This window comes from Somniosus microcephalus, unplaced genomic scaffold (genome assembly GCF_052327205.1).
Source record: "Somniosus microcephalus isolate GS21.2 unplaced genomic scaffold, FLI_Smic_1.0 unresolved_chr1, whole genome shotgun sequence".
Lineage (NCBI taxonomy): Eukaryota > Metazoa > Chordata > Chondrichthyes > Squaliformes > Somniosidae > Somniosus > Somniosus microcephalus.
In genome coordinates this window covers 96343041-96415129 of record NW_028225179.1, presented here as the reverse complement: position 1 = coordinate 96415129, position 72089 = coordinate 96343041, and positions in this window count along the sequence as shown.

The window sequence follows — 72089 nt, the reverse complement described above, 5'->3', positions numbered from 1 at the left end:
TTGCTTCTTTGGACACTGGCATCAGTACTGGGACAGGAGAGAACTGTTCCGTTGGGACGGACTTCACTTGGCCAGTGCTGGGACTAGAGTCCTGGTGAATCGAATAACTAGGGCTGTAGAGAGAGCTTTAAACTAATTAGTGGGGGGGAGGTTTTATGAGAGCGAAAAATAAAAATGACAGCGGAGAAGGAAATAGAGCAAGGTAGCAGTGGGGGAAGTAAAAATCAGAGCATGTCAGGAAGGGACAGAATGTATAATGGTGAAGTAAGAGAGGGGGTAAAAGCAGGAATACCTTGACAGAAAACATATTTGAAAGTTCTTTATCTGAATGCATGCAGCATTCATAACAAAATAGACGAGTTGACGGTACAAATAACTGCACATGGGTATGATCTGCTGGCCATTATGGAAACATGGCTGCAAGATGATCATGACTAGGAACTAAACCTACAAGTGTATCTGAAAATTAGGAAGGACACACAGGAAGGAAAGGGAGGTGGGGCTGCTATGTTAATGAAGGATGGAGTCACTGCAATAGTCAGAAATGATATTGGGTCAAAGGATCAGGATAGTGAAACAGTTTGGGTGGAGATAAGGAATAATAAGGGGAAAAGGTCACTAGTGGGCGTAGTCTATAGGCCTCCTAACAGTTGCAAATCTGTTGGTCGGTGTATAAATCAGGAAGTAGTTGGGGCTTGTAATAACGGAACAGCTATAATCATGGGGGATTTTAACTTTCATATTGAATGGATTAATCAAATTGGGCATGGCAGCCTTGAGGAAGAGTTCATAGAGTGTATTAGGGATCTGTTCCTTGAGCAGTATGTAACTATACCAACCAGGGGGCAGGCAATCTTAGATCTGGTCCTGTGTAATGAGAGAGGATTAATAAAAAATGTCCTAGTCAAGGATCCCCTTGGAATGAGTGACCATAATATGGTTGAATTCCAAATTCAGTTTGAGGGAGAGAGAATTGGATCTGAAACTAGCGTACTGAGCTTAAATAAAGGAGACTATGAAGGTATGAGAGTAGAATTGACTAAAGTGGACTGGGAATACAGATTAAAGTGTAAGGCCGTACAAGAGCAGTGGTTTACATTCAAGGAGATATTTCACATGTTTCAAGAGAAATATATTCCGCTGAGGAAATAGGGGAGTAAGAGAAAAGACAGCCATCCATGGCTTAGTAAAGTAATAAAGGATAGTATCCGACTGAAAACAAGGGCATATAAAGTAGCAAAATCAAGTGGGAGGATAGAAGATTGTGAAGCATTTAAAATCCAGCAAACAATAACTAAAAGATTAATTAAGAAAGGGAAGATAGATTATGAAAGTAAACTAGCAAAAAGTATAAAAAGAGATAGAAAGAGTTTCTACAGCTATACAAAAAGAAAAATTTTGGCTAACGTGAACGTTGGTCCCTTAGAGGATGAGACCGGGAATCTAGTGATGGGGAACATGGTGATGGCAAAGAAGCTGAACAAATATTTTGTATCAGTCTTTACAGTAGAGGACACTAAAAATATCCCAACACTGGACAAACAGGGGGCAATGGGGGGGCGGGGGGAGGAGCTAAATACGATTAAAATCATTAAGGAGATGGTACTCGGTAAAATAATGGGACTTAAGGCAGGTAAGTCCCCCGGACCTGATGGCCTACATCCTAGGGTCTTGAGAGAAGTGGCGATAGGGATTGTGGATGCATTGGTGTTTATTTTCCAAATATCCCTGGACTCAGGAAAGGTCCCGGCAGATTGGAAAACTGCTAATGTAACACCCTTATTTAAGAAGGGAAGTGGACAAAAAGCCAGAAACTATAGACCAGTTAGCCTAATATCTGTGGTTGGAAAAATGTTGGAGTCCATTATTAAGGAAACAGTAACAGAGTATTTGGATATACATAATTTAATAGGACAGAGTCAGCATGGTTTTATGAAGGGGAACACATGTTTGACAAATTTGCTCGAATTCTTTGAGGATGTAACATACATGGTGGATAAAGGGGAACCAGTGGATGTAGTGTATTTGGACTTCCAGAAGGCATTTGACAAGGTTCCACACAAAAGATTACCGATCAAGATAAAAAAATCACGGGATTGTGGGTAATATACTGGAATGAGTGGAAGATTGGCTATCTAACAGAAAACAAAGAGTTGGGATAAATGGTTCGTTCTTGGGCTGGCAATCAGTAACCAGTGGTGTTCCGCAGAGGTCAGTGCTGGGACCCCAACTCTTTACAATCTAAATTAATGATTTGGAGGAAGGGACCAAGTGCAACATATCCTAGTTTGCCGACGATACAAAGATGGGAGGGATACCAGTGAGTGAGAAGGACATAAAAAACCTGCAAAAGGACATAGGCAGGCTAAGTGAGTGGGCAGAGATTTGGCAGGTGCAATATAATGCACTTTGGCAGAAAAAATCAAAGAGCAAGTTATTATTTAAATGGAGAGAAACTGCAAAGTGCCACAGTACAAATGGATCTGGGGGTCCTGGTGCATGAAACACAAAAAGTTAGTATGCAGGTGCAGCAGCTGATCAGGAAGGCCAATGGAATCTTGGCTTTTATTGCATTGGGGATGGAGTATAAAAACAGGGAAGTCTTGCTGCAGTTATACAGGGTATTGTTGAGGCCACACCTGGAATACTGCGTGCAGTTTTGTTTTCAATTTTTAAGAAAAGATATACTTGCTCTCGAGGTGTTTCAGAGCAGGTTCATTTGGTTGATTCCGGAGATGAGGGGGTTGATGTATGAGGAAACGTTGAGTAGGTTGGGACTCTACACATTGGAGTTCAGAAGAATGAGAGGCGATCTTATCGCAACATATAAGATTGTGAGGGGGCTTGATCGGGTGGATGCGGTGAGGATGTTTCCACTGATGGGTGAGACTTGAACTAGGGGGCATAATCTTAGAATAAGGAGCTGCCTTTTCAAAACTGAGATGAGGAGAAACTTCTTCACTCAGAGGGTAGTGAATCTATGGAATTTGCTACCCCAGAGAGTTGTGGAAGCTGCAACATTAAATACATTTAAAATGAAGATAGACAGTTTCCTAGCAGATAAGCGAATTAGGGGTTACGGGGAGAGGGCAGGGAAGTGGACATGAGTATAGATTCGGATCAGCCATGATCCTATTGAATGGCCCGAGGGGCCGTATGGCCTACTCCTGCTCCTACTTCTTATCTTCTTATGTTCTTATGTAAAGTCGATCATCTTACTGCTCGCTATATCTGGTAATTTTATACTGTTGTGGATGTTAACTATTATATGTTACATGTTGGTACAAATTGCTGACTCGCAGTTTTTGCAGACAGATTACATCGACCTGGCTCAGACTAAATTCAGAGAGCAGTTAATAGGCACGGTTAAAAGTCCATGCACTCTAATTATTAAGTTAATGAAACATTGATACGAACAAGATTGTTTCATAGCTGACTAGCACGCACATTGGATCACAATTTTACGTTCAGAAAAAAAAGTAAATTGCACAATAACGGGGAGATTTTCAATCGAAAGGAAGTAGGGCTCAATACTGGGCGGGTGATCAGTTCCATGCATCACCACCCACGCGGTGAAAGTGAAAATCTAACGCTAGGAATTGAGTGTAGAATCGGAATGTTGCTCTTTTTGGATGGGCCGGGATTCTTCTTCGTCAGTAACTCGAAACGGCAGATATTGAATCTGCAGCCGGTTTTACAAAGTCCCAGATTTTCCTTTTTCACAGAAATTGGGGAGCCTGCATTAACTGCCATTTACCAACGCCAGTTTCGGTTTACTGGCTAGGACCAATCTCATCCACCCCAAGTTTGTGTTGGAAAATTATCTTCAACACAGAAATTTATCAGCAGATTACATTTATTTATCGTATCTCTTCCCTCTCATTCAATACGTCATAAGCTCTTGAGGAACAGGAGTGATACAGGACTGGATTTGCACTCCATGCGTTATCGAATTAATCTGGGTTGGGATGAAGGATTATACAGAGACGGCTCCATCTTAAACTGCCTTGCATGGCGTGTTGTCCATGACATCGGTGGAACTTTGGATTAACTACCCGCTCGATATTACTCTCTGTTGAATGTAATGTAGATTAAAAAACATGCGCTGCGTAAAACCAGCGTTTCGTCCGGCTTCATCAGTTTCCCAGTGGGCGGGTTAGGATAAAATCACACACCACCAGCAATCATAACATTTAATCATTCAAAGGGACCTGGTCCACTGCTATTAGGTCAGTTACTTTTTGCTACTGTTCCACATATACTTCCAGCACCGCAAATATCACTGAAAGAATAAACCTCTCGTGTCTGGTGGGAGATGCACACCAAATGGTAACAATAGAGGATTAGATAAAAAACCATGCAGAATTATGGAAGAGGATCTGCAATGGCATTGAGAAATTTCGGGGTTGAAATTCAACTTCGGTGGAGACGCAAAATGTTCGGTAATGGATTTGTTCTCAGTTATGCCCACCTGATTTTCCTATCCATTGAAATGAATCAAAAGAAATATCAAACGGGATGTTTAATGGGCGGTAGTTCCTGTACCTCCCATTTTGTGCCCAACCACAGTGGAAGTTTACCCCTGAAGCATCTACCAAATACTGTTATGGACAGATGTGTCTGCGACAGGATGGTCAAGTAGGCTTTGCCCTCATCGTGGATCTCTCACCACCTGCCACAGGCCCAGTCTGACATTTATGCCCTTCAAGACTCGGCCAGTAGTGGTGCTACAGAGTCACACTTGGTGCTGAAGGTTGAAATACTCCACCCAGAGTACATTCTGTGCATTGCCTACCCTCAGTGCTTATTCCAAGTGGCTTCAACCTGGAGGAGTACAAATTATCAGCTGAGGCATGGCGTAAACAGCAGGAGATTTCCTTAGCCATGTTTGACCTGATGCTATGAGACTTCATGAATTTCGGAGTAAATGCTGAGGACGCCCCGACGGTATACTAATATGCTGCCACCTCCACCACTAGTGGTTCTAGTCCTGCCGGTGGGGCAGGAGATACCCAGGGATGGTGATGGAGGAGTCTAATACTGAAATGCGTGATTCTGTGAGTACGAGTATATAACTAGTCTGTGGGACAGCTCTCCAATTTTGGCACAAGTCCCCAAAGAACTTTGTCATGTCTGATATCCGGTGCCAAGGGGTATGTTCGGTTATACTGTAATTTTATTTTTGATAACGGGACTTATAACGGGGCTAAGCCATTTCCGAATGCAGTTAGGATTCAACCACTGCTGTGGGTCTAGGAGTCACATATAGCAAGATTTCCGTTCCTAAACGGCATCAGTGAACCAGATGTTATGTTTTGACAATCCAGTCGTTTCACTGATACTAGCTTTTTATACCATATTTCATTTAATTGATTCACTGATTTTAAATTCCCCAGAGTGGTGGGATTGGAACTCATGTCTCTGGATCATTAGTCCAGGCCTCTGGATTACTACTTCAGTGACGTAACCGCTATTCTACAATACTCCCTTTAGTAAATCAGGCTGGATTTCACTTGAGAGGAAAGTACACCATAAGTTTAGACTTGCACCATCGTCTTAGGTCAGTGCCAATATGAAATGGCCTACAACTGACGAAGTTTGTCGTGCAAATACATTCAGCAGGGGGTATTTACAAAGGAGAGAACAATATAATGCTGTAACTCCTGGCATGTCCCCGCTGCCAGAATCACCATTATCCTGCCGATAAACCCGATCTGACTGTAGGTGCTATTCTTTATCAAAAACTGGCTGCCATTGCCGGCCTGGACCATCATCATGTCCTACTTGACCCACACTGCAGTTCAAAACTGCTTTCTCTAACCTTAACTAACTGACATTCAGGACCTGACCCGCGCTGCCATTGCCTGCCTAGCTGTGTTGTCATTCACGAACTAACCACTGTTGCCAAATAGGACCTGTTATCTGTTTGTAGTTCAGCGTTTGATCATTGATACTGCGAGAATAAGTAAAGGTTTTCGACTTCAAGAGCAATTTAGCAAATGACTGCTTGAACAGACAATTATTCGATGCACACCTAACCTTATTTAAGAATATTAAAGGATTTGATAGAGTTTATATAAAAAATACTAATTCCTCTGGTAGAGGAGTTCAGACCAAGGGGCCATAACCTTACAATTACATTGAATTACATAGTGTTTGCAGCACCGAAACAGGGCATTCAGCCGAACTGGTCGATGTCGGCTGTTGTGCCCCACATGATTGTACTCCCACCGATCTTCATCTGTGCAATTTATTCTACTCCTTTCTCCCTCAATGGCAGCTAAGTTATTCGCCTCAACTATTGTTGTGGTAGCAAGTTCCACATTTATCCCAAACTTTGGATAAAGATGCTTCTTCTGAATTCTCTATTTTCTTTATTGGTGACTACCTTATTCATGCCCGCTAGTTTTGGTCTCCCCACGTTCACCTTATCAGATACCTTCATAATTTTAGCGACCTCTATTTGGTTGCCCCTCAGCTTCCAGTTTTCTATGTACATATATATGAGCCTAAGCCTGCTCATCATTTGCTGATAAGTATAACATCTCCGTTATGGTATCATGCTTGTAAATCTTTTTTGCACCGTTTCCAGAGCCATGATATGCTTTTTTTATAACATGGCGACAACAACTGTGCACAGTACTCAACCTGTGTTCTAACCAAGTTTCGAAGCATGTTTAACAGACATTCTCTGTTTTTTCATTCTAGCCCTCTACAGATGAAACCCACAACTCGGTTTGCTGTTTATGGCCTTATTATTCTGCATCGCTACTTTTATGGTTTGTGTATCTGTACCCCAGGTACACCATGGGTTATTTGCAGGGTGACCTTCCCTCGACACTGTCGCACCAAATAGTGCCTCGGGAGGTACAGCACGATTTAGATACAGAGCGAAGCTCCCTATGCACTGTACAAACAATCACTTCCCGGGCCGGTAACGTGCACGTTAGATACTTATTAAAGCTCACTGTTACTAGACCATAAAACACTCCCATGCTAGGGGAATTACATCATATAGAGTCATCTGCACTGTCCGATCAAACAGTCCCATCACAGGTACAGTGCCAAATGTATTTAAAGTACCCTAACACAATTTATAAAAGGAGCTCACTTTTAATGAGAGGGGCTCTCGTGGACTCCGGTTTCCACACCTGCTGCTGCGCCACAAAAATCACCTTCAGTGAGTTCAGTGAGCAGAAAGGAATTGTTGTCGTTTGTTAAAATTTCCCACTGAACTCTTTGTTAATCTGCAATAAATTAATGTGCTTGGCTCTCCTTGCATATTTAATTACCGAAACTCGGTGATTCTTCATTCATTAATAAAGACTTACATTACCTGATTTCAATGAAGAAGAAGTATTCAAGTGTCGAAGAACGTTGGACTGGAGATATCTGGGTTCATCTCAGGAAAAATAAACAAATAAAAGTCAATGAAAAGCTGTTCTGCGTATTCTTCCTAGAGTCATAGAGCCATACAGTTATACAGCACAGAAAGAGGCCCTTCTGCCCATTGTGCCCGCAACGGCCAGCAAGCCCTGCCTATTGTAATGCCATTTTCCAGCACTTGGTCGATAGGCTTGTATGCTATGGCATTTCAAGTGCTCATCTAAATGCTTCTTGAATGTTATGAGGGTTCCTTCCTCTACCACCCTTTCAGGCAGTGCATTCCAGATTCCAAACAACCGCTGGGTGAAAAAGTTTTTCCTCAAATCCCCTCTAAACTTCCTGCCCCTTACCTTGAATCTATGCCCACTCGTTATTGACCCCTCTACTAAGGGGAAATGTTCCTTTCGATCTACACTATCTATGCCCCTCAAAATTTTGTACCCCTCAATCAGGTCCCACGTCAGCCTTCTCTGCTCTAAGGAAAACAACACCAGCCAGTCCAGTCACTCTTCTTAGCTGAAGTGCTCCAGCCCATGTAACATCCTGGTGAATCTCCTCTTCATCCTCTCCAAAACAATCACATCCCTCCTATAGTGTGGTGACCAGAACTGCACGTAATATTCCATCTGTGGCCTAACTAGTGTTTTGTACAGCTCCATCATAACCTCACTGCTCTTATATTCTATGCATCCGCTAACGAACGCAAGTATCCCATATGGCTTTTTAACCACTTTATCTACCTGTCCTGCTGCCTTCAGGGATCTATGTACATGCACACCAAGGTTCCTCGGATCCTCTGCCTTCCTAGCATCCTACAATTCATTGTGTATTCCCTTGACTTGTAAGTCCTCCCAAAATGCACCACCTCACACTCTTCAGGGTTAATTTCCATTTGCCACTGTTCTGCCCATCTGACCAACCCGTCTATATCGTTCTGTAGCCTGAGGCTTCGCTCCTCCCTATTTATCACTCCACCAATTTTCATGTCATCTGCGAACTTACAGATCATACCTCCTAAATTCATATCTAAATCATTAATGTACACCACAAACAGCAAAGGACGCATCACCAATCCTTGCAGTATACCACTGGACACAGGCTTCCAGTCACAAAAACAACCTTCGACCATCACCCTCTGCCTCCTGCCACTAAGCCAATTTTGGATCCAATGTGCCAACTTTTCTGGATCCCATGGGCTCTTACCTTCTTGACCAGTCTCACATGTGGGACTTATTCGAAAGGCTTACTGAAGTCCATATAGACTACATCAACTGCACTAACCTGTTCCACACACCTAGCCACCCCTCGAAAAATTCAAACAAATTGGTCAGACATGATCTCCCCTGACAAAGCCATGCTGAATATTCCTGATTAATCCTTGCTTCTCCAGTGGTGACCAACTCTGTCCCTCAAAATTATTTCCAATGATTTCCGTACCACTGATGTTAGACTCACTGGCCGGTAATTCCCTCGTTTATCCCTACTATTCTTCTTGAACAATGGTACTACATTAGATGTTATCCAGTTTCCTGAGATTTTTATGAATTTTATGCCAAGATTCTCGCTATCTGTGTACACAGAATTGAAGGATTACATCAAACGAGCATTATATTTTACAGTATAAAATAGCAAAATACTGTGGATGCCCGAAATCTGAAATAAATAAAAAGGAAATGCTGGAAAAACACAGCTTCCTCATGACGAAGGGTCATCGACCTGAAACGTTAACTCTGTTTCTCTCTCCACAGATGCTGCCTGACCTGCTGAGTATTTCCAGAATGTTCTTTTCTTTTCTTTTTTTTATTATATTATATTTTATATTCTCCATCTCAATCTAAACTAACCATCTCTCTCTCTACCCAAAATTATCTCACTGTCTTTCTCTCTCTCCCGCTCTCTCTCTCTGCCAGTGTGCTTCCTTGTCTCACTCTGCCCAATTATTTCTCCCGGTATCATTCTCTCCATATCTCATTCTCTCACTGAGGCTCATTCTCTCTGTCTCATTGACTCACTGTCCCATCTCACTCTCCGTCTCATTCTCTCTCTCAGTCCCATTCCCTCTCTCAGTCGCATTAGGGACTGATCCCCACAAAGGCAGCAATTGATTAACAGAATCATTTAATCTGATCAGACATGACTACGTCCTTACAAATCAATCCTGAGGGTCGGTTGGGAGGGGGAGCTGAGAGGATAGAAAGAAACTTCAATCTGTGCTTACACAAAATCGGTTGAAATTTAAACCTACCAGAGAATTAAATCTAAAAGCTCGGGGTGCCCATCGCAAGCACCCTCACTACTTTTGTACTGGGGCGGAGCCAGATTGACATTGTGCCTATATTACCTGCTACACAGAATATTGCAAAATCTCAGTCAATCGTTCCCTTTACCTGCTGTGTACGGTATATGAACAGGGGCTGCCACTGCGAAACACACATGGGCTGCACATTACCAGGCGGGATTGAATTCTTCCGTTTTAGAACATAAACCTCCCAGGCCAGGTACTGCACATGTTAGATGCAGACATAAGATCCCTCTACACTGTGCCATCAAATCTTCCTAAGTCAGATACCGCACAGGTTAGATATAGAGTTAGATTCCTCTGCACGGTCTGATGGAACACTTCCAGGGCAGGTACAGCATGGGTTAGGTTCAGAATAAATTTCCCTCCATATTGTCCCATCAAACACTCCCAGCGAAGGTAAGCACGGGTTAGAGCCAGATGAAAGCTCCCTCTGCACAGTCCCATCAAACACACCCCGGCTTCATATGGCCCAGTTTAGATAAAGACTGAAGCTCACTCTGCATTTTCCCATCCAACTTTCCCAGGGTAGCTACAGCACGGGATAAATACAGATTGAACCACCTTCTGTACTCTATTTTAAACGTAGAGAATGATTGCCCTCCATCTAAATGCAGGGAAGAAAAATACTCAAGAGAGAAAATGGGGAATTAAAGACCAGTAAGCCTGACATTGGTAGTGGGGAAAATGCTAGAGTCCATTATAAAAGATGTAATAGCAGAGCACTTGGAAAACAGTGACACGATCGGACAAAGTCAACATGGATTCACAAAAGGTAAATCGTGCTTGACTAATCCACTGGAATTTTTTGAGGATGTAACTGGTAAAATAGATAAGGGAGAACCAGTGGATGTGGTGTATCTGGACTTTCAGAAGGCCTTCGCTAAGGTCCCGCATAAGAGATTAGCATGTGAAGTTATGGCACATGGGATTGGGGGCAAGGTTTTGACTTGGATAGCGAACTGGTTGGCAGACAGAAAGCAAAGAGTTGGAATAAACGGGTCCTTTTCCGAGTGGCAGGCAGTGACTAGTGGGGAACCATAGGGATCGGTCCTTGGACCCCAGCTATTCAAACATATATTAATGATCTAGACAAGGGAGTTAGATGTAATATCTCCAAATTTGCAGATCACATAAAGCTGGGTGGACGTGTGTATTGTGAGGAGGATGTCGAGAAACTCCAGGATGATTTGGACATGTTGGGTGATTGGGCAGAAACATGGCAGATGCAATATAATGTGGATAAATGTCAGGTTGTCCACTTTGGTGGCAAAAACGGGAAGGCAGATTATTATCTAAATGGCAATAGATTGGGAGAAGTGATAGTGCAACGAGACCTGGGTGTCCTTGTGCACCAGTCGCTGAAGGTGAGCATGCAGGTGCAGCAGGCGGTTAAGAAGGCAAATGGTGTTTTGGTCTTCGTAGCGAGAGGGTTTGAGTACAGGAACAAAGAAGTCTTGCTGCAGTTGTGCAGGGCCTTGGTGAGACCACATCTCGAGTATTGTGTGCAGTTTTGGTCTCTTTATCTGAGGAAGGATGTTCTTGCCATGGAAGGAGTTCAGCGAAGATTTACCATACCTGGGATGGCAGGAATGATGTATGAGGAGAGATTAGGTCGACTGGGCTTGTACTCACTGGAGTTTAGAAGAATGAGAGTTGATCTCATTGAAACTTATAAAATTCTGACAGGACTGGGCAGACTAGATGCAGGAAGGATTTTCCGGATGGTCGGAGAGTCAAGAACCAGGGGATATAGTCTAAGGATAACGGGTAGGCCATTTAGGACAGAAATGAGTAGGAATTTCTTCACCGAGAGAGTGGTGAACCTATGGTACTCTCTACCACAGAAGGCAGTGTAGGCCAGTTCATTAAATATATTCGAGAAGGAGTTGGATATATTTCTTAAGGCCAAAGGGATCAAGGGGTATGGGGAGAAAGCAGGGTCCGGGTACTGAATTTGGATGATCAGCCATGATCACATTTAATGGTGGAGCAGGCTCGAGGGGCCGAATGGCCTACTCCTGTTCCTAACTTCTATGTTTCTAAATGCATGGAAGAAAAATCCTCCATTGCAAATGTAGTGAAGGAATATACTCCATTTTAAATATAAAGAAGGGACCCCTTCATTTTACACGTAGAGAAGGGACACCCTCCATTTGAAATATACAGAAGAATAAATTCAATTTTAAACTGAGATAAGAACCCTCTATTTTATGAAATGCAGAAGGAATATCCTCCAATTTATAAGTAAAGAAGGAATATCTTGCATTCAAAATGCAGAGAAGGAATGACCTCCATTTTAAAGCTGGGGAAGGAAAACCCCCCGTTTTAAAGCTGGGGAAGGAATACCATCCATTATAAAGCTGGGGAGGAAATACCCTCCATTTTAAAGCTGGGGAAGAAATACCCTCCATTTTAAAGCTGCGGAAGGAATACCCTCCATTTTAAAGCTGCGGAAGGAATACCCTCCATTTTAAAGCTGGGGAAGGAGTACTTTCCATTTTAAAGCTGGGGAAGAAATTCCCTTCATTTTGAAGCTGGGGAAGGAATACCCTCCATTTTAAAGCTGGGGAATGAATACCCTCCATCTCAAATGTACAGAATTAATGCCCTCTATTTTAAACGTAGAGAAGGAATAAGTTTGGAGCAGGCAAACTCTCCAAAGAACATGTACATTTTACAAGGGAACGATCTCCACTCCCTGCTGGTGTGTGTCACAGTTTCAGCTCCTGTACATGTGCAGTACACACACCGGGTAAAAGGATCGATTCATTCCCGTCTGGTTCTCCATACTTGTGTGTGGCTCAATGATTCCATTTCTGTCTCTGTGTCACATTTAAATAACTAAAGTTAAATTAGCGAGGAATCGTAATCTGTAATACATGTCCCAGTGTTGTGGTATCATAAGATGGCCACCGTGAACCAACTCTAAATGGCTGACTGACAATTAGAGTCATAGAGTTGTACAGCACAGAAAGAGGCTCTTCAGCCCATCGCGTCCGCGCCGGCCATCAACCCTGTCTAATCTAATCCCATTTTCCAGCATTTGATCCATAGCCTTGTATGCTATGACATTTCAAGTGCTCATCCAAATGCTTCTTGAATGTTGTGAGGGTTCCTCCCTCTACCAGCCTTTCAGGCAGTGAGTTCCAGATTCCAACAACCCTCTGAGTGAAAAAGTTTGTCCTCAAATCCCCTCTAAACCTCCTGCCCCTTACCTTGAATCTATGCCCCCTTGTTATTGACCCCTCTACCAAGGGGAAAAGTTCCTTACTATCTACCCTATCTATGCCCCTCATAATTTTGTACACCTCAATCAGGTCCCCCCTCAGGCTTCTCTGCTAAAGGAAAAGAGCCCCAGCCTGTCCAGTCTTTCTACATAGCTGAAGCGCTCCAGCCCAGGTAGCAGCCTGGTAAATCTCCTCTGCACCCTCTCCAAAGCAATCACATCCTTCCTATAGTGTGGCGAGCAGAACTGCACACAGTACTCCAGCTGCGGCCTTACAAGCATTTTGTGCAGCTCCATCATAACCTCCCTTCTCTTATATTCTATGCCTCGGCTAATGAAGGCAAGTATCCCATCTGCCTTTTTAACCACCTTACCCACCTGTTCTGCTGCATTCAGGGATCTATGTACATGCACACCAAGGTCCCTCTGATCCTCTGTCTTTCCTACGGTCTTACCATTCATTGTGTATTCCCTTGCCTTATTATTTCGTCCAAAATGCATCATCTGACACTTTTCAGGGTTAAATTCCATTTGCCCCTGTTCCGTCAATCTGACCAACCCGTCTATATCATCCTGTATTTTGAGGCTTCCCTCCTCGCTATTTACCACCCCACCAATTTTCGTTTCATCTGCGAACTGACTGATCATACCCTTTACATTCACATCCAAATCATTAATGTAGACCACAAACAGCAAGGGACCCAGCAGCGATCCCTGCGGTACCCCACTGGACACAGGCTTCCAATCACAAAAGCAACCTTCCAACATCACTCTCTGCCTTCTGCCACTCAGCTAGTTTTGGATCCAATGTGCCAAGGCACCCTGGGTCCCATGGGCTCTTACCTTCCTGACCAGTCTCCTATGCGGGACTTTATCAAAAGCCTTACTGAATTCCATGTAAACCACATCCACTGCACTACCCTCATCCACACACCTAGTCATCCTCTCGAAAAATTCAATCAAATTGGTCAGACATGATCTTCCCTTGACAAAGCCATACTGGCTATCTCTAAGTAATCCTTGACTCTCCAAGTGGAGACTAATTCTGTTCCTCAGAATTTTTACAATAATTTCCCTACCACTGATGTTAGGCTCACTGGCCTGTAATTCCCTGGTTTATCCCTACTAACCTTCTTGAATAATGGTAATACGTTAGCTGTTCTCCAGTCCTATGGCACATCCCCTGTGGCCAGAGAGGTTCAGAAAATTTGTGTCAGAGACCCTGTAATCTCCTCCTTTGCCACACAAAGTAGCCTGGGATACATCGCGGCCGGGCCTGGGGATTTATCTACCTTTTTTGCAGTGCTAATATCTAAAAGAGACATTTTTTAAAATTGTTTTTTAGTCATTGATGGGATGTGGGCATCACTGGCTGGCTAGGCCTGCATTTAGTGCCCATCCCTAATTGCCCTTGAGAAGATGGTGGTGAGCCACCTTCTTGAACCGCTGCAGTCCATATGGTGTATGTAAATCCACAATGCTGTTAGGAAGGGAGATCCAGGAATTTGGCCCAGCGACAGTGAAGGAACGGCGATACAGGTCCAAGTCAGGATGGTGTGTGTCTTGGAGGGGAATGTGTATGTGATGAATTTCCCATGTGTCTGCTGCCCTTGTCCTTCTAAGTGGTAGAGGTCGCGGGTTTGGAAGCTGCTATTGAAGGAGCTTTGGTGAGTTGCTGCATTGCATCTTGTAGATGGTACACACTGCAGACACAGTGCGCAGGTGGTGGAGGGAGTGAATGTTGAAGGTGGTGGATGGAGTGCCAATCAAGCGGGCTGCTTTATGCTGAATGGTGTCGAGCTTCTTGAGTGTTGCTTTAGCTGCACTCATCCAGGCAAGTGGAGAGTATTCCATCACACTCCTGACTTGTGCCTTGCAGAAGGTGGAAAGGTTTTGGGGAGTCAGGAGGTGAGACACTCGCCGCAGAATTCCCAGCCTCTGCCCTGCTCTTTTCGCCACAGTATCTTTATGGCTGGTCCAGTTCAGTTTCTGATCAATGGTAGCTCACAGTTTGTTGATAGTGGGGAATTCAGCGATGGTAATGTCACTGAATGTCAAGGGGAGATGGTTAGAGTCTCGCTTGTTGGATATGGTCATTGCCTGGCACTTGTGTGGTGTGAATGTTACTTGCCACTTGTCAGCCCAAGTCTGAATGTTGTCCAGGTCTTGCTGCATATGGACACGGACTGCATCAGTATCTGACGAGTCTCGAATGGTGCTGAGCAGTGTGCAATCATCAGCGAACATCCCCACTTCTGACCTTATGATGGAGGGAAGGTCATTGATGAAGCAGCTGAAGATGATTGGGCCTAGGACACTGCCCTGAGGAACTCCTGCAGTGATGTCATGTGATTGAGATGAATGCCCTCCAGCAACCACAGCCAACTTCCTTTCTGCTAGGTATGACTCCAAAAAATGGAGAATTTTCCCCTTGATTCCCATTGGCTTCAGTTTTGCTAGGGCTCCTTGATGCCACACTCAATCAAATGCTGCCTTGATGTCAAGGGCAGTCACTCTCACATCACCTCTTGAGTACAGAGCTTTTGTCCATGTTTGGACCAATGCTGTAATTAGGTCAAGAGCTGAATGGCCCTGGTGGAACCCAAACTGGGCGTCAGTTGGCAGGTTATTGCTGAGTAAGTGCCACTTGATAGCACTGTCGATGACACCTTCCATCACTTTGCTGATGATTGAGAGTAGACTGATGGGACGATAATTAGCCTGGTCGGATTTGTCCTGCTTTTTGTAGACAGGACATATTTGGGCAATTTTCCACATTGCCGGGTAGATGCCAGTGTTGTAGCTGTACTGGAACAGCTTGGCTAGGGGCGCAGCTAATTCTGGAGCACAAGTCTTCAGTACTATTGCCAGAATGTTGTCAGGTCCCATAGCCTTTGCAGTATCCAGTGTTTCAGCCATTTCTTGGCATCACGTGGAGTGAATTGAATGGGCTGAAGACTGGCATCTGTGATGCTGGGGACCTTTGGTGGAGGCCAAGAAGAATCATCCACTCGGCACTTCTGGCTGAAGAGAGTTGCAAATGCTTCAGCCTTGTCCTTTGCAATCACGTGCTGGGCTCCACCATGATTGAGGATGGGGATATTTTTCTTGCCTCCTCCTCCTGTTAACTGTTTACTTGTCCACCACCACTCACGACTGGATGTGGCAGGATTGCAGAGCTTTGAATTGATCCGATGTTTGTGAGATTGCTTAGCCCTGTCCATCGCATGTTGCGATTAAATGGATAGAGATAGAGAGAGAGACAAAAAGAGAGAGAGAGAGCGAGAGAGGGAGAGAGGTACGGAATGATTAGGGGATGGAGTGAAAGAGGGATGGAGTGAAAGAGGGACATAGTAAAAGAAAGACAGGAACAGAGAAGCAGAGGGTGAGAGACAGGGAGAGACAGAGATACTGATGGACACAGTGAGAGATACAAGGGAGAGATAGAGAGGGAGACATAGAGATAGATAGAAGAGGGACAGGGAGAGAGGGAAAGTCAGGGAGGGACAGGGAGTGAGACAGACAGAGAAAAATGGAGAGAGAGGCAGAGGGATAGAGACAAAGAGGGAGACATTGAGAGAGAGGTGTGTCTGAGGGTGAGAGGTAGGGAGCGAGAGGCGCAGAGAGAAGGAGACAGAAGGAGATATAGAGAGATAGTGAGAGGGAGAGAGAGAGAGGCAGAGGGTTAGAAACAGAGAGTGGGACATAGAGTGAGGCAGTCAGAGAAAGCGATAGAGGCAAAGAGAGAGAGTGGCTCAGGGAAAGAGACAGAGTGATAGAGACTGAGAGAGAAGAAATCAGAGACTGATGAATAGAGGGACAGAGACACACAGAGGCAGAGAGAGAGTGCCGAGAGAGAGAGACAGACAGACAGAAATAGAGATAGAGGCAGAGTGATAGAGACAGCGGAAGATACAGTGAAAGAGACATTGACAGTGAGACTGGGAAATAGAGAGATAGAGGAAAAGAGAGAGAGAGAGAGAGAGAGAGAGAGAGAGAGAGAGTGAGTGAGAGGTAGATGATTCGAAAAAGAGAGTGAGACATAGAGAATGAGAGAGAGCAAAGGCAGAGAGGGATTGACAGAGGGATAGAGAGAGACAGCGAGTGGGGCAGAGGGATAGAGGTAGTAAGAGAGCGGGACTGAGCGACAGAGGCAGGGAGAGAGAGGGAGAGTGAGGGACAAAGAAAGACATAGAGAGGGGGACACATACACATAGAGTGAAAGAGTCAGAGAGAGAGAGAGAGAGTGAGAAATAGAGGGATAGAGACAGAGTTTGAGCGCAATAGAGACAGAGAGAGAGAGGTCCTCAGAGAGAGACTGATAGAGGGCGACAGAGGGCGAGACAGATCGAGATAGACGGGGAGAGAGAGAGTCAGTCAGACTGGTTAATGGATAGTAAACAGAGAGTAGGATGACACGGCTCTTTTTTGGGTTGGCAGGATGTAACTACTGGCATACCGCAAGGATCAGTGCTTGGCCTAAACTATTTACAATCTATATCAATGAATTAGATGAGGGGACCGATTGTAACATATCCAGGTTTGCTGATGATGCAAAGCTAGGTGGGAAAGTAAGCTGTGAGGAAGACGCAAACAGTCATCAAAGTAGACAGGTTAAGTGAGTGGACAAGAACATGGCAAATGTAATAAAATGTGGAGCAATGTGAAGTTATCCTCTTTGGTAGGTGAAATGGAAAAGCAGAATAATATCTTAACTGATGAGAGATTAGGAAATCATGTTATACAGAAGGACTTGGGTATCCTTGTACACGAATCACAAAACGTCAACATGCAGGTTCAGCAAGGAATTAGGAAAGCAAATAATACGCTAGCCTATATCATAAAAGGAGTTGAGTATAAGAGTAAAAAAGTCTTACTGCAATTACATAAGGCCTTGGTGAGATCACACCTTCTGTAGTGTGTACCGTTTTGTTATTCTTACCTAAGGAAGGGAATAATTGCCTTTGAGGGAGAGCAACGAAGGTTCATTAGACCAAAACAAAAGCAAAATAATGCGGATGCTGGAATTTTGAAATAAAAACAGAAAATGCTCGAAATACTCAGCAGGCCAGGCAGCAACTGCGGAGAGAGATACAGAGTTAACGTCTCAGGTCGATGACCCTTCGTCAGAACTGGAAAAACTGGAGATGGAACAGGTTTTTAAGCAAGTGCAGGGCAGGGAAAGGGGGATGGGGAGGAAAGAACAAAAGGGAAGGTATGTAATAGGATGGAAGACAGGAGAGATTAAGAGACAAAAGCCATGATGGTGCAAGGCAAAAGCAGTTGGTAATGGGACAAGTTCAGAAACAAAAGGTGGCTCTAGATGAAGTGAAAATGGCAGTGGCAGAATGAAAGACAGCTGGCATGTGAGGGAGAGAGAAAACAGTTGGAAAAAAAATAGGGGCAGAGGTTATGGTGTGAAGTCATTGAACTCGCTGTTGAGTCCAAGGGGCTTTAAATTGCTGAATCGAAAGATGAGGTTCTGTTCCTCGAGCTTATGTTGATGTTCATTGGAACAGAGTAAGAGGCTGAGGATGATGAGGTCTGAGTGGGAGTGCAGCAGAGAACTAAAGTGACAGGGGACCGGAAGCTCGGGGTCACCCTTACGGACGGAACGGAGGTGTTCCACAATGCGGTCACCCAACCTGCGTTTGGTCTCCCCAATGTAGAGGAGATCACATCGTGAGCAGCATAACAGTATAATAAATTGCAAGAAGTACACGTAGATCGCCGTTTCACGTGGAAGGAGTGTTTGGGGCCCTGGATAGTGGGAATGGAGGAGGTAAATAGCATGGGATTCATCTCCTGCACTTGCACAGGAAGTTGCCAGGTGAATGGGAAGTGGTGTTGGGGGTGATAGAGGAGTGGACCAGGGTTTAGAGGAGGGAGCAGTCCCTTCGGAATGCTGAAAGGGGAGGTGAGGTGTATAATATATGTACCTTTAAGGGGAGAACTACTTTTTACAGCTCCTGTATACTGCATTACCGGCAGTGACCACACCTGTATATAAACCCTGAGTAGTGATCTGTAGAGTTAGTTCTAGAGTAACCCTCATTAAGTAAACACCTGTTGATCGTAACCTGCAGTCTTTTGTCTGATTATTGAAGGACACAACATTAAGATACACGATCTAACATTGGCGACAATGCAGATTCGAACCTACCTGCAACTCTGCATCACCTCCCAGGGATTCGTTCCTGGAGAACAGTGGAAGGAGGTCGAGTCCTGAAGCACGGGCATCGACCACGGGCAACCGCCCAGTTATCCAGCAGAGATTTGAGCATCACAGGGGAGGCTGTCGAGAGCCAGGCTTGGCTTTCCAGTCACGGTGGTCCAGCGAAACGGGCTGGCAGCAGGTACTGCGCAGACCCTTCCCGGACAGTGGCGGCTAGAGCCGACTGAGGGGCACAGAAAAAGGCCGAGCAGTGTCGACGGGGGAGAGAGAGAGAGCAGAGCGCAGCCGGTGTTCAAGGGCCGAGCAGCGTCAACAGGGGAGAGAGGCGAGAGAGAGCAGAGTGCGGCCGGTGTTCAAGGGCCGAGCAGCATCAACGGGGCAGAGAGGTGCGCAGGAAAACGCGAGGCGCTGCCATTGCCATGAGGAATGCAGAGAGTGGCATTGGCAGCAGCGCAGGAGCAGCGCATGAAACCCACAGGGCGTCGCCATTTGCCATGAGGACCCGGGCCGCTGAGAGCGGCATTGGCAGCAGCACGGGAGACGCCATGTTAAGCCACAGCGGGGAAGAAAGGAAAGCGCGGGAGACCCCATTTTAAGCCAGTCTAACCACACCCAAAAATGCCAAAGAGTGGCTGTATCACAGCGTTCGACAATGAAGTCGAAGATTGGACGACATATGTCGAACGCATAGAAGTATACTGCAAGGCGAGTGAAGTGCCAGATGACAAGAAAGCGCTGGTATTGTTGAATTCAATGGTTGCAAAAACGTATGGCTTGCTACGAAACCTAGTAACCCCAGAGAAGGCATTAGAAAAGGATTTTGAAAACATAGTGTCAATCCTATAGGACCACTTAAACCCCACACCACTGCTGATAGCAGAAAGATTTAAGTTTCACAAAAGGAACCAGCATAAAGATGAAAGTAATGCTGAGAATTTAACGGAACTGCACAAGCTATCGAAACACTGCCAGTTTGGAACGGAACTAGCAGATACTTTAAGGGACAAGTTTGTATGTGGGCTTCAAAGTGAAGAAACCCAGAAATGGCTTCTATCAGAAAAGGATCTTACGCTGGACAAGGCTTTCAGCATTGCAGTATCACACAAAGCAGCTGCACGGGGCGCTGCAGAGATACAACAGAGACCGCAAGAATATGGCACAAATGATATGTCATACGGAACATTGAAGTGCTATCGCTGCGGCAGAACAACACACGACCATAATGATTGCTGGTTCAAGGACAAATTGTGCAGGCAGTGTGGAAAAGTAGGACACATAGCAAGAGTCTGCAGGTCGGGAAAGAAAACCAGCAGCAAGAAATCTCCACAGGAGAAGTACAAGAAGGTACATAAGTTGACGGAGAGTAGTTCAGACGAACAGAAAAGTGATACAGACACCGGAAGCAAGGAGCTGGTTTGTCTGAAACGACATAATGTGATCAAAACGGAGGATCACCAAACTATCTGGGTCACGCTCAAGATAGCAGGAGTCCAAGAGAAAATGGAATTGGACACAGGATCAGCCCTAACAGTCATAAACCGAAGGGACTACAAGCGGCTATTCTCACATATACCCTTGAGAGATACAAAGATTGTCTTGAAGACGTACACGGGGGAAAAAGTCTACCCCAAAGGAAAAATAAGGGTGAACGTTATATATAACGGCAAGGAAACACGAAAAATGGACCTATATATATCGCCAGATGGAGGACCACCACTACTAGGACGTGAATGGATCCGGAAGATACAGCTAGATTGGCATTCCATACAAGCACTGACTGTAGATGCCAAATAGGATGACGATGTCACACCTGGACGACTGTCAAAAATGCTAACTGACGCACAAGAAGTGTTCCAGCAGGGACTCGGAACACTAAATGGCATAACAGCGACGATCAAAATAGAGGAAAATGCAAGCCCAAAGTTTTTTCAGGCCGGACCGGTACCTTAGGCGATCTGCCCAGCCGTCGAAGCAGAGGTGGAAGGTTTGGAACGTTCAGGATTACTGTCCAAAGTGGACTGGAGTGAGTGGGCTACACCGAGCGTTCCTGTAATGAAAAGGTCGTTGTGTAATACGCCTGGGAGAGCAAAGAAGGTTCGCATCTGTGCGATCTTTAAGGTGACAGTGAACCCAGTACTTCACACTGTACAATATCTGCTTCCGTGGATTGAAGATATATTTGCCCCACTATCTGGAGGGAAAGGCTTCACTAAGATTGATCTGGCCCAGGCATACCTGCAAATGGAGGTAGATGAAGCCTCGAAACAGTACCTCACGATCAACATTCATAAAGGTCTCTACCAATACAACCAGCTGGTGTTCGGGGTAGCATCAGCTCCGGCTATTTGGCAAAGGGCAATGGAACAAGTCCTGCAAGGGATTCCAGGGACCCATTGTTATTTGGACGACATCCTGGTCACGGGCGAAAATGACAGTTATCACCTCGCCAACCTGGAGCAGGTGCTCACTAGATTGAAGGAATATGGGCTCCGAGCTAATCGGCACAAATGCGAGTTTTTCCAGAAGCAGATCTCGCATTGTGGCCACGTTGTTGATAAAGAGGGTTTACATAAGTCCCCTGAAAAGATTGAGGCAGTAGTCAAGGCTCCAGCACCGGAAAATGCTTCACAACTGAGGTCGTTCCTCGGGCTGGTGAACTACTACCATAAGTTCTTGCCGAATCTTTCTACCGTACTACACCCACTGAACAACCTACAGCAAACGAGGGTGCCATGGAATTGGAGTGACGAATGTAAACGAGCTTTCCAGAAGAGAAAAGCATTGATCGCATCAAAAGAGGTGTTGGCTCATTTCAACCCAGCACTACCAATTCGGTTGGCGTGTGATACATCACCCTATGGCATTGGAGCGGTGCTGTCACACAAATTCCCAGATGGCTCGGAGACACCAGTAGCCTTTGCGTCTCGGTCACTAAACTCAGCCGAGCATAACTACGCGCAGATTGACAGGGAGGCCCTCAGCCTACTGTGGGGATTGAAAAAGTTCAATCACTTTCTGCACGGGCAGAAGTTCACCTTGCTGACTGACCACCAACCACTTGTCTCCATCTTTAATCCAAAGAAGGGCATTCCGGTGATGACTGAACAATGGCTACAAAGATGGTCCCTTTTTCGAGGGGCGCACCAAGATGAAATCGAGTATAAGGGCAAGAAACAGCATGGAAACGCTGACGGGCTATCACGAGTGCCACTGCCTACTGCGGAGGAAGAACCAGCATTGGATCCTGTCGAAATATATCATTCGACTATGATTAAATGCTTGCCAGTAACCAACGCTGGTATAGAGAAGGAGACCCGAAATGACCGGACGCTGTCTCGGGTATATGATTTGACAGTGAAGGGATGGCCAGCACATGGCGACTCACTGTTGCCAGCATTCTCATCCAGAAGAGAACAGCTGTCAGTATGCCAGGGGACCTTGATGTGTGGATCCCGAGTGGTAATTCCACCCAAGTTAAGGGAGAGAGTGCTCAATGAGCTTCACGAAGGCCATCTGGGAGGGGTGAAAATGAAAAGCCTTGCTAGGGCTTATGTGTGGTAGCCGGGGATCGATCAGCAAATCGAGGACCTGCCAAAGAGCTGTGCAGGATGCCAGAAGGTCCAAAATGCAACACCACATGCCCCTCTACACCCATGGGAGTGGCCCTCATCTCCATGGCAACGGGTGCATATTGATTTTGCTGGTCCATTCAGGGACTCAATGTTTTTAATAGCCGTGGATGCTCACTCGAAATGGCCTGAGGTGATCAAAATGTCCTCCACCATCACGGAGAAATCTATTGCAGTCCTATGGACCATTTTTGCCAGGAACGGCTTGCCAGAGCAGATGTGCTCTGATAACGGACCGCAGTTTGTGTCCGAAGAGTTTCGAAGATTTATGAAAAGGAATGGGGTAAGGCATTACACACCCACCCCGTATCATCCAGCCACAAATTGATTGGCTGAGAGGTTCGTACAAACCTTTAAAAAAGCTGTAAAGTCCATGTGCGATGATGACATTCAACTGCAGCATAAGATGGCCTACAGAAATGCGACACATGCAGTCACCAACCAGGCCCTGGCCCTGATGTTCTTCAACCGAAGGTTGAGATCTCGTCTGGATTTGCTCAGACCAAATGTACGAAGAGATGTTGAGAGTAAGCAATTTCAGCACATCAATCAGAAGCCGACAAGGAGCTTCAATTTAGGGCAACCAGTCTTGGCCCGCGACTACCGAACAGAGAATTGGCAACCAGCAACGATATGCACACGGCAGAAGCCATTAATGTACACAGTGTATGTTGGGGAGAACATTGTGAGACGCCATGCTGACCAGATCCTAGAGTCACAGGAACGAGTCAACCCCATGTCTCGGCCATACGTACCTGGTGAGGAACCCGACGTACAGGTCGCATCTACCTCAGAAACGGTAGCATCGTAAGCTGATGAACCAACCGACGACAGGGGGCCAGAATCTCCTCCGCAACAAGAGCAAGACACTTGGGAAAGGCGCTATCCAGAAAGGATCAGGAAGCCTCCCCAAAGACTGAATTTATAAATAGACTATTTTCAGCTAATGTTGCATGTTAAAAGTGTTAATTGTAATTAGTTTGATATTTAATTCTTAAATGAGTGTTATGGTACTGTTAATCTAAAAGGGGAGGAATTGTAATGTATGTTCCTTTAAGGGGAGAACTACTTTTTACAGCTCCTGTATACTGTAGTACCGGCAGTGACCACACCTGTATATAAACCCTGAGTAGTGATCTATAAAGTTAGTTCTAGAATAACCCTCATTCAGTAAACACCTGTTGATCGTTCTCTGCAGTCTTTTGTCTGATTATTGAAGGACACGACATTAATGTACACAGACCTAACAAGGGGAAGATGTGTTTGGTGGTGGGATCACGCTGGAGGTAGTGGAGATGACGTAAGATAATCCGTTGAATGTGAAAGCTGGTCGGGTGAAAGGTGACGACAAGGGGAACTTTATATTTGTTCCAGGATGGAGGGGAAGGGTGAGAGTAGAAGTGCGGGAAATAGCTTGGGCACGGTCAAGAGCCATGTCAAACACAATAGAGGGGAATCCTCGGTTGAGTAAAAAGGAAGTCATGTTGGAAGCATTAGTATGGAAGGTGGCATCGTCAGAGCAGGTGCAGTGGAGACGGAGAAACTGGGGGAATGGAATAGAGTCCTTTCATGAAGTAGGGTGGGAGGAAGTGTCGTCCAGGTAGCTGTGGGAGTCAGTGGGCTTGTAGTGAATGTTTGTCAATAGCCTATCCCCAGAGAAGGAAGGGGAGGGAAGATTCAGAGATGGACCATGTGAAGGTGAGGGAAGGGTGGAAATTGGAAGCAAAGTGAATGAAATGGTTTAGTTCAGTGCGAGAGCAGGAAACAGCACTGATAGAGTCATCAATGTATGGAAAAAGAGATGAGGGAGGGGACCTGAGGGGGACTGGAACAAAGATTGTTCCACATACCCCACGAAATGGCAGGCATAGTTTGACCCATGCGATTTCCCATAGCAACACCTTTAATTTGGAGGAAGAGAGTGGAGTCGAAGCAGAAGTTGTTCAATCTTAGACCAAGTTCAGCCAGGCAGAAGAGGGTTGTGGTGGATGGGGACTGGTTGGGCCTCTCTTCAAAGAAGAAGCGGAGCGTCCTCAGGCCATCCTGGTGGGGGATGGAGGTGTAGAGGGATTAGACGTCCATACTGAAAAGGAGACGGTTGGGGCCAGGAAACTGGAAGCTTTTAAAGTGGCAGAGGGCATCGGAGGAGTTGCAAAGGTAGGTGAGAACAGACTGGAGAAGGGGTGATAATATAGAGTCGAGACAGGGAGAGATATGTTCCGTGGGGCAAGCACAGGCTGAAATAATGGGTCTACAAGGGCAGTCCTGATTGATGATCTTGGGAAGGAGATAGAAGCGGGCTGTGCGGGGTTGTGGAATTATGAGGTTGGCGGCTGTGGAGGGAAGTTATTCAGAGGAGGTGAGGGCAGTGATGGTCTTCGAAACAGTTGCTTGATGTTCGGTAGTGGAGTCATGGTCCAGGAGGAGTTAGGAGGAGTTGTCGCTGAGTTAGCCTTCAATCTCCGCAAGGTAGAGGTCAGTTGGCCAAACATCAACAGCACCACATTTGTCAGCAGTTTTAGTGACAATGTTTGGGTTGGATCTCAGAGAATGGATTGCTGCAAGTTCAGAGGGAGGCAGGTTGGAGTGAGTGAGGGCAGCAAAGTTATTGTGAATGCCGATGTCACGCCTTTTTATCATTCCTCCCCTCCCCACTTTCCTTGCCCCTGAACTTGAATAAAAACCTGTTCCATCTCCAGCTTTTTCCAGTTCTGACGAAGGGTCATCTACCTAAAAAGTTAACTCTGTTTCACTCTCCACAGATGCTGCCTGACCTGCTGAGTATTTCCAGCATTTTCTCTTTTTATTTCATTACACTGACTCCTGGGATGGCGGGACTGACCTCTGGGGAGATATTGCGATTGATAATTCTATATCCCCTAGAGTTTAGAAGGAAGAGAGGTGATCATTTTTTATTTGTTTAGGTGATGTGGGCATCGCTGTCAAGACCAGCATTTATTGCCCATCCCCAGTTGCCCTTGAGAAGGGGGTGATGAGCCGCCTTCTTGAACTGCTACAGTCCGTGTGGTGAAGGTACTCCCACAGTGCTGTTTGGCAGGGATTTCCAGGATTTTGACCCAGCGATGATGAAGGATCAGCGATACACTTCTGTCAGGATGGTGTGTGACTTGGAGGGGAACTTGGAGGTGGTGGTATTCCCATGCGGCTGCTGCCCTTGTCCTTCTAGGTGGAAGACGTCGCGGGCTTGGGAGGTGCTGCCAAAGAAGCCTTGGCAAGTTGCTGCATTGCATCTTGTAAATGGTATACACAACAGCCATGGTACGCCAGTGCTGGATGGAGAAAATGTTTAAGGTGGTGGATAGGTGCCAATGAACTGGGCAGCTTTGTCTTGGATGGTGTCGAGCTTCTTCAGTATTGTTGGAGCTGCACTCATCCGGGCATGTGGAGAGTATTCCGTCACATTCCTTATTTATGCCTTGTAGATGGTGAAAAGGCTTTGCGCAGGCAGGATTTGAGACACTCGCCATGGTCTACCTAGCCTCTGACCTGCTCTTGTTGCCATAGAACTTATGTGGCTGCTCCAGATAAGTTTCTTGTCAATGGTGACCCCCAGGATGTTGATGGTGGGAAATTCGGCGCTGGTAATACCGTTGAATGTCAAGGGGAGGTGGTTAGTCTCTCGCTTGTTGGAGATAGTCATTGCCTGGCACTTCTGTGGCACGAATATTATCTGACACTTATCAGCCAAAGCATGAACGTCACCCAGGTCTTCTTGCATGCGGGCATCGACAGTTTCATTATCTGAGGAGTTGTGAATGGCGCTCAACATGATGCAGTCATCAGCGAATTTATGTTGGAGGGAAGGTCATTAATGAAGCAGGTGAAGATGGTTGGGCCTGGGACACTGCGCTGAGGAACTTCTCCAGCGATGTCCTGGGGCATTGATGATTGACATTCAACCAGCTCAACCATCTTTCTTTGTGCTAGGTATGACACTAGCCAGTGGAGCATTTTGCCCCCGATTCCCATTGAGTGTATTTTTACTGGGGCTCCTTGATAACACACTCGGTCAAATGTTGCATTGATGCCAAGGGCAGTCACTCTCACCACACCTCTGGAATTAAGTTCCTTTGTCCATGTTTGGACCAAGGCTGTAGCGAGGTCGGGAGCCGAGTGGTCTTGGTGGAACTCAAACTGGGCATCAGTTAGCAGGTTATTGGTGAGTAAGTGCTGCTTGATAGCATTGTCGATGACACCTTCCATCACTTTGCCGATGATTCAGCTAAGATTGATGGGACGGTAATTGGCAGGGTTGGAACGAGTAAAGCCTTGCTGCAACTATATAGTGAGACCACACCTGGATTACTGTGCATAGTTTGTGACCCTTATCTAAGCAAGGATATTCTTACCTTAGAGGGGGTGACATAAACGTTCAATTGTATGATTCTTGGAAAAAGAGGGCTGTCCTTTGAGGAGAAGTTGAGTAGAATGGGGCTATATGCACTTTATGAAGACAGTATAATATAAAATGCACGATTTCCAAAATTGTATTTGAGCAGAGAGAACTTGGTGTCCATATAAAAAATCCTTAAGGATGGCATAACCACATGATATGATGGTTAAAAACAAATGCGTTACTTGGGTTTCTAAATAGAGGGATAGAATATCAAAGCAACGAGATCATGCTGAAAATCTATGAATCACTACTTTTTCCTCAGCTGGATTATAGTCGATATTTATTTGCACCACACTTCAGGAAAGATGTAAAGATCTTATAAATGGTACAGAGGAGGTTTACCAGGATGTTACCAGGGAAGAGGGAGCACAGGTATGAGGAGAGGTTGGATAAGTTAGGACTGTTCTCCTTGGAACAGAGAAGGTTAAGAGGTGACCTAATAAACCATTTTTGCAGATAATGAGAGATTTGATCGAGTAGATAGAGAAAACAACTGTTCCTTCCGGCGTGTGGTCAATAACCAAATGACATTGATGCATAATCATTGGTAAAATATTTAGAAGGGAGAAGAGAAGGGTTTTTTCACTCACCTCAAGGACCCGTATGGTATACACCTGCTCCAATTCTCATGCATTTATGCTCTTAACTCAGAAAGGAGCCAGACAGAGAAGGAACAGAGATAAAGAGTGAAGTAGGAGATGAAGGAGAAAAGAGAGACACAAAACTGAAGGAAGTTGGACCAAAAATCAAGGCGGACAGACTCAACAGACGGTGTAAAAAATTAAAGAACATTGACACTAGGACTGGATTTTGCGGGCGCGATTTGTGGTGGGTCGAGTGGGAAAGTATTTTTTCCCCAGCGGGTCATGGCCCCTCTGTGAACCCACCGCCACGTGCCTTTACCGATTATATGATCTGTTTATGAAAATCAATAGTTGCTTGCTAACAGCCACTTTTCAATGTTTTTCCCAGTTTTTGGAATCGACAGGGCGCTCACCGGTTTACCACTGTGCCTAGACCTCTTCTGTGATGCTGAGGCGGGAGGTCAGTGGTCACTGCACCAGCTGATGAGTTGAGAGTTTGAAACGTCAAGTCAAAGCTCCCAGCTGATTAAGAAATGTTCCCTTAACCATTAGCTTCTCTAAACTGCATTTCCACTACAGATTCAGGATGCTGCAAGTCTTTACAGAAGTCTCCATCCAATCAGACCTCATTACCTCTCCACCATTAACAGATCGCTTCCGTCATCTCAACCTCACCTGCCATCTATTCCATCAGCATGGGAGACCTTTAATTTCTTTCACTTTGGTTCACCACGATCAGCCCCAACACCAGCATCACCAGGCACACCAGCATCACCAGGCATACCAGCAGCGCCAAAAGCAACATTAAACTTCTATGCAATCAACTGATGCTGCAAAGGACACAGGGCATCAGCACGAGATCACATTACTGCCCTGGATGCCTGGGATGTCCTAAATATGGCCAGATGTACTTCACTTGACTCTGTATACCATGGCCACGAAATGATGCACCAGGTTCGCACCATCCCACACCAGCACCATAAAGCATCCCGACGATACCCAAACCATAACTTTCACACACATCACAACTGCAGGAGGTACTGTTATGTATCACCATTCACTGTAAATCGCTAAGCTGCATCCAAAAGAGCACACTAATCTGTCCAAGAACGCAAAGTGTTCAATATAAAGGGTTAATTGTTTGACACCACATTAACACAAGCTTTATAATAAAATTGCATTACACACCCAAGTGCCTTATGTGTTGTTAGTTGGTATGATTGCACTAGGATGAGGGTGAGTGTGATGGGAGGCTAGTGAGATGGGAATGTAATAATGTAGATAGAGACGGATGGGTGGAGGTGCATGGAAAGTTGGTGTCAGAAACGATGTGTAGGAGAAGGGTAGGGAAGACAGCGTGATGGTGATGTGTTGAAAGGCACAGCAGAATGAGGTTGAGTGTGGATTTGTACTAACGTTTCCTAATCTACTAAGATTATTGAAATGTTTGCTACACTGCAACCAGGCCCTGCTGACCATATCCCTGCTTCTGCCCACCTCTTCAATGTGCAACCAGGCTGTGTTGATCAACTTGGGAGGTCTCTTCCGCCCGTGGAATGGGAAGAGGACTTCACTGTATGTTGTAACTCCCTCCTTAAGCATATGGATGTAGTCGTGGGAGAGCTTGGTTGCAGCCCTACACCTCTGTACATTTCCTGTCAGTGTTTGCACCACCTCAATGCTGCAGAACACTGACAGCACAAATGTCAAAATAAATTTGGGCATGTCCATTTGAAGAAAGCGGTTGATGACATGTCATCAAATTACATCACCAGACCCACTTCCTCTAACTGGCCGTCAAAAAGGCTGGGCGGGCTGAACAAGCCCAATCAGAAGAAAGTCATTGCAGAGGCCACGATGGAGACAGCAGCAGGTTCGGGCCCCGCCACTGACATCGCCCGCCACTGACCAGCCTAGGTCCATAAAACCACGGCCTAAATTATCAACTGAATGACATGAAGAGATAAATCGTTAAAGAATCTTGTATGATGTTACAATTGTTATTAGCTGTTATAATATAATGATCAGAATTTTTGCAGCCATGTGTTCATATTGATGATACCGTGTTCTACCTATTATTTTAGTTGCTTAATGCGATTAACATCTGTGGGCTAAAGATCACAAGAACATACGAAATAAGAAAAGGAGTAGGCAATTCGGCTCTTCGGTCCTGCTCTGACATTCAGTAAGATCATGGCTGCACTTCTACCTCAACTTTACCTTCCTGCCCTATCCCCATGTACCTTGATTTCCTTAGCATCCACAAATTAATCGACCTCTGCATGGAACTCAAACAATGAGCATCTACTGACTTCTCGGGTGGAGAATTCCACAGCTTCACAACCCTTTGAGTGAAGAAGTGTCTCTTCATCTTAGTCCTAAATGGCCTACCTCTTTTTCTGAGACTGCGACCCTAGTTCTAGACTCACCAGCCATGGGAAACATCATCCCAGCATCTACCCTATTAAGCCAATTAAGAATTTTATATGTTTCAATGATATCACCTCCCATTTTTTTAAACTCAAAGGAATATAGGCTTAGTCTGCTCAATCTCTCCTCAAAGGACAATCACCTCATCCCAGGAATTAGTCCTGTCAACCTTCGTTGTACTGCCTCTAAGGCAAGTATATCATTCCTTTGGTAAGGAGACCAACACAGTACTACAGGTGTGGTCTCACCGAGGCCCTACATAATTGCAATATGACTTCTTTACTCTTATCCTCCAATCCCTTTGCAATAAAGGCAAACACACCATTTGCTTTCTGAATTGTTTGCTGTACCTGTATGTTAACCTTCTGTGATTCGTGCACAAGATCACCCATGTCCCTTTCGATAACAACGTTTCCCATCCTCTCGCCATGTAAAAATATTCTGCTTTTCTAATCTTTCTACCAAAGTGGTTAACTTCACACTTCTCCAGCTTATATTCCATCTGCAATGCCCTTGCCCACTCATTAACCTGTCCACATCCTTTTGCAGCCTCTTTGCATTCTCCTCACAGCTTAATTTCCCGCCCAGCTTAGTAACGTCAGCAAATTTGGATACATTACACTCGATCCACTCATCTGTGCCATTGACATAGATTGTAAATAGCTGAAGCTCAAGCACAGATCCTTAAGGTGCCCCACTAGTTACAGCCTGTCTACCCAAAATTACCCGTTATTTCCTAATCTCAGTTTTCTGTTCACTGTCCTTGTTAATATATTGCCCCCAATCCCATGAGCTCTATCTTTTTTTGGAATAACCTCTTGTGTGGCAAGTTATCGAATGCTTTTTGAAAATCCAAATACACTACATCCACAGGTCCCCACTTATCTACCCTGCTATTAACAACCACAAAAAACTCTAATAGATTTGTCAAACACGATTTCCCTTTCATAAATCCGTGTTGACACTGCCCAATCATATTATGATTTTGTAAATTTCCCTGAAACCTGGTTACTAATAATAATAATAACAACAATAAAACATCCTAGCAAGTGGTTCATGTGATCATGTGAAGTCCAAACCATACCGCCTTTTATCTGCTGCGAGTTTCATAACTCTCGACAAATAGAGACAAGATGTTGACATGGACCTTCGGTGGTCTGTTCAGAGTGTACAGAAAAGAGAAAATGAGCAAGGGCCCACAACACTCATAGACAACTATCTTACAGGCAGCCTAGCTCCAGTGTTCATTAACCCAGAGCTGAATTCCTCAGTGATAGAGGTGGAGCTGTAGGAGGCTGGCCCTGCTTGGAATGTTAAAGTTAGTGGATATTTCTGGAGACAGGTAGCAGATACAAGTTGTATAGGCGGCAGAAGAGGACATTGATATTCCTTATCTGCCCCATTCTCCAAACACTGACACACTGTTCCTCTTGATCATAACAATATGTTTGGCTAACAGAGGGGTGAACCTCCTTCATAGAAGATGTTGGGATTGACTTGTTATTTTTAAGCCTAGATCTCTGTATCTGTAGGAATAGAGATATAATTGAGAGAAGGGCGACAGGGGGATAGATGACAAGGAGGAAGAGATGAAATGTCGGGATGCAACAGATATGAAGGGACAAAAAAGTACCGGTTAATGAAAAGAGAGGAAAGATTCAAGCAGAACAGAAGTGAAGGAAGTTTAAATATCACGGATAAAATATTCCAATTAGTACTCGTGTAGATGTTCTTCAGGCTGTGCATGCAGAATAGGAAGATCTATATAAATGCTGTGTCAAAATTGAAGAGAACTGTCAAAGTTAATGATACAGAACTGGGGAATTATAGGTTCAGTTAGATAGTGCTTCAAAATTAAGGCAGTTCAGAGACAGTGGGAATCATACAAACAGCGGAATATTAATGTGAAGCTTAGACATATTCACACAAGTAAAGGAAGCTCATCAAAAACTGGAGATCCTAGAATGTGTACCAAATAAACATTACAATGAGAGTTAAAAGTGCCTGTCACAATTCTAAAGGGAAATGAATGTTAACTGAATTTAAAAAATACAGATGGGAAGGGAAAAAGTTTAGAAATGGTAATAAGAAATCTGAAGAATTTCTGGCATGGAACTTCAAGTTAAGGGTAAATATTAAGGGTATTTAGAAACTGATGAAAAGCAAAGGAACAATTAAAGGGTAGAGCTCGTTAAAGATAGAAAAGGAAATCATGTTTTTGAGGAAGATCGAGTGGTAGAGATTTTAAAAAACAAACATTCTGCCATTTGTTTACCAAAGATTGCGATAGAGGAATTGAAGGTTTCTAAGGGGAGGAGAGGGATCGATCAGATGGGCCGTGTGACAGATTCTGGTGCGATAAAACAGGATAAAATTGACTCAACCCTGAAAAAAGTGGATTAATTATGGACAAACAGCATTAATCTGTAAAGAGCAAGTGCTGTCTGACAAATTTAACAGCGTTGTTTGAGGTAATATAAGTTGCAAATTTACCTTGACATTCCCGTGTGCTCTAATGGGTAAATACATCTGTAAATTTAGCGCTCACAGGAATATAAGTAATACAGGTTAAAGTTCATCAGAGAGTTTTACTGATCAGAAGTTCCACCCTCCGAATAGCCAGGAATTATTTGAGTAAAAGCAGCTGCCTGATCTGTGTGTTTGAAAGACCGTAAGTAATGTCAGTCATTGTGTAACCAATTTATCTCAGTTGAGATTTTTCTCAGTTATAAATTAGGGATTATATTTAAGCGGCTTCATCCTCGTGACAAACAGAGCTATTGCCACATGTGACTCAGAGAGCTGGATCGACCAATCCTTGCACAGATTGAAGAAATCTACGACCACAGTCGCTCGGTCTTTGGTTTTCTTGGTAAGTTGTTAACATCATTTGTCAATGTCACTCGATGTTTACCTGTATCACTGCTCTTGTTGATTCTGTGATCTTTTTGTTTTCAGCGGTTGGTTACACAGCCCATAATTACTTAGATCAATTAAGTGGCACCACTTTCTACTGAATCTTTAATGCAATAACGTCACGTAAATGAACAGGGAAGTTTCAATTGTCTCTGCAGTTTCAGCACCAACAATTTTAAAACATTCATTACAGTCTTGCAGTACTGGGGGTAAAATAAGTCTTCAGCAGCAGGTCGAAACGGGCTCACAGAGAATCCGAGCCCGTTTCACCCCGTGCCAAATTTCCTTTCCCATTGAAGACAAATTAAATTAAATTCAGGCGTTAGGGAAATCTGGCACCAATTCACTTGCGCCAGTTCTGCGCTACCATCGGAGACCAATTTCACCCACAGATTCAGAAATGGAGAAACAGAGAGAGCGAGAAATGGTTAGAGAGCAACGGAGTTAGAAAGAGGGAAAACAAAGACAGAGAGAAAGAAAGCCAGAAAGACAGAAGTGTAAACTTAAATTAGATTGCCTGGTGTAAACCAGTGCTAACCAAATGTCAGATTGTTTCATACCTCGGTGGATTTTGCTTTCCATGTGCATCAATGCTGAGGAAAATCTGTTGAGCCAATCTACCGCCTGCTTTCACCTAGCAATCAAAATGAAATTTCTCGCAGATAGAGTGAGAAACTGAGTGAGGCATCGAAGGTTATGTTTTTCTACCGAGATATTACACCTAACGGAAGTACTGCCCTTCTACAAAATTTGTTGAATTTGTGTTCCTTCATTGCCAATGGATCGGAGCCTCGTCAACAGAAGGACATACTTGAAACGCATGACACTTTTTTCCAATAATAATTCACAGGCCAATTGAACACAGGTCATTTCCTGCCATTAATTTGTTCTGGAGGCCAGGTAGAAAAAAACACTCACTTAATTAGTTTCCCCTGTTATTGTGGGTGGTCAGTCCCCTGGGAAGAACTTGGGTTAAACTGTTGGAACAATAATCCAGATACCTGGACCAATATCACAGAAAGCATGAGTTCAATTCCCACCATGGCGGTTTGTGAAATTGAATTCCTTTAAAAGAACAACTGGAAATGAAAAATGTCTCTGATTAAATGAAAATGATGTTCTCATATTGTAGAAAAATGCCAACTGGCTCACTAATGTCCTTTAACACAGGAACCCGTCTCTCTTTACCCGTCTGGTCTATACTTGACTCCAGTCCCCCGCCAACGTGGTTGACATTTAAATGCTCTCTGAAGTGGTCCAACAAAGCATTAAGTTGTATTTGGGCAATTAGGGATGAGCAATAAATGTCAGCCTCGCAAATAACGCCCACATTAAAAATATTCAGTGAGTGTAAGTGTGGTTATCCATTTGTTAACTTCTTCAGCATTGTCATTTTTACATACGATTACATCGGCTATACAGCATATACAGCACAGAAACAGGCCATTCGGCCTTGCCAGTCCCTGCTGGCGTTTATGCTCCACTCGAGCCTCCTCCCGTCATTCCTCGTCTAAATTTATCAGCATAATCCTCTATTCCCTTCTCCCTCATATGCATATCTAGCCTCCCCTTAAATGTATCTATACTATTCTCTTCAATCACTAACTGTGGTATCGAGTTCCACATTCTCACCACTCTCTGGGTAAAGAAGTTCCTTCTGAATTCCCTATTTCATTTCTTGGTGACTATCTCATATTGACGGTCTCTAGTTTTGCTCTTAAGTGGAAACAATATCTGGGGGCTAGATTTTCAGTATAGACAGTTTTGGGGCGCTAACCTTAGCGCCCGCCCGAAGTTAGCGCCCGCCCCAAAGTAGCGCCCCGTTGCCGGAAATTCAGTGGCTTCGCCCTAAGAGGTTGGTGGAGCGCTAAAAGAGGCGTTCCACTACTATCTTTAGGCGCTAAGCCGGCGGTGCAGAGCGCAGCGCCCGAGCTCGGGCGCAGCGCACGGCAGACACTCTGGTGCCAGTGAGCTCTTAAAGGGGAAGGGTGCATGTGTTTTTTTCGGAGGAGGAGGAGGAGGAGGTGGTGGCCGGAGACATAAATTCACCGTTCACAACAACACACTGGATCCTTCCACACAACACATGCAGACTGCCGTTTATACTGCAGGAGGAGTGCCCTTTAATTTGCGCTCCCCAGGGTGTGTTGCGTTCCATTTTACAAATGCTCTGGACACCAGCCGCACAATGGGGCGGTCCGACTGAAATTTGGATTCGGGGCGGCCAAAGGGCGTTGCACGAGGATGTGACGTCATTTTCTGCGCGCGCATCCGGGCGGCCGCTAAACTTTGCGCCGGCGCTAACGGGCAACTTAATTTGGGGTGGGGCGCAAACTGCGCTGCGCCCAGGCGCTACACGAATAGCGCCCGAAAATCACTTCTCTTAAGGCGCTAACTGCTGGCGCAAGCAACTGAAAATCTAGCCCTCGGTGTCTAATTTCTCAAAACCTTTCATCATTTTAAAGACCGCTATTAGGTTAGCCTTCAGCCTTCTCTTTTCAAGAGAAAAGAGACCCAGCTTGTTCATCCTTTCCTGATAGATTTTTTCCTCGCATTTCTGGTATCATCCTTGTAAATCTTCTTTGCACCCTCTATATCCTGTTTATAATACGGGAATCAGAATTGTAAAAAATACTCCAAGTTTGGTCTACCCAAGGTTCGATACAAGTTTAGCATGACGTCTCAACTTTTCAATTCAATCCCGCTAGCAATAAACCCGAGTGATTGGTTTACTGTTTTATGGCCTTGTTAAGCTGTGTCACTGCTTTCAGTGATTTGTGTATTTGTACTCCCAGGTCCCTTTGCTCTTCTATGCCAATAGATTCGTATTTTAGAATTAATATGTGACCTCCCTATTTTTCTTCCCAAAATGTAATGCCTCACATTTATCTGTGTTGAATTTCATTTGCCAATTATATGCCAGTTTCTCAAGTTTAATAATGTCTACTTGTAATGTGTTGCATTCCTTGTAGGTATTGGCTACCTGCCCAATTTGCTGACATTTGCATATTTAAACATTGCGTTTTTGATTCCAAAGTCTAAATCGTTAAATTAAATTGTTAAACACCATGGTACGAACACTGATCATTGTGGAACACCACTTCCCAATTTCTGCCACTCTCAATAGCTACCCTTTAACCCTACTCTCTGGTTTCCGCATTGAACCTATTGATGCATTCTACTAGTTGTCCCGTGATACTGCATGCTCTGACCTTATTTATTAGTCGATTATGTACTAGCTTATCGAAGGCCATTTGAAAATCTAGATACATTACATCTACTACGTTCCCCTGGTCTACTATCCTTCTGTTACATCTTCAAGAAAATCAATGAGGGTGGCCAAGCACATCCTTTTGAAATCCATGATAACTACTCCTTATTTCATTTTTGCTTAATAATGTTCTTCTACTTTCTCCTTTAGTAGGGATTCCATTATTTTTGCCATCATGGAACAATCTGGATACATGCTCCAGCGTTTTATTCCTGTACCAACATAGTTATTTATGCAGTGGCCCGGATAAAATTCAGAGATGAGTTAATGAATCTAATCATATAACCGTTTGCTCAGATGGTAAAGTTATTTCAATTGCATTAATAGGAAAAAACGTAAAATATGATTCACCGGAACCAATAACTCTGCAGATCTGGTTATCAGTACCTGGAGGAGAATGATAGAAACATAGCAGATCGGAGCAGGTGTAGGACATTCGGCCCCTCGAGCCCGCTCCACCATTTAATGAGATCATGGCTGATCATCCAAAGAAATATATCCAATTCCTTCTTGAATATATTTAATGAATTGGCCTCAACTGCCCTGTGTGGCAGAGAATTCCACAGGTTCACCACTCTCTGGGTGATTAAATTCCTCCTCATCTCAGTCATAAATGGCTTACCACTTATCCTTAGACTGTGACACCTGGTTCTGGGCTCCCCTGCCATCGGGAACATCCTTCCTGCATCTAGTCTGTCTAGTTCTTTTAGAATTTTTAAGTTTCAATGAGATCCCCTCTCATTCTTCTAAACTCTAGCGAACATAAGCCTAGTCGACCCAATCTCTCCTCATACGTCATTCCTGCCATCCCAGGTATCAGGCTGGTGAATCTTCGTTGCACGTTCTCCATGGCAAGAACATCTATCCTCAGATAAGGCGACCAAATCTGCACACAATACGCAAGGTGTTGTCTCACCAAAGCCCTGTATAACTGCAGCAAGACATCCTTGCTCCTGTACTCACATCCTCCCGCTATGAAGGCCAACATGCCATTTGCCATCTTAACCGCCTTCTGCACCTGCATGCTTACGTTCAGCGACTGGTGCACAAGGACACCCAGGCCTCGTTGCACTTCCCTTTTCCCAATCTATTGCCGATCATGTAATAGTTTGTCTTCCTGTTTTTGACACTGAAGTGGATAACCTCGCATTTATCCACGTTTTATTGCATTTGCCATGCTTCTGCCCAATCACCCAACCTGTCCAAATCATACTGGAGTTTCTCGGCATCCTCCTCACAGCACACAAGCCCACAAAGCTTTGTTTCGTCTGCAAAATTGGAGATGTTTAATCTAGATCCCTCATCTAGATCATTTATATATATTGTGAATAGCTGGGTTACTAGCACTGATCCCTGCGGCACCCCACTAGTCACTGCCTGTCACTTGGAAAAAGACCCATTTATTCCAACTCTTTGCTTCCTGTCTGCCAACCAGTTCTCTATCCAAGACAGTACGTTACCCCCAATCCAGTGTGATTTTACTTTACACGTTTATCTCTTATGCAGGACCTTATCGAAAGCCTTCTGAAAGCCAAATACACCACATCCACTGGTTCTCCCTTATCTATTCTACCAGTTTCATCCTCAAAAAATTCCAGTTGATTAGACATGCATGATTTACCTTTTGTAAATCCATGCCGACTTCGTCCGATCGTGTCACTGTTTTCCAAGTGTTCTGCTCTTATCTTTTTTACCGATGACTACCGATGTCAGGCTTACTGGTCTATAATTCCCCATTTTCTCTCTACCACCCTTTTTACATAGTGAGGGTACATTAGCTATCCTCCAATCCATGGGAACTGTTCCAGAGTCTAAAGAATTTTGGAAGATGACCAGCATTGTCACTGCGTCAAAATCCTGGAACACCCTACCTAAATGTGCTGTGGGAGTACCAACACCAGACGGACTGCAGCGGTTCAGGAAGGCAGCTCAAGGGCAATTAGGGATGCGCAATGAATGCCAGCGACGCCCACATCCCATAAACGACTACAAAAAATATTAACTGGTGCTATGAGGGTGGGTTTACGCGAATTCACCAGCAAGTTGGTCACCAGGATGTAGTATTAAAAAGTAGATAAAAGGTGCACATAGGACTAGGAGAGACAGTTGAAGTTAGAAATAATACAGAATTACGTGGGTTCACAGAAAATACAAAGAGATCTAAGTTAGGTTTGTAGTGCATATGTGTAAATGTATAAAGTGTGGGTAATAAGGTTGGCTAGCCGAAGATGCAAATAGCCACGTGGGAATATAGAGTCACTGTAGAGCTTCCACGAAGCTGAGATCTTCCTGGATAACACGTTAAACGAGGTGGTTACACCGCAGTTAAAGAGTGCATAGGCAGACAGGGAATGGGTGACCACCAGACAGCATATAAGAACTACGAAGGTAGTGCAGGAGTCCCCTGGGTCCATCTCCCTCTGGGACAGATGTTCCCTTTTGGATACTGCTGGGGGAGATGGTTTCTCGGGAATGTAGCAAGAGCCAAGTCCGTGGAACTACGAGTGGCTGAGCTGCACAGGAGGGGAGAAAAAGAGTGGGAGGTCAACAGTGATAGGGTATTCGATCATAAGGGGCACAGATAGTCGTTTATGTGGCCGCAGCCGTGAGTCCAGGATGATATGTTGCCTCCCTGGATGCCAGGGTCAAGGATGTCACGGAACAGCTGCAGGGCATTCTGAAGGGTGTGGGCGGAAATCCAGAGGTCGCGGTTCACACTGGTACCAACGACATGGGTAGAAAGATGGATGAGGTACTGCAACAAGAATTTAGGGAGCTAGGTATCAGATTAAAAAGCAGGACGTAAAAGGTTGTAATCTCGGGATTACTCCCGGTGCCACGTGCTAGTGAGTATAGGAATAGGAGGGTAGATCAGAAGAAAGCATGGCTAAAGAGTTGATGCAGGAGGGATGGCTTTCGTTTCCAGGATCACTGGGTCTGCTTCTGGGGAAGGTGGAACCTATACAAGTTGAACGGGTTGCACCTGAACCAGGGGGGACCAACATCCTTGTGGGGAGGTTTGCTAGTAATGTTGTGTTGGGGGGGGTGCTTACACTAATTGGCAGGGGGATGGGATACAGAGTGGAGCTATAGTACTATACACAGCCATATATAGAGGATAAAAGAAGTCAGCCTGGAAGGCAGAGCAGATATGTAACGGTACAAGGGAATATGGCACGGCTGGATGGCATTTGCTTTAATGCAAGGAGTTTTGCGAGTAAGGCAGATGAATTGAAGTTGTTGATGAACACATGGGAGTATGATATTGTTGCTATCACGGAGACATGTTTGAGGGAGGGGCAGGACTGGCAGCTCAATATTCTGGGGAATAGAATCTTCAGACGAGACAGAGGGGTGTAAAAGAGGTGGGGGTGTCGCAACATTTATCTGGGAGTCAATTTCTGCTGTAAGGAGGGATGATATCTTAGCAGGTTCCTCTAATGATGCCATATGTGTAGAACTTATAAACAAAAAAGGGGGCAAGCACTTTGCTGGGAGTGTAATATAGGCCCCCAAACACTCAGAGGGAGGCAGAGGAACAAAAATGTTGGCACATCTCAGAGAAGCTTAGAAATAATAGTGTAATAATAGTAGGGGATTTCAACTTCCCCAATATTAACTGGGATAGGCAAGTGGCAAGTAACATTAGCACCACAAAAATGCCAGGCAATGACCATCTCCAACAAGCGAGACTCCAACCATCTCCCCTTGATATTCAATGGCATTACCATCGCTGAATCCCTCACTATCAACATCCTGGGGGATACCATTGATCAGAAACTGAACTGGACCAGCCATATAAATACTGTGGCTACAAGAGCAGGCCAGAGGCTTGGAATTCTGCGGCGAGTGTCTCACCTCCTGACTCCCCAAAGCCTTTCCACCATCTACAAGGCACAAGTCAGGAGTGTGATGGAATACTCTGCACTTGCCTGGATGAGTGCAGCTTCAACAACACTCAAGAAGCTCGACGCCATTCAGTATAAAGCAGCCCGCATGATTGGCACTCCATCCACCACCTTCAACATTCACTCCCTCCACCACTGGCGCACTGTGGCTGCAGTGTGTACCATCTACAAGATGCACTGCAGCAACTTGCCAAAGCTCCTTCAACAGCACCTTCCAAACCCGCGACCTCTACCACTTAGAAGGACATGGGCAGCAGACGCATGGGAACATCACCACCTACAAGTTCCCCTCCAAGCCACTCACCATCCTGACTTGGAACTGTATCGCCGATCCTTCACTGCTGCTGGGCCAGAATCCTGGAACTCCCTTCCTAACAGCATTGTGGGTGTACCTGCACCATATGGACTGCAGCGGTTCAAGAAGGCGGCTCACCACCATCTTCTCAATGGCAATTAGGAATGGGCACTAAATTTAGTCCTAGCCAGCGACGCCCACATCCCATCAATGAATAAAAAAAATGTGTGAAATGCTTATTTGGTGCAGAATTCTTAAAGTGCATCCAGGAGAGCTTTTTGAGACAGCATGTCAAAAGTCCTACAAGAGAGGGGGTGGTACTGGAACTAATTCTTGGGAATGTATCCGGGTATGTGGTAGAAGTGTCAGTCAGAGAGCATTTTGGTGACAGTGACCATAATCCAGTGAGATTTAAGTTAGTCATGCAAAAGGACAAAGATGGATCGGAAATAAAGGTTCTAAATTGCGGGAAGGCCGATTTTAATATGATAAGGCAGGATCTGGCCAAAGTGGACTGGGATCAGATACTTGTAGGAAAATCTACATCAGAGCAGTGGGAGCCTTTCAGAAAGGAAGTAGAGAGAGTAAACGCCAACATGTTCCCGTAAAGTACAAGGGTCGGATCAACAATCCGCGGGAACACTGGATGTCAAGGCATATACAAAAATGAATTCGCAAAAAAGGGAGGCTTTCGGCAGATACAAACGTCTAAAAACAGTGGAAGCCTTAGAGGAGTATAGAAAATGCAGGGGGAGTACTTGAAAAGAAATTAGGAGAGCGAAGTGGGGGCATGAAAAATACTGGCGGGCAAATAAAGGACAATCCCAAGGTGTTTTATAAGTATATTAAGGGCAACATGATATCCAGGGAAAGAGTAGGGCCCATTATGGACTAAAGTGGCAATCTTTATTTAGAGCCGGAAGATGTATGTGAGGTTTTAAATGAATATTTTGCATCTGTGTTCACTAGGGAGAAGGACGATGTAGGCATAGAAATCAGGCAAGGGGATTGTGATTTACTTGAACAAATTAGTATTGAGAGGGAGGAGGTACTAGAGGTTTTAGCGGGCTTAAAAGTGGATAAATCCACAGGCCCAGACGAGATGTATCCCAGGCTGCTGTGTGAGGCAAGGGAGGAGATTGCAGGGGCTCTGCCACAAATTTTCAGAACCTCTCTGGCCGCAGGGGTGGTGCCAGAGGACTGGAGGACAGCTAACGTAGTATTGGTGTTTACTAAGGAGGTGGATGCTAACAAAATAGTAACATTATTCAAGAAGGGTAGTAGGGGTAAACCAGGGAATTACAGGCCAGTGAGCCTAACATCAGTGGTAGGGAAATTTTTGGAAAAAATTCTGAGGGACAGAATTAGTCTCCACTTGGAGAGGCAAGGATTAATCAAGAATAGTCAGCATGGCTTTGTCAGGGGGAAATCATGTCTAACCAATTTGATTGAATTTTTCGAGGGGGTGACTAAGTTTGTGGATGAGGGTATTGCAGTTGATGTAGTCTGCATGGACTTCAGTAAGGCTTTTGTTAAGTCCCGCATTGGAGACTGGTCATGAAGATAAGAGCCCATGGGTTCCACGGAAAATTTGCACATTGGATCCAAAATTGGCTTAGTGGCAGAAGGCAGAGGGTGATGGTCGAAGGTTGTTTTTGTGACTGGAAGATTGTGTCCAGTGGTGCACCACAAGGATCGGTGCTGGATATTTTGCTGTTTGTAGTGTACGTTAATTATGTAGATATGAAGGTAGGAGATATGATCAGTAAGTTAGCAGATGACACGAAAATTGGTGGAGTGATAAGTAGGGAGCAGGGAACCTTCAGCATACAGGACGATATAGATGGGTTGGTTCGATGGACAGAGCAGTGTCAAATGGAGTTTAACCCTGAAAAGTGTGAGGTGATGAATTTTGGGAGGACTAATAAGGCAAAGGAATACACGACGAATGGTAGGACACTAGGAAGGTCAGAGGATCAGAGCAACCTTTGTGTGCATGTACATAGATCCCTGAAGGCACCAGGACAGGTAGATAATGTGGTTCAAAAGGCATATGGGAGACTTGCCTTCATTAGACGAGGCACAGAATATAAGAGCAGGGAGGTTATGATGGAGCTGTACAGAACACTAGTTAGGCCACAGCTAGAATACTTTGTGCAGTTGTGGTCATCAAACTAGAGGAAGGATGTAATTGCATTGGAGAGGGTGCAGAGGAGATTCACCAGGATGTTACCTGGGCTGGACCACTTCAGCAATGAAGAGAGACTGGGCAGGCTGGGGTTGTTTTGGTAAGAGCACAGCAGGCTGAAGGGGGACCTGATTGAGGTGTACAAAATTAAAAGTGGCATATATAGGGTAGATATAAAGGAACGTTTCCCCTTAGTAGAAGGTTCAATAACCAGCAGTCATAGTTTCAAGGCAAGGGGCAGGAGGTTTAGAGGGGATTTGAGGAAAAAATGTTTCACCCAGAGGGTGGTTGGAATCTGGAAATCACTGCCTGAAACGATGGTAGAGGCAAGGGCCCTCACAACATTCAAGGAACATTTAGATCAACACTTGAAACGCCATAGCATACAAGGCTACGGACCAAGTTCTGGATAATGGGATTAGAATAGACAGGGCTTGATGGCCGGCATGGAAAAATGGGCCAAAGGGCCTCTTTCTGTGCTGTATAACTCTATGACTATGACTCTATGAGCCACGAATTAACTTGTCATATCATGCTATTTCTACTCTCATTAGCGTGTGGCACTGGGAGTAATGCAGAGTTACTACATTTGAGCTGCTGCTTTTTAACTTCCTCCCTAGCTTCTTAAACTCATACTGCAGGACATCAACCCTCTTCCTCCCCCTTTCCTTAGCTCCGACATGGATTATGACCTCTGCATCTTTCCCTTCCCTCAGCAAAATTTTCTGTACCCTCTCCGTGATTTCCCTACCCTGGCACCAGGGAGGCCGCTTACCATACGTTTCGCACTTTGGCGGTAGCAAAACTGCCTCTCTGTCCCCCTGACTATCGAATCGCCAATTACTACTGCAATCTTACACTTTGATGTAGCCCCTGTGCAGTCCTTTTTCTCACAGTGCCAATCTCAGGACTGCACACCCCTGAAGTGTCGTCACCCTCATCAGTATTCAAAGCTGAACATCGGTTTGAGAGTGCCACACTCCCTGAGGATTCCAGCACTGGCTGCTTCGTCCTTCCACTCCTGGTAGGCACCCACTTGCTATTGACCGCGTCCTGGAAACGGCAATCCAAGAGACACTCATCCATCCGTAGGCCCTGCAATGACTCCAGCTTCCCCTCAAGCTCAGAAACCCAAATCTGTGCCTACGGGACACATGAAGCATCCTGAACTTTCCACATGGCACAGGAATTGTGGCTGTCCCTCCATTCTAATATAGAAACTTCAAAAAAACTACTTATATACAAGGTCATCGTCGTACTGTTTCCTTTGGGGAACTGTATGAAGTGGTGGAAGTATTTCTGGCTGCGATTAACACTCCTTCCGTGACCGTAACTATCTTCATACCAGCCATTAGGGTCGTTAGTCCTATGGCAGGGGGGTTTTACAGGCTCCCACAACCCATACGAGGGGGGGAGCCACTCACACCCACGGACACAAGTGTCCCGCTGGATGTCAACCCAGAATTTAGAGCCAGAGCTCCGACTCCACTTGCCAGGACTGTCTGAAGCTGGCATCGAAACCCTGCATCTTCTGGCCCAGCGGCAGGGAAGCTGCCGCTACGCCAAAGGCCCACTCCATATACAAGGTGATTTATATAGTTGCTGTTAACTCGGTTTAAACTGCAGTGCAACTTTTCTATTCGCTCTTTAAGGCAACCTTTCCAAATGTTAAATTATTTACTTAAGCTTAACACGAACCACTGAGAAAGCAAATGCAAACAATCTAATAATTAGATACTTAGAATACACGGGTTCTGTGACTCTGCTCCTTCTTTTGATTTGGACGTGAGAATCAATTTCCTCCTCACCACCAAATTTATACTATCACCAAATCCTCAGCTTTTACTCTGCTTGCGATGCACTCCGATTGTGATTTCCGCAGCTGTGTCTCCAAGCTCTCTGCCAAATCTCTCAAGAACTAGTGGGGCTCGTCTGGGGTTAAGGAGCCCTGGATACCGAGTCATGCCAGACTGTACTGAATACTACTCCCCTGACTTCTCAATTTTTCTCTAACAAAGCTACTATTCAGGCTCAGACAAAACATCACATATTGATGTCATATGAACCAGCAATTTCTTCAAATATCATCTTGCGGCAGGCTCTATCCCTAGTGAGAAATTATGAACTGAACGGAAATGAAAATCGGGCGGCTTTTATGAAAGGCGCCCATCTGAAAAGCAAATTTTTCGTCCGGTGGAAAGTTGAAATCCACCCGTGTCTTTCAATTCAGCATTTTTGTTTCTTTTGAAGTAACTCAAAGAAGAAATCATTAAAGAAATGTATCTCTACAGCTCCTCTAAGGTTATCCAACAGAATGGGAGAAGCAGAACGAGAGAGCGACATTTGAGCAACAAGAGAAGAAAAATTAATATTCATAAAATAAATTAGCTGCGGATCGCCCTCTCAATATAAGAAGAGTTAGCAACTTAATTTCATTCATTCTGCAGCTAATTTGGTGACAATTGTGATTATCTCCTGCGGAAGTTGCGAGCTCTCCAGATGCATCACCCATTACTTGGTGGCCATGGCAGCGGAGAATCTACAGACACTGGTATTTGAAGTAATTCTGCATGAGGTTAAAGATGCTTGTTTCCTATATTCATTCCTGAAGCACACTCGTATTTGTTATCTCAATCTCTCCTTGCTTTTGGCTTCGGTTGTAGGTTCTGCCTGTTTAACTGTCACTTTCTACTTTGATCGATTTATAACTATTTTCTACCATAAGCTACAAATAAAATAGTGTACCAAAAAAACCTGTGGTAGTTGCTGTAACAATGGTATGTTCATGCAGCTTTTTAGCAAAAGTTCCCATCTACTTTATATATGAATATCTGGATATAGTTGACCATCTACCATCGTGCTGGTATGCAAAATCAAGCCAATAGAGTGAGGAGCGGACTGTGGGGAAACAACAATGGTGAGTATCGCAGTGATTCAGAGATGGAGTACCGAAGGAATTCCATTGTTATACTGCTCACTATTTCTGCCAGTTTTATACTGTTATGGAAGGTACCTTTCCTATTTTTCATATGCGTACAATGTAAAGATCCTAAATTTATAGAAGCAAATTAGAATGGCTCTCTCAGCATTGTGGTACAATGCGTGTAAATGCTTAATTGTATCAGTTCTTGCACAACCACGTTTATTGATGCAATGTCCTAGAGTAAATTCAGTGGTGAATTGAAGAATGTGATGAAGGATAAAGTGACTGAACAGCTTGAAAATTTTCAGCTGATCACGGAGACACAGAATGGATTTGTAAAGTTAGGTCATGCCTGATGAAACCGATTGATTTTTCGAAGAGGTCACTAAAATACTGGACAGTGGAATATCTGTGGATATTATTTCTGTGTACTTCCAGAAGGCATTTGATAAAGTCCCTCATAGGAGACTGTTAGCTAAAGTTGAAGCTCATGGAATTAAAGGCCAATTGTTGACCTGGTTATGAAGTTAGCTGAGCGACAGGAGACAGAGGGTAGCGATAACGGCGGCAAATCTCATTGGCAGGATATGACTGCTGGTGTCTCGCAAGGATATGTGTTGGAGTTTTAACTGTGCATCGTGTTTATTAGCAACTTAGATGATGGTACAGAAAGTCGCATATCCAAGTTTGATGATGACACAAAGATCAGCGGCATTGTAAGCAGTGTCTGCCGAAGCATAAAATTGCAAATAGATATGAATAGATTAAGTAAATGGGCAAAAAATATAATGGATTTCAATGTAGGCAAATGTCAGTTTATCCATTTTGGATAGATCTGAGTACTTTTTTTATGGCAGAAACCTAGAAACAGTGGAGATCCAAAGAGACTTGGGGGTCCTTGTATATAGATCACTAAAATACCATGAACAGGTACAGAAAATAATTTTATAAAGGCTCATTGCATGCGGGTCTTTATATCTAGAGGACTAGAATACAATGGAATCTAAGTTATGCTACAGCTATACAATACCCTGATTAGACAACACCTGGAGTACTGTTAGCAATTCTGGCCACCAAACATTAGGATGGCTATATTGGCTTTGGAAGGAGTGCAGCGTGGATCTACTAGAATGATACTTGGATTCCAAAGCTTAAATTACGAGGAGAGATTATACAATCTAGGTCTGTAATCCCTGGAATTTCGAAGGTTAATTTGTGTTATGCTCGAAGTTTTCAAGTTGTTAACGGGAGCTAATAGGGTAAATAGAGATAAACTATTTTCACTGTTTGGAGGGTCGAGTACTAGGAAGCATGATCTAAGTTAGGACTGAAGTTAGGACAAACATCTACACGCAAAGCGTGATAGAAGTTTGGAACTCTCTTCCCCAATGCCAATTGATGCTAGCCCAATTGTTAATTTAAATTGTGAGCTTGATATTTTTGTTAACTAAAGCCATTAAGGATCATGGGGCAACGTCGGATAAAAGGAATTAGGTTACAGATCCGCCATGATCTCATTGAATGGTGGAACATGCTCGTGAGCATTTGCCTGTTCTTATGTTCCCATGTTACAGAATCATGGCAAACAATTCCCATTAGACTTTACCAGTAAAAAGAAATGTTGTAGTGGTAGGGGATAGTATCATTAGGGGGATAGATAGGGTTCTCTGCAGTCAAGAGCGGGAGTCCCGAAGGCTGTGTTGCCTGCCTGGTGCCAGGGTTAAGGACATCTCTTCTGGGCTGGAAAGAAACTTGCAGTGGGAGGGGGAGGATCCAGTTGTCGTGGTCCATGTTGGTACAAACGACGTAGATAGGACAAGGAAGACGGTTCTGTTAAAGGAGTATGAGCAGCTAGGGGTCAAATTAAAAAACAGAACCTCAAGGGTAATAATCTCTGGGTTATTACCTGAGCCACGAGCGAATTTGGCTAGGATAAATAAAATTAAAGAGTTAAATGCGTGGCTCAAAGACTGGTGTGGGAGAAATGGGTTTTGCTTCTTGGGACACTGGCACCAGTACTGGGACAGGAGGGAGCTGTTCTGTTGGGACGGACTCCACTTGGCCAGTGCTGGGACTAGAGTCCTGGCGAATCATATAACTAGGGCTGTAGAGAGGGCTTTAAACTAATTAGTGGGGGGGAGGTTTCTAGAGAGCAAATAATAGAAATGACAACAGAGAAGGTCATAGACTTAGGTAGCAGTGGGGGAATTAAAAAACAGAATGTGTCAGGAAGGGACAGAAGGTATGGAGTAAAAAGTAAAGTACTAAAAAGGGAAAAAACAGGAACTAAGTGTTACAAAACATATTTGAAAGTTCTTTATCTGAATGCACGTAGCATTCGTAACAAAATGAATGAGTTAACGGCACAAATAATGACATATGGGTATGATCTTGTGGCCATTACAGAAACATGGCTGCAGGGTGACCATGACTGGGAATTAAACATACCAGGTTATTTAACAATCAGGAAGGACAGGCAGGAAGGGAGAGGAGGTGGGGTGGCTATGTTAATAAAGGAAGGAATCACTATAATACAGAGAAATGATATTGAGTCAAAGGAGCAGGATAGTGAAACAGTTTGGGTGGAGGTAAGGAATAATAAGGGGAAAAAAACACTAGTGGGTGTAGTCTATAGGCCTCCGAACAGTTGCAACTCTGTTGGAAGGAGTATTAATCAGGAAATAGTTGAGGCTTGTAATAAGGGAACAGCTATAATTATGGGGGATTTTAATTATCATATTAACTGGACAAATCAAATTGGGCAGAGCAGCCTTGAGGAAGAGTTCATTGAGTGTATTAGTGATGGGTTTCTTGAGCAGTATGTAACTGAACCGACCAGGGGGCAAGCAACCTTAGATTTGGTCCTGTGTAATGAGACAGGATTAATTAAAAATGTCCTAGTAAAGGATCCCCTTGGAATGAGTGACCATAACATGGTTGAGTTCCATATTCAATTAGAGGGTGAGAAGGTTGGATCTCAAACAAGCGTGCTGAGCTTGAATAAAGGAGACTATGAAGGTATGAGAGCGGAATTAATGAGAGTGGACTGGGAAAATAGATTAAAGGGTAAGACGGTACATGACCAGTGGTGTACATTTAAGGAGTTATTTTACAACTTCCAAAAAATATATATTCCACTGAGGAAAAAAGGGTGTAAAAGAAAAGATAGCCATCCGTGGCTAAGTAAAGTAATTAAGGATAGTATCCGACTAAAAACAAGGGCATATAAGGTAGCCAAATCTAGTGGGAGGATGGAAGATTGGGAAGTCTTTAAAAGACAGCAAAAAATAACAAAAAGATTGATTAAGAAAGGGAAGATAGATTATGAAAGTAAATTAGCAAAAAATATAAAAACAGACAGTAAAAGTTTCTATAGTTATATAAAAAGAAAAAGGGTGGCTAAAGTAAATGTTGGTCCCTTAGAGGATGAGACCGGGAAATTAATGGTGGGAAACATGGAGATGGCAAAAACACTGAACAATTATTTTGTATCAGTCTTTACAGTAGAGGACACTAAGAATATCCCAACACTGGACAAACAGGGGGCTCTAGGGGGGGAGGAACTAAATACGATTAAAATCACTGAGGAAGTGGTACTTGGTAAAATAATGGGACTCAAGGCGGATAAATCCCCTGGAGCTGATGGCTTGCATCCCAGGGTCTTGAGGGAAGTAGCGGTAGGGATTGTGGATGCATTGGTAATAATTTTCCAAAACTCACTGGACTCAGCAAAGGTTCCGGCAGATTGGAAAACTGCTAATGTAACACCCTTATTTAAAAAGGGTAGTAGGCAGAAGGCTGGAAACTATAGACCTGTTAGCCTAACATCTGTGGTTGGTAAAATGTTAGAGTCCATTATTAAGGAGACAGTAACGGGACATTTGGATAAACATAATTTAATAGGGCAAACTCAGCATGGTTTCATGAAGGGGAAGTCATGTTTAACAAATTTGCTTGAGTCTTTTGAGGAAGTAACATACAGGGTGGATAAAGGGGAACCAGTGGATGTAGTGTATTTAGACTTCCAAAAGGCATTTGACAAGGTGCCACACAAAAGATTATTGCTCAAGATAAAAAATCACGGGATTGGGGGTAATATTCTGGCGTGGGTGGAGGATTGGCTCTCTAACAGAAAGCAGAGAGTTGGGATAAATGGTTCGTTCTCAGATTGGCAACCAGTAACTAGTGGTGTTCCGCAGGGGTCAGTGCTGTGTCCCCAACTCTTTACAATCTATATTAACGATTTGGAGGAGGGGACCGAGTGTAACATATCAAAGATTGCAGATGATACAAAGATGGGAGGGAAAGTAGTGAGTGAGGAGGACATAAAAAACCTGCAAAGGGACATAGACAGGCTAAGTAAGTGGGCAGAGATTTGGCAGATGGAATACAATACTGGAAAGTGTGAGGTTATGCACTTTGGCAGGAAAAATCATAGAGCAAGTTATTATCTTAATGGCAAGAAACTGGAAAGTACTGTAGTACAAAGGGATCTGGGGGTCCTGGTGCACGAAACTCAAAAAGTTAGTATGCAGGTGCAGCAAGTGATTAAGAAGGCCAATGGAATGTTGGCTTTTATTGCTAGGGGGTTGGAATATAAAAACAGGGAGGTATTGCTGCAGTTGTACAAGGTATTGGTGAGGCTGCACCTGGAATACTGCATACAGTTTTGGTGTCCATACTTAAGAAAAGACATACTTGCTCTCGAGTCAGTACAAAGAAGGTTCACTCGGTTAATCCCGGGGATGAGGGGGTGGTCATATGAGGAGAGGTTGAGTAGATTGGGACTCTACTCATTGGAGTTCAGAAGAATGAGAGGCGATCTTATTGAAACATATAAGATTGTGAAGGGGCTTGATCGGGTGGATGCGGTGAGGATGTTCCCAATGATGGGTGAAACTAGAACTAGGGGGCATAATCTTAAAATAAGGGGCTGCTCATTCAAAACTGAGATGAGGAGAAACTTCTTCACTCAGAGGGTGGTAGGTTTGTGGAATTTGCTGCCCCAGAAAGCTGTGGAAGCTACATCATTAAATAAATTTAAAACAGAAATAGATAGTTTCCTAGAAGTAAAGGGAATAAAGGGTTACGGGGAGCGGGCAGGAAATTGGACATGAGTCTGGGTTCGGAATGGTCATGGCCCTGTGGGTAGTGGAGCGGGCCCAGGGGCCGTGTAGCCTTGTTCTGCTCCTACTGTGTTCTAATTCTGTTAGATTTCAGGAGATGGTTTTATTCCTGTTCCTGGCTGGGGTGGAGATCGCCTTTACAGAAGGTAAGTACTGTAGAAAATATAGGGAAAGTGTGACCTTCTGGAAGAATTTCGATCGCCTAGATGGGTCGGAGAGGAATTTCCCAGATTTTTTTCTCCCAAATTGACCATTGGGTCTTTATCTGGTTTTCGCCTCTCCCGGGAGATCACATGGGTTCGGGTGGATGCAGAGTGATAGAAGATTTGAGGTTAGGATCAGATCAGCCATGATCTTATTGAATGGTGGAGCAGGCTCGAGGGGCCGATTGGCCTATTCCTGCTCCTATTTCTTATGTTCTTGTGTTCTTATGTTCACTTTAAGAAGGGTTGTTAATACCAGTCTGGAGAGTGAAGCAGAGATTATTTTAATGTTACATAATCCAAGAGAGTTCAGGTGATTCCGAATGCCTGAAACTCTGCAATGACTGGAATCAGCTACCCCAGCTCGAACTGGGGGTGTAACTTTAATCAAACATGGATAGGAATATGGGAAAGTTTATGAAAATAGCATAACACATCCTATCTAACTTGTATATACAACATTTTCACCACGCCAGTCCTACCCCTCAACCCCAAACCAGCATCTGCTGCTGTGAGAATCGTAATCACCTTAGGCCACAATATGCCTGTTCATCATCCTTCTAATATACATCACATCAAAACCCACCATTAACAAATGGTGAAATATCCCAAAATGTGACGGGCATTCACTGCTCTGCTTCGGGAGTGGCTACTTGACATTGACCTGAGGGGCCAGTCTGTTCTCCCTCCAAATTCCAGCTCCATAGCCCGCGTGAAGTCTCCTTTCCAGCCTCCAAATCCTGAAAGGTTATGGCCATCTACTCCCATAGCCCTTCCAGATGGCTACTGAGATCTTTATTCACATTTACCTGGTATATATCAGACCAGACACTGTCTCCTTCACCTCCCCCCAACGCCTATTGATGTTGAAATCCAACATCTCAGCCTATCCGCGGGGTTGTCTGCTGTATAAAAACTGACTAGTTGCAAACTAACTAGTGGGTGGGAGGTTCCTAGAGAGCAAATAATAAAAGTAACAACAGAGAAGGTCATAGACTTGGTAGCAGTGGGGAAATTAAAAACCAGTGCGTGTCAGGAAGGGGCAGAAGGTATGGAGTAAAAGGTAAAGTAATAAAAAGGGCAAAAGCAGGAACTAAGGCCTAGAAATTCAGTTGCGTTTGCGCCCAATTAGGGGCGAAAGAGTGGGTTACGCTGGAAGTTGCGTCGCGCCCGAAATTAGGTGGGCCCTAACATCGGCGTTAGCCGGTAGCGCTGCGCCAGCACCGATGACGTCATTGGTGTGCGCAGTGCCCCAATACCACCCGAAACCACGCCGATCCCCATCTTCAGTAGCGGCCGCCTCTTCCGTGGCGGGCGCTAACAACATCGGGAGACCGGGTCCTTACTGCAGCCTTAGCTGCGCAAGTTAAGGTGGAGATGCGGGTCGGCCGCTTTTTCGGCGGCCGCCTGCCCGCACCTCCTTCCACGGCCTCCTCCACCCCACCCCGTGGCATTGCTGGCTGGTTTCCGTGGAGCCCGGCACTTCTCCGTTGTGCCGGGCTCTTTTGCCGGCACTTGCAATCGGGGTCCGGCCGTTGCAGGCACCTCCCCCTTAAGAGACGGGGGAGGCCTACAGTACAGCAGCCTGCCGCACAGCATCGGGTGGCGCAGCGGGACTGGGAGCGCTGAAATTCACTTTCAGTGCCCTAAGCGGGGCGGACACACCCTGTACCAGTGCCCGATTCCGCTTTGGGGCGCTGAAAGTGAATATGGGGCGGGCACAACTGGCTCCGCGGCGGGCACAAAATTTTCGGTGCAAACGTGCTGGCGGGGCTATACCCAATTTCTAGGCCTAAGTGTCACAAAACATATTTGAAAGTTCTCTACCTGAATGCACGTAGCATTCGTAACAAAATAGACGAGTTTTTGGCACAAATAACTACATATGGGTATGATCTTGTGGCCATTACAAAAACATGGCTGCAGGGTGACAATGCCTGGGAATTAAACATAACAGGTTATTTAATGATCAGGAAGGAGAGGCAGGAAGGAAGGGGAGGTGGGGTGGCTATGTTAATAAAGGAAGGAATCACTGTAATACAGAGAAATGATATTGGGTCAAAATATCAGGATAATGAAACAGTTTGGGTGGAGATCAGGAAAGATAAGGGGAAAAAAACACTAGTGGGCGTAGTCTATAAGCCTCCGGACAATTGCAACTCTGTTGGACGGAGTATTAATCAGGAAATAGTTGAGGCTTGTAATAAGGGAACATCTATAATTATTTGGGATTTTAACTACCATATTAATTGGACAAATCAAATTGGGCAGGGCTGCATTGAGGATGAGTTCATTGAGTGTATTAGGGATGGCTTTCATGAGCAGTATGTAACTGAACCGACCAAGGGGCAAGCAACCTTAGATCTCGTCCTGTGTAACGAGACAGGATTAATTAAACATGTCCTAGTAAAGGATCCCCTTGGAATGAGTGACCATAACATGGTTGAATTCCATATTCAATTAGAGGGTGAGTAGGTTGGATCTCAAACAAGCGTGCTAAGCTTGAATAAAGGAGACTATGAAGGTATGAGAGCGGAATTGAGTAGAGTGGATTGGGAAAATTGATTAAAGGGTAAGACGATACATGATCAGTAGTGTACATTTAAGGAGTTATTTCACAACTTCCAAAAAAAATATATTCCACTGAGAAGAAAAGGGTGTAAAAGAAAATACAGCCATCCATGTCTAAATAAAGAAATTAAGGATAGCATTCGACTAAAAACAAGGGCATATAAAGTAGCCAATTCTAGCGGGAGGATAGAGGATTGGGAAAACTTTGAAAGATAGCAAAAATAATAAAAAAGATTAATTAAGAAAGGGAAGATAGATTATGAAAGTAAATTAGCAAAAAATATAAAAACTGATAGTAAGAGTTTTTACAGTTATATAAAAAGAAAAAGGGTGGCTAAAGTAAATGTTGGTCCCTTAGAGGATGAGAACGGAAAATTAATGGTGGGAAATATGGAGATGGCAAAAACACTGAATGAATATTTTGTATCAGTCTTTACAGGAGAGGACACTAGGAATATCCCAACAGTGGACAAACAGGGGGCTATAGGGGAGGAGGAGCTAAACACGATCAAAATTACTAAAGAAGTGGTACTCGGTAAAATAATGGGACTCAAGGCGGATAAATCACCTGGACCGGATGGCTTACATCCTAGGGTCTTGAAGGAAGTGGCGGTAGGGATTGTGGATGCATTGGTAATAATTTTCCAAAACTCCCTGTATTCGGCAAACGTCCCGGCAGACTGGAAAACTGCTAATGTAACACACTTATTTAAAAAGGGCAGTAGACAGAAGGCTGGAAACTATAGACCAGTTAGCCTAACATCTGCGGTAGGTAAAATTTTGAAGTCCATTATTAAGGAGACAGTAACAGGACATTTGGATAATCATAATTTAATAGGACAAAGTCAGCATGGTTTTATGAAGGGGAAGTCATGTTTGACAAATTTGCTGGAATTTTTTGGGGAAGTAACATATAGGTTGGATAATGGGGAACCAGTGGACGTAGTGTATTTAGACTTCCAAAAGGCATTTGACAAGGTGCCACACAAAAGATTATTGCTTAAGATAAAAAATCACGGGATTGGGGGTAATATTCTGGCATGGATAGAGGATTGGCTATCTAACAGAAGGCAGAGAGTTGTGAAAAATTCTCAGACAGGCATTCAGTAACTAGTGGCGTTCCGCAGGGGTCAATGCTGGGTCCCCAACTCTTTACAATCTATATTAACGATTTGGAGGAGGGGAGCGAGTGTAACATATCAAAGTTTGCAGATGATTGTAAGATGGGAGGGAAAGTAGTGAGTGAGGAGGACATAAAAAACCTGCAAGGGGACATAGACATGCTAAGTAAGTGGGCAGAGATTTGGCTGGTGGAGTACAATACTGGAAAGTGTGAGGTTATGCACTTTGGCAGGAAAAATCGTAGAGCAAGTTACTATCTTAATGGCAAGAAACTGGAAAGTATTGAAGTACAAAGGGATCTGGAGGTTCTGGTGCACGAAACTCAAAAGGTTAGTATACAGGTGCGGCAAGTGATTAAGAAGGCCAAGGGAATGTTGGCGATCATTGCTAGGGGGATAGAATATAAAAATAGGGAGGTATTGCTTCAGTTGTACAGGGTATTGGTGAGACCGCACCTGGAATACTGCATACAGTTTTGGTGTCCATACTTAAGAAAAGACATACTTGCTCTTGAGTCAGTACAAAGAAGGTTCACTCGGTTAATCCCGGGGATGAGGGGATGGACATATGAGGAGAGGTTGAGTAGATTGGGACTCTACTCATAGGAGTTCAGAAGAATGAGAGGCGATCTTATTGAAACATATAAGATTGTGAAGGGGCTTGATCGGGTGGATGCGGTGAGGATGTTCCCAATGATGGGTGAAACTAGAACTAGGGGGCATAATCTTAAAATAAGGGGCTGCTCATTCAAAACTGAGATGAGGAGAAACTTCTTCACTCAGAGGGTGGTAGGTTTGTGGAATTTGCTGCCCCAGAAAGCTGTGGAAGCTACATCATTAAATAAATTTAAAACAGAAATAGATAGTTTCCTAGAAGTAAAGGGAATAAAGGGTTACGGGGAGCGGGCAGGAAATTGGACATGAGTCTGGGTTCGGAATGGTCATGGCCCTGTGGGTAGTGGAGCGGGCCCAGGGGCCATGTAGCCTTGTTCTGCTCCTACTGTGTTCTAATTCTGTTAGATTTCAGGAGATGGTTTTATTCCTGTTCCTGGCTGGGGTGGAGATCGCCTTTACAGAAGCTAAGTACTGTAGAAAATATAGGGACAGAGTGATCTCCTGGAAGAATTTCGATCGCCTAGATGGGTCGGAGAGGAATTTCCCAGATTTTTTTCTCCCAAATTGGCCATTGGGTCTTTATCTGGTTTTTCGCCTCTCCCGGGAGATCACATGGGTTCGGGTGGATGCAGAGTGATAGAAGATTTGAGGTTAGGATCAGATCAGCCATGATCTTATTGAATGGTGGAGCAGGCTCGAGGGGCCGATTGGCCTATTCCTGCTCCTATTTCTTATGTTCTTATGTTCTTATGTTCACTTTAAGAAGGGTTGTTAATACCAGTCTGGAGAGTGAAGCAGAGATTATTTTAATGTTACATAATCCAAGAGAGTTCAGGTGATTCCGAATGCCTGAAACTCTGCAATGACTGGAATCAGCTACCCCAGCTCGAACTGGGGGTGTAACTTTAATCAAACATGGATAGGAATATGGGAAAGTTTATGAAAATAGCATAACACATCCTATCTAACTTGTATATACAACATTTTCACCACGCCAGTCCTACCCCTCAACCCCAAACCAGCATCTGCTGCTGTGAGAATCGTAATCACCTTAGGCCACAATATGCCTGTTCATCATCCTTCTAATATACATCACATCAAAACCCACCATTAACAAATGGTGAAATATCCCAAAATGTGACGGGCATTCACTGCTCTGCTTCGGGAGTGGCTACTTGACATTGACCTGAGGGGCCAGTCTGTTCTCCCTCCAAATTCCAGCTCCATAGCCCGCGTGAAGTCTCCTTTCCAGCCTCCAAATCCTGAAAGGTTATGGCCATCTACTCCCATAGCCCTTCCAGATGGCTACTGAGATCTTTATTCACATTTACCTGGTATATATCAGACCAGACACTGTCTCCTTCACCTCCCCCCAACGCCTATTGATGTTGAAATCCAACATCTCAGCCTATCCGCGGGGCTGTCTGCTGTATAAAAACTGACTAGTTGCAAACTAACTAGTGGGTGGGAGGTTCCTAGAGAGCAAATAATAAAAGTAACAACAGAGAAGGTCATAGACTTGGTAGCAGTGGGGAAATTAAAAACCAGTGCGTGTCAGGAAGGGGCAGAAGGTATGGAGTAAAAGGTAAAGTAATAAAAAGGGCAAAAGCAGGAACTAAGGCCTAGAAATTCAGTTGCGTTTGCGCCCAATTAGGGGCGAAAGAGTGGGTTACGCCGGAAGTTGCGTCGCGCCCGAAATTAGGTGGGCCCTAACATCGGCGTTAGCCGGTAGCACTGCGCCGGCACCGATGACGTCATCGGTGTGCGCAGTGCCCCGATACCACCCGAAACCACGCCGATCCCCATCTTCAGTAGCGGCCGCCTCTTCCGTGGCGGGCGCTAACAACATCGGGAGACCGGGTCCTTACTGCAGCCTTAGCTGCGCAAGTTAAGGTGGAGATGCGGGTCGGCCGTTTTTTCGGCGGCCGCCTGCCCGCACCTCCTTCCACGGCCTCCTCCAGCCCACCCCGTGGCACTGCTGGCTGGTTTCCGTGGAGCCCGGCACTTCTCCGTTGTGCCGGGCTCTTTTGCCGGCACTTGCAATCGGGGTCCGGCCGTTGCAGGCACCTCCCCCTTAAGAGACGGGGGAGGCCTACAGTACAGCAGCCTGCCGCACAGCATCGGGTGGCGCAGCGGGACTGGGAGCGCTGAAATTCACTTTCAGTGCCCTAAGCGGGGCGGACACACCCTGTACCAGTGCCCGATTCCGCTTTGGGGCGCTGAAAGTGAATATGGGGCGGGCACAACTGGCTCCGCGGCGGGCACAAAATTTTCGGTGCAAACGTGCTGGCGGGGCTATACCCAATTTCTAGGCCTAAGTGTCACAAAACATATTTGAAAGTTCTCTACCTGAATGCACGTAGCATTCGTAACAAAATAGACGAGTTTTTGGCACAAATAACTACATATGGGTATGATCTTGTGGCCATTACAAAAACATGGCTGCAGGGTGACAATGCCTGGGAATTAAACGTAACAGGTTATTTAATGATCAGGAAGGAGAGGCAGGAAGGAAGGGGAGGTGGGGTGGCTATGTTAATAAAGGAAGGAATCACTGTAATACAGAGAAATGATATTGGGTCAAAATATCAGGATAATGAAACAGTTTGGGTGGAGATCAGGAAAGATAAGGGGAAAAAAACACTAGTGGGCGTAGTCTATAGGCCTCCGGACAATTGCAACTCTGTTGGACGGAGTATTAATCAGGAAATAGTTGAGGCTTGTAATAAGGGAACATCTATAATTATTTGGGATTTTAACTACCATATTAATTGGACAAATCAAATTGGGCAGGGCTGCATTGAGGATGAGTTCATTGAGTGTATTAGGGATGGCTTTCATGAGCAGTATGTAACTGAACCGACCAAGGGGCAAGCAACCTTAGATCTCGTCCTGTGTAACGAGACAGGATTAATTAAAAATGTCCTAGTAAAGGATCCCCTTGGAATGAGTGACCATAACATGGTTGAATTCCATATTCAATTAGAGGGTGAGTAGGTTGGATCTCAAACAAGCGTGCTAAGCTTGAATAAAGGAGACTATGAAGGTATGAGAGCGGAATTGAGTAGAGTGGATTGGGAAAATTGATTAAAGGGTAAGACGATACATGATCAGTAGTGTACATTTAAGGAGTTATTTCACAACTTCCAAAAAAAATATATTCCACTGAGAAGAAAAGGGTGTAAAAGAAAATACAGCCATCCATGTCTAAATAAAGAAATTAAGGATAGCATTCGACTAAAAACAAGGGCATATAAAGTAGCCAATTCTAGCGGGAGGATAGAGGATTGGGAAAACTTTGAAAGACAGCAAAAATAATAAAAAAGATTAATTAAGAAAGGGAAGATAGATTATGAAAGTAAATTAGCAAAAAATATAAAAACTGATAGTAAGAGTTTTTACAGTTATATAAAAAGAAAAAGGGTGGCTAAAGTAAATGTTGGTCCCTTAGAGGATGAGAACGGAAAATTAATGGTGGGAAATATGGAGATGGCAAAAACACTGAATGAATATTTTGTATCAGTCTTTACAGGAGAGGACACTAGGAATATCCCAACAGTGGACAAACAGGGGGCTATAGGGGAGGAGGAGCTAAACACGATCAAAATTACTAAAGAAGTGGTACTCGGTAAAATAATGGGACTCAAGGCGAATAAATCACCTGGACCGGATGGCTTACATCCTAGGGTCTTGAGGGAAGTGGCGGTAGGGATTGTGGATGCATTGGTAATAATTTTCCAAAACTCCCTGTATTCGGCAAACGTCCCGGCAGACTGGAAAACTTCTAATGTAACACACTTATTTAAAAAGGGCAGTAGACAGAAGGCTGGAAACTATAGACCAGTTAGCCTAACATCTGCGGTAGGTAAAATTTTGGAGTCCATTATTAAGGAGACAGTAACAGGACATTTGGATAATCATAATTTAATAGGACAAAGTCAGCATGGTTTTATGAAGGGGAAGTCATGTTTGACAAATTTGCTGGAATTCTTTGGGGAAGTAACATATAGGTTGGATAATGGGGAACCAGTGGACGTAGTGTATTTAGACTTCCAAAAGGCATTTGACAAGGTGCCACACAAAAGATTATTGCTTAAGATAAAAAAATCACGGGATTGGGGGTAATATTCTGGCATGGATAGAGGATTGGCTAACTAACAGAAGGCAGAGAGTTGTGAAAAATTCTCAGACAGGCAATCAGTAACTAGTGGCGTTCCGCAGGGGTCAATGCTGGGTCCCCAACTCTTTACAATCTATTTTAACGATTTGGAGGAGGGGAGCGAGTGTAACATATCAAAGTTTGCAGATGATTGTAAGATGGGAGGGAAAGTAGTGAGTGAGGAGGACATAAAAAACCTGCAAGGGGACATAGACATGCTAAGTAAGTGGGCAGAGATTTGGCTGGTGGAGTACAATACTGGAAAGTGTGAGGTTATGCACTTTGGCAGGAAAAATCGTAGAGCAAGTTATTATCTTAATGGCAAGAAACTGGAAAGTATTGAAGTACAAAGGGATCTGGAGGTTCTGGTGCACGAAACTCAAAAGGTTAGTATACAGGTGCGGCAAGTGATTAAGAAGGCCAAGGGAATGTTGGCGATCATTGCTAGGGGGATAGAATATAAAAATAGGGAGGTATTGCTTCAGTTGTACAGGGTATTGGTGAGACCGCACCTGGAATACTGCATACAGTTTTGGTGTCCATACTTAAGAAAAGACATACTTGCTCTTGAGTCAGTACAAAGAAGGTTCACTCGGTTAATCCCGGGGATGAGGGGATGGACATATGAGGAGAGGTTGAGTAGATTGGGACTCTACTCATAGGAGTTCAGAAGAATGAGAGGCGATCTTATTGAAACATATAAGATTGTGAAGGGGTTGGATCGGGTGGATGCGGGGAGGATGTTCCCAATGATGGGTGAAATTGGAAATAGGGGGCATAGTCTTAGTTATGTAGGGGCTGCTCTTTCAAAACTGAGATGAGGAGGAACGACTTCACTCAGAAGGTGGTAGGTCCATGGAATATACTGCCCCAAGAAGCTACATCATTACATAAATTTAAAACAGAAATAGACAGTTTTCTAGAAGTAAAGGGAATTAAGGTTTACGGGGAGCGGGCAGGAATTTGGACCTGAATCTAGGATCGGATCGGTCATGGCCCTGTGGGTAGCGGAGCGGGCCCAAGGGCAGTGTAGCCTTATCCTGCTCCTATTTCGTGTGTCTAATTCTGTTAGATTCAGGAGATGGTTCTGTGATAGTAGATTGGCGGTTAGGATCAGATCAGCCATGATCTTATTGAATGGTGGAGCAGGCTCGACGGGCCGGTTGGCCTACTCCTGCTCCTATTTCTTATGTTCTTATGTTCTTATCCTCATTTCGAGATGAAGTAGACTAAAAATATCAAAAGAAAAAGCTATAATGTGCCTAAAACGTATGTAGTGCTCAGTGTGGTGAAGATTTTCTTCACCAACTACCTTCCAAGCAGCTCATTTTCAGGTGTCTGTAGTTTCTGGAGTGCATATTTAATAAAATTTAATTCAACAATAGGATCAAAGTAATATTCTAGATTACTTTTTGTTCAACGTGAAATGTCATTGCAAAACAGCCTACTCCCTAATTAACGTAAATAAATACGGCTCGCCTTCAACTGTTTCTTCAAATCACTGTTACTAATGCCAGGCATTGCGCAAAGCTCTTGTGTCATTTGAACTTTCTCTCAGGTATAAATAAAACACTATTGATAAAGCAGATCATCTTAGTGTCAGTAACACTAACAGAAAACGTCGCTTCGCTCCAAAAAAGGGACAGCCGTTAATCATACAGATAGAAAACATTTACAACCCTATTCTTTCAATAGTTGGCGTTCCTGCTAAGCCGCTTCTAATCAGTTGATATTCAGCTTCAGCAGCGTTTAACTGTATCAATGCTCCTGCTTTCGATATAATAATTTAAATGGTCTGATTTGATGTGGTTGGTGTGCAGACCCTCACTACAACCATCAATCAAATAACAATAAGAAAACTTCAAATATGCAACATATTCTTTATGTAATGACCTGACAGGCAACACAATTTGTTCGGAAGTGTAAAATTTTAAGGTAAATTGTGCATGAAGATTCATACCAAAGAAGTGTCGACTGATCGTCCTCTTAACATAAGAAAAGTTAATTATTTTAACTTCCTACATTTTTGCAGCTAATTTGATGACTATTTTCTTTCTCTCCCATTGGAAGTGCGGCCTCTCCAAAAGCATTACGCAATACTTGTTGGCCATGGCAGCGGCTGACCTAATGGTCCTGACATTTGATGTAATCTTTTATGAGATTAAAGTTGTATATTTTCGATATTCCTTTCTGCTATACCTTCAAACTTCTATACCTCATCCATATGGGTAGCATTTTTCTGGTTGGAATCCATTTTAACCCCATTTGCTCCATTTGTGAGGATTTTACAGCTGAATGATCTGACCATCAGGCACATTGGGCTGGCCAATAGAATGAGGAAGGTTCTGCGAGGGAACAACAATGGTGTGACTCACAATGATCCAGAGACTGACAATTGAAAAAAATCCATAATTTTACTGCTCGCCATCTCAGGCAATTTTATACTTTTATGGATGCTGACATTCATATCTTACATGAGTGTACAATTCACAGATAATGAATATGTAGAAGAAAATCTTAATGATTTTTCAGGGATTATTGAAAAATCCGGGTATATGCTTAGCACAATGAGTTCATGCATGAACACATTTATTTATGCAGTGTCCCAGAGTAAATTCAGAAATGAGCTGAAGAATGTGATTAAGCGAACTCTGGCTCTAGTGATGGATTTATTTAGCAAGTTCCATGGCTTCTACTAATTAAAGCACAAAGGTAATAATTTTAACTTCGTGAATATGTGCAAAAGGAGAAATATCGAATTTTTCCTTCCATTGACCTAAATGGGAAGGGAAATGGGGAGTGGTGAATAATGGCCGGCTAATTGAATTTCGCCCACTTTACACTATCATCCAATGTTAGCATTACCTCCAATTCCATCCCTTCAAATTTAATCGTATTACTTCAATATAATTGATATATGCTCACATTAATCTGTAATGGGATTGGTCAAATGCAGTAAAAGCTTAAGGAATGGAAGTTCACGTTTCTGCGCTCGCCAGCCTGATTTTCTTGTCTCTGCTAATTCATAGCTGCAAAGGGGATATGCCCGATATGTAACATCTACTGATTTAACGTGACTGAGTTAGTGACTCTTTTTCACAGGAAATCCTGAGCTTTTAACACTGTTGTGGCAAATAATTAAGTAATTCCGCCCATTTCCCGTTGATAACGGTATCCGTGGTCTCCTCATTAAAACATTGTTTCTCTCCAAAATTAAAACATCCTTTATCTGTTTACGTTCCTAACCCATGATAAGTTGTTTGAGAGTTGATAACATGATGAATGAGTGTGTCTGGCACTTAGTGGTAAAGACGTGATTGGGGGTGGATAGTTTTAAGCTTCGGCAACATTGGGAGGGAGTGCGAGCTTTTGGTACCAATGGTGGTGGTCTCGAATTTTATGCAGCTGCTGTTGGTGTCCTGCGGTTCACCCGCAGGGCAGTGCTGAATTTAGATTTTACCAAATGGAGGGAGGGATCTGAGCTGTAGTGATGCTGGAACAACGATTTTAGATTTAGCTGAATCGGAATAGGGATCCAGGTTTAAATGGCAGCAATTTTGCAGAAGTTGTGCTGAAGTGTGACAGCACAAAGCGGTGGCTCGGGATCCACAGTGCTACGGTAGCGGTTCTGAGGTTAATTAACACAGAGTGTAGGTCTAGGTCGCAATGGGAATGGTGTATTGGGAAAAGTGCCCCCTGGTGTTTCCTTCCCTTTGGCAGAACCGGGGGTCCTGCAGAACTGGGGAGTCGGCTGTGTTTCCTGGCGGGGTCAGGGGGTGGAAATGTCTGACACCATGGCTGGGTCTAGAGGATCACAGGATCTGGCAGCGTTTCCATTGTTGGCGATGAATGTGAAATTATGTTTGTCGGAAACCACTGCAGAAACAGAAGTCAGCAATTTCTCATGGCTTCTTTGAAAGTAAATGAAGGTTGAGAGAATGTAAGAAAAATTATCTGCTTTAACAGACAATTATTGGGTAAATACATGAACGCTGAAAATATTATTGTATTTCAAAGATTCAATCGAAAACTCTATAAACATTTAAGTGTCATACTGATAACATATGCTTATTGGGCTGTTGAAGTGCGTCAGTCTGCACTTTTAATTGTAAATTAACGATTCTTTGTTTTAGAAACTACAACTCTATGTACGATCACGATGTAACAATAATAAACTGAACAACTATAAACAACACAGGGAACAAGTGCTTCAATTCGGGAATTTTCTGTGTGCTCGGTTGTCTTCCTTACGTCATAAAAAGAGTTAAAATTACCTTCCAGGTCAATGGATTTAGAAAAGAAACCAATCTTCCGTTAATTTCGTTTTCACATAGTTTGCAAAATATGAGTAAGATATACAGAGGGGAAAAGTACAATTCAACAGATTGTAACTTAACTCGCCAAGCAGTTAACTATCAGGTTGGTTCAGCGCCGATTTACAGCCTGCACAATATTACTTCTCCTGGTGTGAAACTACCCCTCATTATGATATTCTGAGCTCTTGAAAAGCGCCGTTGATCTCCCTGTCTGTCTGTCTGTCTGTCTGTCTTTCTTTCATTTCAACCCTCCTGCTTTATCCAACCTTTGTGGCTACTGCACTGGTGCCTCACTGCAGGGCGGTGAATAAAATGTACAGTAATGTCCCTCCAATCCTCATGCTGGCTGTGAGGAACAAGCCTGATAATATGGCAGAGAGATCAACGTGGCTTCTGCCTGCAATTGATCAATGATCACAGGGGCCCTGCCTTCTAGAGCTGCGGTTCCAAGTGATGTCATGCCTTAGAAGGCCACGGTCCAGCTGATACACACCCTTTTGTGCCACATACACAATGACCCCTAATTCCCACAAACATGGAGTGAGAGGCAGAAATAGAGAAAGGATGTTGCCAGTAGACAGATCCATCAGCACCGGAAAGTAAATCTGCTTTAACGTTTCGGGTTGGACCTCTCATCCAATTATTAACGAAAGACTAAAAAGTGTACAGTTGCATAAAATTACATAGAATTGCATAGATTATACAGCACAGAAACAGTCCATTCTGTCCAACCAGTCCATGCCCCGGTTTCTGCAGCACTCGAACCTGCTCCCATTCTTTTTCTTCTAAGTCTGTCAGCATAACCCTCTTTTCACTTATCCCTCATATGCTTATCTAGCCTCACCTTAAATGCATCTATACTATTCACGTATACTACTCCCTGTGGTAGCCAGTTCCACATTCTATCCACTCTCTGGGTAAAGCCATTTCTTCTGAATTCACTATTTGATATCTTGGTGACTATCTTATATTGATGGCGTCTAGTTTTGTTCTTTGCACAACTGGAAATAATGTCCCTGCGTTTACTCTATCAAACATTTCCTTCCTTTAAAGCCCTCTATTAGGTCACACTCAGCCTTCTCGTTTCAAGAGAAAAGGGGCCCAGCCTGTTCACCCTTTCCTGATTGGTATAACCTCGCATTTGTGATATTAACCTTGTGAATCATTTTGCACACTCGCCAGTGCTTCGATATGATTTTTATAACGTGGCGACCAGAAATATACACAGTACTCCAAGTGTGGTCGAACCAAGGTTCGGTACAAGTAAACTTCACTACATTTCAGATATATCCTTCTAGAAATAAACTCTAATTAATGGTTTGCTTTTTATGGCCGCATTCACCTTCGTCGCAAATTTTTGTGATTTTGTTATTTGTACTGCCTTTGCTCCTCTACCTATTTCAGTTGCTTATTTTCAAAGTAATATGTGACCTCCTTATATTTCTTACCAAAATGCAACAAATGTATTAAACTCATAAGAACAGAAGCAAGAGTAGGCCATTCTGCAATTCGAGCTTTTCGAGCTTGCACCGCCATTTAATAAGATTATGGCTGATCTTCATCCTCAACTGCACTTCCCTGCATCATCTCCATATACCTGGATTCCCTTCGATTGAACTACCACAGCTCCCTCAGGTAGAACATTGCAAGGATTCACCACCTACTGAGCGAAGTAATGTTTCCTCAACTCAGTCCTAATTGGACAGTCCCTTATTCTGACACTGTAACACCTATTTCTAGTTCTTACCAGGAAAAGAAAACAGATTCCAAGTATCTAGCATTTCATGCCCTTTAAGAATTTTACGTTTGTATGAGATCACCTTTCATTCTTCTAAACTCTATGTCTGCTGAATTTCTCCTCATAGGAAAATCCCCTCATCCCAGGAATCAGTCTAGTGAACCTTCAATTCACTCCGTCCAAGCCAAGTACATCCTTCCATAGGTAAGGGGACTAAAGATCTACACAGTACTCCAGGTGTTGTCTCACTAAGCTCCATCTTTACTCTTATACTTCAATCCCTTTGTAATAAAGGCTAACATACCATTTGTTTTCCAAATTGCTTGCGGTGCCTGCATGTTAACTTCCTATGATTTGTGTACAAGGACACGCATGCCGCTTTGAATTAAAATGTTTCCCATCTTCCCACCATTTAAAAATATTTTGTTTTTCTAATGTTCCTACAAAAATAGATATCTTCACACATTTCCAAATTATATTCCATCTGTGATGTCCTTGCCGACTCACTTAACCTCTCTATATCCCTTTGCAGTCTCTTTGCATCCTCCTCACAGCTTACTTTCCCATTTACCTTTGGACCATCAGCAAACTTGGGTACATAACACTCAATCCACTCATCTATGTTATTATTAAAGATTGGAAATAGCTGACGCTCAAGCGCAAATTTTTATGGTATCACACTAGTTACGGCCAAGCAACCCAAAATGATCCGTTAATCCCTAATCTCTGTTATCTATCCGTTAACCAATGCTCAATCCATGCTATTATATAACCCCCAATTACATGAACTTTATTTTGTCGTAATATCCACTTGAGAGGCAACTTCACTACATCCCCTGTTTTCCCCTTTTCTTCTCTACTAGTTACATACTCAACAATCTCTAACGGGTTTGTCAAACAGGATTTCCCTTTCATAAATCCGAGTTGACTCTACCCAATCATATCATAATTTGTAACTGCCCTGTTACCACTTCTCTAAAATTAGATTCAAACACATTCCTTAATACAGAAGTCAGGCTAACTGAGCTATAGCTCCGTGTTTGCTCTCTCTCTCCTTTCTTGAACAGCGAGGGTTACCTTTGCAGCCTTTCAATGCAAGGGGACCGTTCTAGAAACCAGGGAATTCTGGAACATTAAAACTAATGCATCCACTATCTATGAAGCTACCTCTTTTAAAACACTAGGTTTAGACCATCAGGTCCAGTGTATTTGTCGAATTTTAGATTCATGCATTTATCTCGTGCTATTTATTTACTAATACTAATTTCTTTATATTCCTCATTTTTGCTAGACCATTGGTTCCCCACGATTGCCGGAGTGTTAGCTGTGTCTTCTACCCCGAAGAAAGATACAAAGTATTTGCTTAACATCACCTGCAAATTTAGAAATTGTGCTTTTAGTTCCAAAGTCTAAATCATTAATATAAATTGGGAACAACAGTGGTCTTCACACTCCACTTTCCAACATTACACACTCTGAATAGTTACTCTTTACCGTTTCACTCTACTTTCTGTCTTGCAGCCCGCTAGCTATCCATTCTTCTAATTGTCCCCTGAACCCGCTCTCTCTAACCTTATGCATTTGCCTACTTTCTGGCACCTTATCGAATGCCTTTTGGAAATATAGATAAGTTACACCTGCTACATTAACCTTGTCTAAACTCTCCTTTACCTGTTCAGATAATTCAATGAGGTTGGTCAATCGAGCCTTACCCTTTTGAAATTCGATATTTATTATTTTATTTTTGTTTTCTTATGGTGAAGTCTCCCTTTTTAATACATTACTATCTACAGATTGAAATAATTTCCAAGATGAAAGAAGAAAGGTCACGGTTTGAATCTCACAACCCAACATGAAAACCTCACAGATAATCTCCAAACAGCAAAATAATGAATTCCATGATATACAGAAATTGGTCTGCACTTAAAAGGAGAGACGCATCAACTTGCCAATGGGAAGATGCCTTAATCGGAGGTGATGGAGAATGTCACATTATAGACAGCAGCCCATAACACATCCAATCAGTAGCTTCCCTGGCGGTTCCGCTCAAACGCTGGAGCGAGCCGGGAATCTTTCATCTTTTATCGGATTTTTATTTTTCTAATTTATTTAATCCTTACACGGTTTCGATCGAAGTTTGAGATTTTCTGAAAAGCAAATGGCCCCAATGTAGTTTGAGCAAGCCGGGGCTCCCAATCACACTGTGAATGAGGAAACCAGATCTGTAAGCAGACGGTGAGTAAGCCGGGCTCTTACTGAGATTGTGAGGGGTGGGGCTGTGAATGAACGAACCCAGGATGTCAATCAGACTGAGGGTTCGAACATCAGAACATAAGAATTCGGTGCAGGAGCAAGCCACACGGCTTCTCGAGCCTGCACAGACATTCAGTAAGATAATGGCTGAACTTCGACCTCAACAGAAAACAGAGGGTAGGGTTTAAGGGTAGCTACTCAGATTATCATACTGTAGGAAGTGCTGTTCCACAGGGATCGGTGCTGGCACTATTGTTCACAATTTACATTAACACTTTGGAGTCGGGTATCGGAAGTATAATTTCAAATCTCGCCGACGACAAACAATTGTGGGCTTTAGGTAATGCAAAGGAAGAATGCGACAAATACAAGAAGACGTTAATAAACTTACAGAAATGGTATTTAATTTTAAAACTTTTTCAATATAGATATGTGGGAAGTGGGGCATGTTCTTAGCAAGAATAAGGAGGCCATATATTGCTTAGAAACATAGATGATTGGAGCAGGAGTGGGCCATTCGGCCCCTCGAGCTTGTTCCGCCATTTAACGAGATCATGGCTGATCATCCAAATTCAATAGCCTGTACCCGCTTTCTCCCAATATCCCTTGATCCCTTTAGCCTTAAGAAATATATGTAACTCCTTCTTGAATATATTTGATGAATTGGCCTCAACTGCCTTGTGTGGCAGTGAATTCAACAGGTTCTCCACTCTCTGGGTGAAGAAATTCCTCCTTATCTCAGTCTTTAATGGCTTACCCCTTATCGTTAGACTGTGACCCGTGGTTCTGGAATCCCCCTAGTCTGTATAGTCCTGTTAAAATGTTATAAGTTTCAATGAGATCCCCGCTCATTCTACTAAACATAGGCGAATATAAGCCTAATCGACCCATTCTCTCGTCATACTTCATTCCTCCCATCCCAGGTATCAGTCTGGTGAATCTTTGCTGCAGTCTCTCCATGGCAAGAGCAACCTTCCTCAGAAAAGGTGAAGAAAACAGCACACAATACTCACGAAGGCCCTGTTCAACTGCAGCAAGACATCCTTGCCCCTGCACTCGAATCCTCTCGCTATGACAGCCAACAAATCATTTGACTTACTAAACGCCTGCTGCACCTGCATGCTGACCTTCAGCGACTGGTGAACAAGGACACCCAGGTCTCGTTGCACTTCCCCATTTAACAATCTATTGCCGTTCAGATAATAAGCTGTCTTCCTGTTTTTGAAATCGAATTGGATAACCTCACATTTATCCACATTATACTGCATTTGCCATGCATCTGCCCAATCACCTAACCTGTCCAAATCATACTGGAATTTCTCTGCATCCTCCTCTCAACACACACGCCCACCCAGCTTTGTGTCATCTGCAAACTTGGAGATATTACATCTCGTTCCCTCGTCTAGATCATTTATCTATATTGTGAATAGCTGGGGACCTAGCACCAATCCCTGCGGTACCCACTTGTCACTGCCTGCCACTCAGAAAAAGACCCGTTTATTCCAGCTCTTTGCTTCCTGTCTGCCAACCAGTTCTCTATCCAAGACAGTACTTTACCCCCAATACCGTGGGTATTAACTTTGCACGCTATACTCTTATGCGGGACCTTATCGAAAGCCTTCTTAAAGCCTAAATACACCACATCCACTGGTTCTCCCTTATTTATTCTACCAGTTACATCCTCAAAAAATTCCAGTAGATTAGTCAAGCATGATTTACCTTTTGTAAATCCATGTTGACTTTGTCCAATCCTTTCTCTGTTTTCCATGTGCTCTGCTATTACATCTTTTATAATTGACTCTAGCATTTTCCCCACTACCGATGTCAGATTTACTGGTTTATAATTACCCGTTTTCTCTCCACCAAATTTTTAAAATAGTGGGGTTACATAAGCTATCCTCCAATCCATGGGAAATGTTCCAGAGCCTATAGAATTTGTAAATAGACCAGCAATGCATCTACTATTTCTCGGGTCACTTCCTTTATTACCTTTGGATGTAGATTATCAGGCATTTGGGATTTATCAGCCTTCAATCCCATCAATTTCCCTAACACCATTTCCCTATAAATACTGATTTAATTCAATTGCTCCCTCACATTAGACCCTATGTTCCGCGACATCTCTCAGAGGTTATTTGTGTCTTTGTTTGTGAAGACAGAACCAAAGTATGTATTTATTTGGTCAGCCATTTCTTTGTTCCCCATTATAAATTCCCCTGATTCTGACTGCAATGTACCTACGCTTGACTTCACCAATCTTTTTCTCTTCACCTATCTATAGAAGCTTTTACAGTCGGTTTTTTTGTTCCCTGCAAGCTTTCTCTCATAAGCTATTTTCCCCTTCTTAATTTATCCCTTTGTTCTCCTTTGTTGAATCCTAAACTGCACCCAATCCACAGGTTTGCTGATTTTTCTGGTCAAAATATATGTCCTCTCCTTGGATCTTATGCTATCCCTAATTTCCATTGTTAGCCACGGTTGAGTCACCTTTTTTGTTTTATTTTTATGACAAATATTGATGAAAAAATTATGTAGTTCATCCATGTGATATCTAAATGCTTTGCATTGTCTCTACACCGTCATCCCTTTAAATAACGTTCCCCAATCCATCCTAGCCAACTCGTGCCTCATAGCATCATAGTTTCCTTTATTTGTATTTAGGATCCTAGGCCTAGAAATTCGCTATCGCCGCGCCAGGTCTTTACCGCCAAAAGTTAGCGCACACCCGGATTCCCGTAGCGCCCGCCTGAAATTCAGTTGCAGCACCCCAAGACGGAGGCGTGCACTATTGCAGTGTTTGGCCGCCTCCGGTTGGGGCGCTGAAAGTCTATTTCAGGCGTCCAGCTGCCGCAGCGCCACCCGATGCGGTGCAGCAGGCTGGGGTACTGCAGGCATCCTCCTTCTCTTAAGGAGGAGCTGCCTGCAGCCGTGAGATCGCCGCTGGATTCCCCGGCAAATGAGCCCGGCACCACGGAGAAGTGCCGGGCTCGCGGGGGTCAGAGACCAATGCCACGGGGTGGGGTGGTGTGGGAGTCCGGGGAGGAAGGTGCGGCCAAGCGGCCGCCGGGAAAGCAGCTGGCCGCACCTCCACCTTTACGCCCCGGCCTCTCGGAGCTGCAAGGCCCCGTTTTACAAACGCTCTTTGTGCCCGCTACGGGAGAGGCGGCGGCAACTGAATTTGGGCGTCGGGCCGGCATCGCGTTGGAACCAGGGTGCTGCGCACACCAATGATGTCATCGGTGCCGGTGCAACGCTACCGGCTAACGCTACCATTTGCACTACACTGAATTCCAGGCTACCAACAGCGCCGGCGCAAAAGACCTCTTTAGGCGCTAAGTGGGCGCTAACACCACTGAATTTCTGGGCCCTAGTCTCTGAGTCAACTAATTCACTCTCCATTTTAATGAAGAATTCTGTCATATTATGATCGCTCCTCCCCAAGGGGCCTCACACAATAAGATTGCTAATTAATCTTTTCTCATTATATAATCCCCAGTCTAAGATTGCCTGATCTCTAGTTGGTTCCTCGATATTTTGATCCAGCAAACCATCCCATATACACTCTTGGAATTCCTCCTCCACATACTGTTACTAATTTGGTTAGACCAATCTATATGTAGGGTAAAGTCACCCATGATAACTGCTGTGCCCTTAAGGCGCACATCACTAATTTCCCGTTTAACGCCATCTCCAACCTCAGCATTACTGTTTGGGGGTCTGTGTACAACTCCCACTAACGTTTTCTGCCCCTTGGTATTTCTCAGCTCTGCCCATACAGATTCCACATCATCAGAGCTATTATCCTTCCTTACTATTGTGTTAATCTGCTCTTTAACCAGCGATACTACACCACCTCATTTTCCTTTTCTCCTGTCCTTCCTGAACATTGAATACCCCTGGATGTTGAATTCCTAGACTTGGTCATCCTGAAGCCATGTTTCCATAATCTCATTTACATCATATCCATTTACATCTATTTGCACAGCTAATTCATCCACCTTATTATGAATGCTCCTCACGTTGAGACACAAAGCCTTCAGGCTTGATTTTTTAAAAACTCTTAGTCCTTTTAGAATTATTATTTACTGTGGTCCTGTTTGATTTACACACTTCATTTCTCTGCCTTCCACTTTCGCTTTTCTCCTTCCTGTCTTTTGTTTCTATCATTGCTTCCCATTCCTGAGCCTCCCTGCACAGGTTCCTAACCCCCTGCCATTTCAGTTTAAACACTCCCCAACAGCAATTGCAAACACTCCCCCTAGCACTTCTGTTCTGGTCCCGGCCAGTTGCAAACCATCCAGTTTATAATGGTCCCACCTCCCCCAGAACCGGTTCCA